Genomic DNA, 72,089 nt, shown 5'->3' with positions numbered 1-72,089 from the left:
TTCTCTTGTTCAGATCGGTATGCTTTCTTCATTGAAGTTGTTCCTCATCGACTCTTTCATAACATATCAAAAATTCAGGATGAACTAACGGTTAAATATTTCCAGATCTTCGAAACATCACAACAGCTTCGAAATCTGCAAGAAGCCGACTATCATGTTTGGAGCTTCAACACTTTAATTTCCGTCGCTCAAACAGAAATGGTTCCTTCTTGAAAGTTGTTCATATGCTCAAGAACTATAGGGTGTCCAAAATTCAGCTCCATTGGAGAAGAGCAGAGGTTGCAGAAATTTGATAGATGAAAGGAGGCGGAAGAGGGAGAGAGAGAAAAAGTCTCCTGGGTTGGATTTCTATTTTGGGGCAGATTCCAATTTTTGTAGCACCTTCATTATTGATGAATTGCTTGTACTTTTGTCCATTATGAAATTTGGGACTTTGGCTTGTTGTTGGATCTATTATAATATGTTTGAGAACATATATAAGTGAATAAATAAGAAGGAAAATTTTGGGCCCTTGTGGGTGTAAAACAAAAAATGTTTATGTTTACCCAAGTGTTTTTGTACAAGTTCAAGGGCATCTTGGGTTTTGTGAACAAAATTTGTTTATTTGGAGCAAGGTTTTGTGTTGAAGCTTTGTAGGTGAAGCTTTGGTGTTGAAGCTTTGTGGGTGAAGCTTTGGAGGTGAAGCTTTTCGGGTGAAGCTTGTTGGGTGAAGCTTTTTAGGTGAAGCTTTGTGGGTGAAGCTTTTTAGGTGAAGCTTTTCGGGTGAAGCTTTTTGGGTGAAGCTTTTTAGGTGAAGCTTTTCGGGTGAAGCTTTTTGGGTGAAGCTTTTTAGGTGAAGCTTTGATGGTGAAGCTTTTTGGGTGAAGCTTTTTAAGTGAAGCTTTTTGGGTGAAGCTTTTTAGGTGAAGCTTTGATGGTGAAGCTTTGGAGGTGAAGCTTTTCGGGTGAAGCTTTTTAGGTGAAGCTTTGGAGGTGAAGCTTTGGAGGTGAAGCTTTTCGGGTGAAGCTTTTTAGGTGAAGCTTTGGAGGTGAAGCTTTTCGGGTGAAGCTTTTTGGATGAAGCTGTTTTTTTTTTTTTTTTTTTTTTTTTTTTTTTTTTTTTTTTGGCGCTTGACACGGTCTTCATTTGCTTGTTTTGTAGTGACTGTGGAAGACGGATTGCTTTCTAATTGAGAAGGGTTCCGGCATCGCTTGCTATGAATGTAAAAGAGTGAGGGCTGAGTTGGCTAAATTACCTCTTTATTGAATTCATTGCCAAATGGCCTTCATTACATAGGATGCCAAACGGCTATAGCTCAACACTTGTACATCGTGAGTCTATTTGTAGTAGTACTTCAAGTGATCAGCGTTCCATGGATGGCCAAGGGTCTTGCCATCGGAGCTTCTAAGTGTGTAAGAGCCAGGGCGACTGATGCCAATGACTTCATACGGTCCATCCCAGTTTGGACTAAGTGTGCCTTCACTCGGGACTCTGTCGCAGAGTAATCTTTTCTTTAAGACCCAGTCTCCTATTTTGAAAGAACGAGGCTTGACCCTAGAGTCATAATAGTTGGAGATGCGCTGCTTGTAGGCGACATTCCTCAAGTGAGCTTGGTTTCTGTGTTCCTCGACTAAATCCAAGTTGAGGGTGAGTTGTTTGTCATTTTCACTTTGAATGTAGTTCTGGACTCGGAATGTTGCTTGCTCGAGCTCAACAGGGACAACCGCCTCTGTGCCAAAGGCAAGTGAGAATGGAGTTTCTCCTGTTGAAGTCCGATATGAAGTGCGATATGACCAAAGAACTTGGGGTACAAATTCTGGCCAACAGCCTTTAGCTTTGTCCAAGCTGGTTTTCAAAGTGCGCTTGATTATTTTGTTGATGGCCTCAACTTGTCCATTAGACTGGGGATGAGCTGGAGAGGCAAAGCATAAGTTGATGTTGAACTTAGAGCAGAACAACCTGAACTTCTTGTTGTCGAACTGTCGCCCATTGTCAGTGACTATCGCATTGGGAATGCCGAATCTACAAAGGATGTTCTTCCACACGAAGTCTTCTATCTTTGCCTCAGTAATGGTTGCCAAGGGTTCTACTTCGGCCCACTTTGTGAAGTAGTCCACTGCAACGACTGCGTAACAGACTTTGCCCTTCCCTGCCGGCATTGGGCCGATCAAATCAAGTCCCCACTGGGCGAAGGGCCAAGGGCTGATCATAGGAGTAAGAGGCTCTGGAGGGGAATGAGGAATAGCCGCATATCGTTGACATTTGTCACATGAGCGGGATACTTTGATGGCATCCTGGTGGAGTGTTGGCCAGTAATATCCTTGGCGAAAAGTCTTGTGTGCTAGGGACCGAGATCCAGCATGATCTCCACAGACTCCCTCATGTATTTCCCGAAGGACGATTTCCGCCTCGACAGGCGTAAGACACCTTAAGTATGGCAGGCTAAAACCTCGCTTATAGAGTTGATCATTGATGATCAGGTAGCGGGTAGACTTGTATCGAATTTGCTTAGCCTGGACTTTATCATTTGGGAGGGTGCCATGAGCAAGGAAATTATAGATCGGGGTGATCCAACTATCCCCCTGTTGTAAGTTGCATACTTCTGCGGCCATGGTGCTTGGTGTTGCCAACAGTTCGACATGAATTTTTCTTCCAATCTTGTCTTCCACAGCCGAGGCGAGGCGAGCCAGGGCGTCTGCATGACTGTTTGCCGCTCGAGGAACTTGGGTGATCTGGTAGTGGAAGTGCTTGAGCAAAAGTTGTGTTTGCGCAAGATATGCTGCCATGGAGCTGTCCTTAGCATCAAAGTTGTTGGTAACCTGGTTGACCACCAATTGGGAGTCACTGAAAATATCAATTTGTTTAACCCCGAGGTGTTTGGCCAAACGTAATCCTGCTAGAAGGGCTTCATACTCGGCCTCATTATTTGATGCCTTGAATTTGAAACGAAGAGCATACTCCATTGCTACTTTGTCGGGTGTAGTCAAGACTAGTCCCGCTCCACAGCCCTGTTGGTTGGATGAGCCATCAACATACAGACTCCATGCTGGGGTTGTTGGTTCTATCTTCTGAGCTTCCGGGGGTAATGAAGCCACTGCTTCAGGTGTAGAAGCAATGTCAACCGGATATGTGAAGTCGGCAATGAAGTCTGCCACTGCTTGGCCCTTCTCAGCTGGCTTTGGTTGGTAGGAGATGTCAAACTCACCCAACGCTATTGCCCATTTGATCATTCGCCCTGAAGTGTCAGGACTTTGGAGTATCTGTCGAAGAGGATAATTGGTAAGCACGATGATGGAGTGCGCTTGGAAGTAAGGGCGGAGTTTTCGAGCAGACATGACCAATACCAGAGCCAATTTCTCAATGTTAGAGTACCGTGTCTCCGCATCTTGTAAGGCTTTGCTAGCGTAGTAGACAGGTCGCTCAATATTCCCATCCTTTCGAATGAGAACGGAACTTACGGCTGAAGCTGATACCGATAGGTAGATAATGAGAATGTCTCCTACCTCGGGCTTGGAGAGTAGAGGGGCTTTACTCATGTACTCCTTGAGGTTTTTGAATGCCTCGGCACATTCATCAGTCCATGTAATGTACTTCCTACTTCCCTTAAGTGCTTTAAAAAAGGGAGCACATTTGTCTGTGGCCTTAGAAATGAACCTGGTTAAGGCTGCCACCTTGCCAGTAAGGCTCTGGATGTCCTTTGAAGTTACCGGTTCCTTCATGTCGAGGATTGCTTTGATCTTCTCGGGATTAGCTTCAATGCCTCGTTGGCTAATCATGAAACCTAAGAATTTGCCAGAGCCTACGCCGAAGGCACATTTGTTGGGGTTTAACCTCATTCGATACCTCTTCAAAATAGTGAAAGTTTCAGATAGGTTGGTGATGTGTTGGTCAGCATGTTTGCTCTTGACTAACATATCATCAACGTAAACTTCCATGCTCTTCCCAATCTGCTCGGCGAACATTGAGTTGACTAGTCTCTGATAAGTCGCTCCTGCATTCTTTAGGCCGAAAGGCATGACTTTATAGCAGTATAGTCCTCTGTCGGTAGTGAAGGCTGTGTGTTCTTGATCCGAAGGGTTCATGAGGATTTGGTTGTATCCTGAGTAAGCATCCATGAAGCTCAGGAGTTCACACCCGGCCGTAGAGTCTATAAGTCTGTCAATAAGAGGAAGAGGGAAGCTATCTTTCGGACACCCTTTGTTTAGGTCGGTGTAGTCAACACACATTCTCCACAAGACCTTTTGAAGCAAAAGACTTTCTTTGGTCGGATTTTTCTTAACAAGGACCACATTTGCTACCCATGTCGGGTAATTGACTTCGCGGACAAAGCCTATGCCTTTGAGTTTTTCAACTTCTGCTTTCATTGCCTCGTATCGTTCAGCGTCATAAGATCTTCGCTTCTGTCTCACCGGCTTGATCTTGGGGTCAATACTCAAACGATGACAGATGACATCGGGAGAGATGCCTGGCATGTCCTCGTATGACCAGGCGAAGACTTCAGTGTTCTCTTTCAAAAAAGATATCAATGCTAACCGAAGGGGTGGTGACAATGTGGTGCCAATCTTCACCATGCGATCTGGATAATCTCTTGAGATAAGTACCTTCTCCAACTCTTCAGCAGGTTGGGCTTGCTGGGTGAAAGAGTCATCTCGAGGATCATCGGGTTGATTGTTGCTATCAGGAAGATCCAAGTTCGCTTCATCTAGGCTGGTCTTTGTGACTTGGTCATGTACAGACAGGGTTTCCTTGGGTCCGGGCAAGTGTTGTTGCTTAACTGAAGTGTTGTAACATGATCGTGCACTAAGCTGATCTCCTCTGATGTAGCCGTTGCCATGGGGGGTTGGAAATTTCATCAACAGCATATGCGTGGATACCATAGCCTTGAGATCATTGATGCCTGTGCGCCCAAATATGACATTGTATGCCGTTGGGCAGTCAACCACTAGGAAGTTAGTGGTAATGGTAGCCGTGTAAGGGCCTGTACCAATAGTAAAGGGTAAATGTATGCTCCCTAAGGGTTGCACGATATCACCGGAGAAGCTTATCAGAGGAGAAATCGAGCGATCGAGCAAGTGTTCAGCTACACTGAGTGCCCTGAAAGCTTCGGCAAACATGATATTGACCGAAGCCCCTGTGTCTACGAGGATTCGTCGAACATCAAAGTTGGCTATGTGAGCCTCCACGATCAATGGGTCGTTATGAGGGTAGATGATGCCTCTTTCTTCCTCAGGGTAGAAACATATCGGATCCCAGTTAGGCTTTTGATACTTCCCTCCCCTGATGTCTTCCACGTGAAACACTTGGTGACCAGGCCTCAGAATTCGTTCACTGTTTTTCATGGCCCTATTGGAAGATTCAGATATGGGTGTGCCGCCGCTTATGGAATATATGACATTCACCTGGCGTTGGTTACGGTTATCCCTTTGAGGGTGAAGGAGGAATTGATCAATTTTTCCTTCTCGTGCCAAAGCTTCAATACGATCACGGAGGATGATACATTTCTCGCTATCATGGCCGTTATGCTCATGGTAGCAACAAAACATGCCCGCGTTATTCGGGGGCGTGTAATCTGGGTGCCTCGGCTTTGGCTTTGGTATCAGGTGAGCTATGCTGGGGTAAATGACCGCGCATGTGGCATTCAAGGGCGTGTATGTCTCATACCTTGGGGTAGGGGGTATCTTGACGCGGGTTTGACCCACTGCATTGACTGCCTGGGGGCGAGCGTTATTGTGGCGATACCCTTGGTTATCGGGATAGTGTCCCTTACTCTTTTTACTGAAAGGAGAGTGGTGAGGATGGAAATCCTTCCTCTTGCCTTGAAATTGATATGTCTGTTGATTCGGTGAAGCATTATGCAAGGCATGGGGAGGTGCCACTGCTGTTTGGAAAGTCGAGGTCTTCTCATTTAGGTGAGTCTGGCTTCCACCTCCCACTTGTTGATAAAGGATGGTTGTAGGGGGTTTCTCCTGATATGTCTTTGCCTCGGCGGAGGCATGGTTATAAGCCTGCGCCATCACCTCAGAGTAAGTCTTCCAAGTATTGGCATTGATCATGTATTTAAAGAAACAATCACGTAGGCCTGCCGTGAAGGCTTTGAGGGCAGTCTTGTCGTCTGCCTCGGCACACCGGGAGTATTCATGGCTGAAGCGGCCAGCATACATACGTAATGACTCGTCTGGCTTCTGGCGGATAGTGTACAAGTCATCTGCAGAGTGCAAGCGATCGGTTTGGAAAATGTGTTGGGAAACAAATAGTTTCCTCAATTCCTCAAATGAGTCTACCGTCTCAGGTGTAAGACGACAATACCAATTTAGAGCTCCACTAGAGAGGGTGGAGGGGAAGAGAAGACATCGCTCTTCGTCGGTGTGCATCCGGTATGCCATGGTGGACTCAAAGAGGTTAAGGTGCTCAATCGGGTCCTCTTTTCCAGTATAAAGTTGCAAGCCAAGCTTTTGCTTTGTCTTTGCTTGAAGGGGGGTGTTGAGGATCCTCCTTGTAAGAGGGCCAGGCCTGGGTTGGTTCCAGTCAGGTATTTCAGCCTGACGTTCAGCCTTCAACTTGTTTACTTCCTCAAGAAGTTGTAGGACAAGGGGGTCCTGAGCGGAGTTATGTGTCACTGGAGCTTTCTTTCGTAAATCTCCATCTCCTATTGGAATTAGGAAGGTTTGATCAAGGGCATGTGATTTTTCCCTGGACTCGCTGTACTGGCTTCCAGGGTATGTCTGTCGGAACACCTCTGAGTCCCCTGTACCCTCATGTCTCTCTAGGACTTGTTGCCCCTTCCCCAAATTGGTGGCCGGCTTGGGCCGTGGCAGGGGACCGAGTCTCTCAGAAATCCTTGGGTCATTGATCTTTGAGCTTATATGGATGGAATTCTCTCGACGTTGCTTCAGGAAATCCCGACAATCGCGAAAGACGGCTTTCGATCCTTCTGCCCCTTCAGCAAAGAGGTGTCTCCCTCCACTTCTCATGGTTCGGGTCGAAGCAACTGGGTTAAGAGAAGCCTCATGTTGATTATCAAGTCGAGGGGTAATCTGTTCCCTATCAGGGATATCTATGTCGAATGCATGTGACCCTCCATGTTGGAGGGCACCCAGTTGATGGTTGACTTCCACGGGGGCAACAAGCTCTCCCACGGGGGCAACAAGCTCGCGTGTCTGAGCTTGCCTAGCTTTGTGGAGTGTCTCGAAGAGCTTCTCATATTGCTCCTGGAGGACCTCATTCCTCATTGCTATCTTGTTGTTCTGAGCTTCCAACTCATCGACTTTAGCTTGAAGAAGAACTCGTTTTCCTTCCTTCTTTCGTTGTTTCGCACTATGTGCAAGGGGGGTGTCATTCTGTGTGCTGTGGCTTCCTTCGCTTCCCATGTTGGAGAGGGATGCCTGATCAAAAGAAAGTGTACGAATGATAGAAACCAGCTTGACACAGCTGAAGAGAGTAGGAATAAGTGTCGTTTCCCACAGACGGCGCCAAATGTTGATGCACAAAATCAGCGAAGACTTTGGTACAACAGAAAGTGTCAGGTTTTGTGACCTTCGCTTGGTTGCTTGGTTGCTTCAGTCACTAGTGAGGATAAGTACGTAAATGAATAGAGACAGAGAAGCAAACACAGGATGTACGTGGTTCACCCAGATTGGCTACGTCCACGGAGTAGAGGAGTTCTTATTAGTAGTGAAGGGCTTACACAAGTACAAAGGATCAAGCTCTCAATTTAGTGAGTTCTTGTGAATGATTTAACACAAAATGGCATTAGGCCATATTGTGGGGGAATGACCCCTATTTATAGAAAAACTTGTAGCTTTGTCACATTGACATGTGTCATGTTATGATTGGTTCTTGATGTTGACACGTGCTGCGCTCTGATTGGCTTCTAATCTTGACACGTGTCGAGTAGTGATTGGCCTCCTGGTCGGAGGGGAACTCTTCTGGGTCCTTGACAGTATAGCGTTGGCCGGTGCTCGGTAGTTTCGGGATTGGTCAAGTATGGTACAAACAAAGATTAAAATAAAATTGATGTAGCCCAACACTACTCCCTCAACAAAACGAATATTAAGTTGATAAGCGAGAGATGTTTTGAACATCTCTTCGTAGGCCTTTGAAGAAAGATTTTGTGAAAACATGTTCATTTAAGCAACATCTATAAGCATGCAATTAACAATTAAAGGCGGAATCATGCTAGCATGCACTTAAAAACAAAACATTAACCAAGAAATTCAAAGCCTAGTAGATTGGTGAACCATTAATCAACTCAAAACAAAGTGAGTTGAGATTTATACCTTTGTAGATTCCTCTTTGCATAAGCAAAGGCTAATCACCCAAAGAGAGGGCCTTCATTCCTTGCATCTTAAATCTATGGATTTGGATGGATGAAAAGGTTTCTCCAAGTTCCCAAAATTGAGAACCTCTAAGTCTCTTCACCAAGGTTAGATTGGAGAAGAAATGAGTGACCTTGGAGTAGTGGGATTGCTAGATGCACCCTCCAAGGGGCCGGCCTCTTTAGAGAGAAATGGAGAGACATGTTCTCTCCAATTTTCTCCAAAACAAACCCTAAATGAATTTTGGCTATAAAGTCATATTTATAGCTTTATTCATTTGAGTGGCAAACTTGTAAATAAGTCCAAGTTCACTACCCTTAACAATATGGCCGGCCTTAGGGTGTATTTGGGTTGTTTGGGCCTTTGTGAATATTTAGTCATTAAGTTGTCATACAACTTAAGTCAATGGGCTTGACGTTCGAAGCCCATTGGGCCTTAAGGTCCAAAAACTATCCCGAGGTCTTTAACGAACTTATTTGTTTGATTAATTAACATATTAATTAATCCTTGCCATTAATAAATAATTAAACCATTTAATCATTCTTACTCATCTCCATTGTTTCTTCAATCTTCACCTTACACGGTGTACGATCCATTAGGTTCCTTTTAGCGAGGCAGTGGGCGATTAAAACCATTTCACATCGATTGTGAATTGAAACTTACTTTCAATTCTCCCTTTAGTGATTACACACGTTTAGGGCTTCCACAAACCATGAGTGACACCTAGCAGCATATCATGGTTACCCAAGCTAATCAGAAGAGGTGGAAAACCTATTCAGTTTAGGATTACAAATGCAATACGGTCTTTCTCTAATACAATACTCTTGACCACATTGTTTGGTTTGATAGTTTATTTATTCATGTCTACTATCCAATGTGATTCGTGTGCTTATATGATTACCTTGAATGTGATTTGGAACGCTTTCCTAAATCTCATTCATACTTTGGCCAAAGATTCTTAATCATATCATAGAGTATTCTCCCTCAAACGGTTTGAAGGTTAGAGATCCCTTGTTGCGCATTCACTTGCCTCCATGACTAAGTGGCTTAACCCCAACGATGCCGTGGACACCCTCCTTTTGGAGTGACTTTTGACATAATCAAAGATCAAGGACTTAACCACAAGACAACTGTGATGCCTCAGGTCAAAGGACTACTTTGCATTATCCCAACCATGAGTTCTCATGTGACATGAATATGAGAACTCTTCGTTGATCGTGTTCAATGAACTCATTCTCTATTGAGCACCTACGTACTTCTCTTGATGTCACACACACCAATGACTCGAGACTAGTCACTCTCCCTGAGAGAAGACACAGTACGTACTGATCTTAACGGACTGTCAATGCCCAATTGGCAATCCTATGATCAGGAACGTTTAGGATGTGTCTACGAAAGAATGGTCTCATGAATCTAACTTCTTTAGATCGCATTCTCCCAATCACATATTCCTTGGACTTTATCGTTTAAGCATATAACATTTATATGAGACGGCTCAAACAATAATCTTTGCCCTTTATAGTTAAACTAGATTAGTTTAACATGTGAAATGTCCGTAAAGTATCATCATATGATTGGTTTTAGGGCACATTTCCAACAGCCTTCCACCATGATGGGCTCCAATCGTTTGTGACTCCTACAACGGCTCACCTTATGATGGGGGAGTTCAAAGTATGTGCTTATATTCAAGAGGAGTCCGTATATACATACATGATGTAGTGAGGTAGGCAACGAGGATGGCCGACATCATATCATTGTGAGGCTATTCTTGAACCCCTACACGAACTAGCATGGTGGGAATAACTTAACTAAGTGCAATGGTGCCAACATCATATCATTGTGAGGCATCATTCTCTAGAGGCCAAACAAGATGGGTAATTACAAGAGTTGTAAATGATTAAAGCGTTATTCTCTCATCATTATTTTTGCTAACCAACATCGTATCATCATGAGGTGGGCTTGATAATGGTGAGTCTCCCATACCCCGCTAAGAGTTCAACACAACTCTCGAATTCCATTGAGGGATGTGGAATTTGCCAAAAATAGTGGGTGGTACTATTTGATTTAAGACCCAATCAAGTAGTTTTAAAATCAACAATCTAATACGATTTCTGTTATGTTATGTAGTTAACGACATGCCTAAAATTACACCCACCATTATACTTGACAAAAGGGGCCTTAGGGGCCAACGTTTCCTTGCTTGGTATCGCCACATTGAGAATGTCTCAAAGGTGAAAGACATATTGTATGTGCTTAAGCAATCCCCTCCTCATGTACCTTCTACGAAACTAGCTTCAAATGAGGAGTGTCAAAATTATGATAGACACCATGAGGATGACTTACAAGCCAAATGCTTAATCCTCACTTCACTTAGTGAGGAGCTTAAGAAGCTACATGAGCACATGGACACTTCTTGTGCCATGGTTGATAGTTTGCATAAGATGCATGACATTGAGACTAGTAATGTACGATTCTCAAATGTTTGTAGTCTATTGAATGTCAAAATGGCAAAGGGGGCATCAGTTCATAAACATGGACAAAAGATGGGAAGGATCTTTCAAGATCTTGAAAGTTTAGGAACTTCCATCGATGGGAAAATGGCCCAAGACTTTTTCCTTGCATCTCTCTCGGATGATTTCACCAAGTTTATTGTAAACTATAAAGCGAATAGATTCAATCATACTTTTACCGAGATGATTGATATGTGCTGTAAGTTTGAACAAGGTTTCAAAAAGGACAGTGGGAGTGAGAATGCAATCACAAGGAAAAGGTTGCATAAGAAGAAGGCAAGAAAATCCAAAGGAACATGCTTTCATTGTGGAAAGGATGAACGTTGGAAGAAGAAATACAGGGTGCGCATTGCGAGCCTTATGACAAGAACTTTTGAAGGGACTATTTCTGTCATAGAGAGTGCTTTTACAATTAACTCCAATTCTTGGATATTTGATTCAGGCGCTAGTCAACATAACTGCAGTTCGTTGCAGGGACTAACAGGGAGCAGGACATTGCGCAATGGGGAGATGATTATGCGAGTTGGGAACGACACTAAGATCTCTACTAAAGCAATAGGCACCTACATGATTAAACTGCCATCTGGGGAAGTCTTGGAACTTAAAAATTGTTTATATTTTCCTTCATGTATAAAGAATTTGATTTCTATCTCTAAGCTTTTACGAGATGGGCACTCAGTATTGTTTGACAAAATGAGTTGCACTTTATACTTGAACGGTCGTATTATCTCTCATGGTAATATGATAGAGGGACTTTTTCACCTAGAGACAAGTAGTGGGATGTACTGTATTGAAAGCGGGAATACCTCAAAACCCAAAAGGGCTAGAGAAGAAGTTATCCAAGAAAAGATGTGGCATCTTAAACTTGGACATGTGAACCTTGATAAGATTCGCAAGATGTCGAAAGACGGATATTTTCGCCCATTAGGTAATGACCAAATGGGTACTTGTGAGTGTTGCTTAAAAGGGAAGATGACCAAATCTCCATTCACTGGGAAATAAGAGCGTGCCACTGAAATTCTAGGGTTAATCCACACTGACGTATGTGGACCTATGTCTACTACATCGAGAGGAGGCTTCTCCTACTATATCACATTCACCGATGATCACTCTCGGTTTGGCTATGTGTAACTTATGAAGTACAAGTCAGAATCCTTTGAAAGGTTCAAAGAATTCAAGAATGAAGTTGAGAAGCAAACTGGGAAACAGATAAAGATCCTAAGATCAGATCGAGGGGGAGAGTATCTAAGTAGCGAGTTCCTAGATTATCTTAAAGAGTGTGGAATAATATCACAGTGGACTCCACCGGGAACTCCACAACTTAATGGAGTTTCTGAAAGGAGAAATCGAACCTTGATGAACATGGTTCGTTTTATGATGAGTTCCACTGATCTACCAGTAACATTCTGGGGATACGCTCTATATACAGCATCTTACTTACTTAATAGAGTACCTTCCAAGTCAGTTTCACAGACGCCCTATGAGATATGGCATGGAAGAAAGCCAAGTCTTAATCACATTAAGATTTGGGGTTGTGAAGCATATGTCAAGAAGCTTGAAGCGAGACCAGTTAGGTGCTATTTTGTGGGATATCTTAGAGAAACTATGGGATATGAGTTCTACCATCCTGACGACCAAAAAGTTTTTGTCGCTAGAACTGCTAAGTTTCTAGAGGATGAATTTGTTCTTAAAGGAACTATAAGTAAAACGATGGAAATTAATGAGATTAATGATGAACCACAAACAAGCACTCGACAAGTTAACAACCCTGTTCCTGAACCCCTAGCTCCACGTAGATCTGAAAGGGTTAGCAAGCCACCTAAGAGGTATGGCTTAGATAATGACTTTGGGGAATTGCACCTTCTAGGTGACAATGACACAAAGGAAGACCCTAGAGACTACACTGAAGCAATGTCCGACATTGATTCAAAGAGATGGCAAGAGGCCATGAAATCCGAGATGGATTCCATGTATCAAAATCAGGTCTGGACTCTTGTAGACCCTCCAGAAGGTATAGTACCTGTTGGAAACAAATGGGTCTTGAAGAGGAAGATAGGCGTTGATGGGAACGTGGAGACTTATAAGGCTAGACTAGTAGCCAAGGGTTATAGGAAACGAGAAGGGATTGACTATGAAGAAACCTTCTCTCCTGTAGCCATGATTGAGTCCATTCGGATTTTGCTTGCTATAGCTGCGTACCATGATTATGAGATATGGCAAATGGACGTGAAGACGGCTTTTCTGAACGGCTACCTAGAGGAAAAGCTCTATATGACTCAACCTGAAGGTTTCGTGTCCAAGTCTGAAAAGACTAAGGTATGCAAGCTTCAAAGGTCCATTTATGGACTTAAGCAAGCCTCCAGGAGCTGGAACATTCATTTCGGTACTGAAATCAAAACGTTTGGTTTTACTCAAAACGAAGACAATTGTGTTTATCAAAAAGTCCTTGGGGATGCAGTAGTATTCCTAGTGTTATATGTGGATGACATATTACTATTCGGGAATGACACTGCAGTACTTTCTTTTGTAAAAGTGTGGTTGTCCAAAACCTTCCACACGAAAGATTTAGGAGATGCATCTTATGTACTTGGGATAAAGCTCTATTGTGATAGATCCAAAAAATTAATTGGATTATCCCAATCTATGTACATAGATAAGGTGCTAAGTAGGTTCCAGATGGAACAATCTAAGAAAGGTTTTCTTCATGTGAGACATGGAATTCACCTTTCTAAGTCCATGGGACCTAAGACTCCTGAAGAGATTCGGCAGATGAGTGCTATTCCTTATGCTTCCGCCATAGGAAGTCTCATGTATGCCATGATATGCATAAGGCCTGATATCGCATATGCTGTGAGCATTACTAGTCGATATCAATCTAACCCAGGATCAGAACACTGGGCAGCTGTCAAGACGGTCCTTAAGTACTTAAGAAGAACTAAGGACATGTTCCTCGTTTATGGAGGAGCAACAGAGTTGTGAGTGGAAGCCTATACAGACGCAGATTTCCAATCTGACGTCGATGATAGAAGTTCCAACTCCGGATATGTATTCACTCAAAATGGTGGGGCTGTTAGCTGGAAAAGCAAGAAACAAGATGTAATTGCTGATTCCACGACGGAGGCAGAATATGTCGCTGCAGCTGAAGCCAGCAAAGAAGCGTTCTGGATGAAGAAGTTCATTACTGAACTTGGAGTGGTTCCAACCATTACATCACCAGTAACTTTGTACTGTGATAATAGTGGGGCGATAGCTCAAGCCAAGGAACCCAGGGCTCATCAAAAGAACAAGCATTTTGACAGGCGCTTTAATATCATTAGAAGATATGCTGCCGAGGGGAAAGTCAACATCCTTAAAGTTACCTCAGTAGATAACATAGCAGATCCACTGACAAAGCCAATGTCTCAAATCCAACTTGACCGCCATATGGAAAAGATGGGTATTAGATACATGGGAAGGTGGCTTTGAGTGCAAGTGTGAGATTGTTGGAAGTATGCCCACAAAGCCACTCATTTGATGTAATAGCTTTTGGAATACTTAATGTATTAAACTATTATATGTTTAATGAAGGGCAAAGCTTATTGTTAATCACTATTTATTGTATCATGTGTTTAAGCAATAAGGGAATCCAAGGAATGTATTTGATCTAAGAGAGAAGTGATTTAAGTAAGTTAGATTAACGAGACCTTTCTCTTATGTTCATTCCTAAAACGTTCCTAGCCATAGGATTGCCAATTGGGCATTGACAATCCGCTAAGGTTAGTATGTGTTATGTCAACTCAAGTGTGAGTATGACTAGTCTCAAGTCATTTAATGTTGGACACTAAGACAAACACGTAGGTGCTTGAATGAGTAATCGAGTACACTGAACAACGATCAAAAGGGAGTTCGAACATCCATGTCATGTAAGAACTCGTAAGTTGCAATATGCAAAGTAGTCCTTTGACCTGAGGCATCATAGATGTCTAATGGTTAGGTCCTTGATCTTTGATCATGTTAAAGGCATTCCATTGAGAGTGTCCACGACATTGTTGGGGTCAAGCTATCTAGTCATGTAGGCATATGAATGCACAACAAGGGATCTTTAACCTTCCATAGTGGAAGGAGAATACTCTAAGATATGATTCAGGAGTCTTTGGCCAAAGCATACGAATATGACTTAGGAATTATGTTCCAAATCATATTCAATTGAATCATATAGATAAGTATTACATTGGATAGTAGACATGAAACAAACTATCACTCAAACAATGTGATTAAGAGTATTGTATTAGAGAATGACCATATTGCATTGAAATTGTAACTGGATAGGTTCTCCAACCAATTCTATTTAGCTTGGGTAGCCATGACATGCTGCTAGGTGTCACTCATGGTTTGTGGAAGCCCTTGAAGATTAGCAAACACTAATCTTCAACAAAGAGAGAATTGAAATGTTGTCTTCAAGGGCTTCCACAAACCATGAGTGACACCTAGCAGCATGTCATGGCTACCCAAGCTAAATAGAATTGGTTGGAGAACCTATCCAGTTACAATTTCAATGCAATACGGTCTTTCTCTAATACAATACTCTTAATCACATTGTTTGAGTGATAGTTTGTTTCATGTCTACTATCCAATTTAATACTTATCTATATGATTTAATTGAATATGATTTGGAACATACTTCCTAAGTCATATTCGTATGCTTTGGCCAAAGACTCCTGAATCATATCTTAGAGTATTCTCCTTCCACTATGGAAGGTTAGAGATCCCTTGTTGTGCATTCATATGCCTACATGACTAGATAGCTTGACCCCAACAATGCCGTGGACACTCTCGATGGAATGCCTTTGACATGATCAAAGATCAAGGACCTAACCATTAGACATCTATGATGCCTCAGGTCAAAGGACTACTTTGCATATTGCAACTTACGAGTTCTTACATGATATGTATGTTCGAACTCTCTTTTGATCGTTGTTCAGTGTACTCGATTACTCTTTCAAGCACCTATGTGTTTGTCTTAGTGTCCAACACTAAATGACTTGAGAATAGTCATACTCATGCTTGAGTTGACATAACACATACTAACCTTAGCGGATTGTCAATGCCCAATTGGCAATCCTATGGCTAGGAACGTTTTAGGAATGAACATAAGAGAAAGGTCTCGTTAATCTAACTTACTTAAATCACTTCTCTCTTAGATCATATACATTCCTTGGATTCCCTTATTGCTTAAGCACATGATACAATAAATAGTGATTAACAATAAGTTTTGCCCTTCATTAAACATATAATAGTTTAATACATTAAGTATTCCAAAAGCTATTACATCAAATGAGTGGCTTTGTGGGCATACTTCCAACAGTATTGATATGACGTTACCTACGAATCCTCAAGAAATCGTTCGGGTGGTTATAATCACTTATTGTATTGAAGAAGAGATGGGAAATATCACCATTATCTCCCAGTATGAGGTTTATGGTACATGAGGAGATTATGATGATGTATCGATGATTATGGATCGACTAAACAAGCCAACTCACTTCCGTTGGTCTGGATGGACAACATTTTAGATCTCTCAGTGAATTTTTCATACTTGAATTTATCTGATTTCATGGCATTTCGATCAACATCTATTTTGACCATGATGCCATAGCCACCTCTTTGTGTTGGAAAATAGTCTGGTCAACTTTAGGTAACTATTTATTCTACTGCAGTTCGTATTATTTCAGAGACAGGTAGACTGTTCAGAAGAATTGCACAGACATTGAAATTTGGCTATGATCATTAATTCTTCAATCACCCAACAAATACTTTGTTGAGTGAACCCTTTCCATTGGTGATTGAATAATCCGAAAGCTACTGTTGTAGCGAGATGTCATGCATTAATTCCAGTTACCTTGTATTCCAGATTGGTGGACTTGTTTGACCCTTAACTTTTAAGTGTTCTTTTAGTCTTCTCGGCATAGTCTTTGAGATGAATTCAATGTGAATCTGCTCACTAAGGTATTGGGAACTACATGGTTCAACGATATGGTGTGCAGATCACTATGGTACCTTACAGTGATAAGTGTTTCACTTCTAAGTTTTGGGAAGTCTTCTTGAAGGCTATGTGTACAAGTTGTTGCCTAATACCACATTTTTATTCTCAGACTAATGGCTAGTTTGAACGAATTATCTTGACCTTGGTGGACATGTTGCGATTATCCGTGCCACAGTTTTAGTATGATTATAACTAGCACCTATCCTTGCTAATATTATGTGTAACCACGGTTATAATTTTCGATTTTGAGTTTGGCACTCTTTGAAAACGTTGCATGCAGACGTTATACACAATGTATGATTGACAGAGGAGTACTACAAAAAGGTATTTGAATGATCGAAATTGTGAAGTAGCAAAGTTGCGCACTATTGACAATATCACCCGAGAAGGTAGTACCTGAGCGCGATCGAGACGCTAATTTGACGATTTGTATGTATATTTCCCAATGAGGGGCAAGATAGTAATATTGCACCCTAAAAAATTATTTGCTTGCTTATCGTGACAACAGTGAGTTGTCGGTATTACGAGCTGCAGATCGTAATATCAATAACTTATTCGTTGGGTTCTTTAAGCAAGTAGATAGGTAGGCCCGTTCAAGTTAGTATACTTACTTAATTAGTTGCTTATTGTTTGGGCTTAACCCAAAGTTACTACAAGTACATGACACAACGAGTGCATAAGTGAAAATATTCTATTTTCAATTTTAATTTCAGTATAATTACTTTAACTTTATTATATATGTGTATTTTGGCGGGATGTTACTATACTTATGTACATATTTTTGACGTTATGTTTTTATAAAAATATTATGTTTTAGTATTGTACTAAAGGAGAAGGAAGGTAGGAGTTTGGGGTATGAAAGAGGAATCACTATACTCCGATCGCGATGGAATGACATTAACTTTTATGCAAATGCTCTAGCTTGATTTCTTCCTTACATATACTTTCTTCCTACCTTTTGGAGTATTTATTGTAAAGCAAGTGATTTCAAATTTTGAGGACGAAATTTTTATTAGATTGTGGCAACCCGTCCCTAGTTCTAAGATTTTATAAATTTAAAAAATGTGAATTTACGAAAATGCCCTAAAGGCGAGGGTATTGATTTTCGTTGACCAACGTATAGTGAGGCGTATGAAATATTTTTTTAGTGTATTTTTGAAGTACCTGACGGTATATAAGTGTAGGAGCGATCAGAATCAAATTCAGAGTTATTACGAAGCTTTTACGAATTTTTGAAGGTAAGGGCATTGTGGTAATTTCACAAGTGGAGATTTTTATCCCACCCTTGGACCACTCACAGGCTGCCACGTGGCAGATTTCTCCCCCATTTTCTGGAGGTTTATTTGGTTGACCCGTGACTTTCCCTCTCTCTATTTTCTTCTTCTTCTTCTTCTTCCACTCTCACTCACCTTTACTCCTTCTTCTCCTCCTTTGCCGAGACACACACACCTCTACACCTGCAACCACAGAAGGACAACACCCCCACCATCATCCCTTGTAATCCTTGTGAGCCAATCCTTGATCGGAAGTAGGGGTCGGTTCGGTTTGGTTTTTTGCCAAAATCGAAAATCGAACCGAAATTACTATTCGGGTTAGTTCGGTTTTCAATCGGTTTGTGTTTGGTTCGGTTCGGTTTTCAATCGATTTGTGTTCGGTTCGGTTTGTATTCGGCCTGGTTTTTTTTTTCCAATAGCAAAAAAGAGTCCAAAGAAACATAAGCACCCAAAATAATATGAATAATACTGTTGAAGATTACTTCTCCAACATGAAACGACCATCAAAATTTCAGCCCACGTCTTTGCAAATGTCATAACATTACAGCAAGGTTAAAGATGTGAGTCCCAAACTTCAACAAAGTCATGGCAAGAGGTAAGAAATAAATTCACAAGTGCTCCAAGAAAATTAGTCCTGTCAAAATTTTACACAATGGCGATGGAGTAGGGGTCAAGTACTGCAAAAACAAGATATAAATATATAGAAAAATCAGATATGAGTGTCCCTCCTCAAGCATAAGAATGGAAACTATAAACATTCAAAGTTCAATTGCAATCAAGTCTTCCAAATTCCATGTCCATGCTTTCCAGATTCATATAAAAATATTTTTCAATTACTATCAGCTATACAGAGTGCAATGCTCCAGAACTCCTTAATTCCATATTGACAAACAAAATCAGAAGGCCTAGAATCAACGTTCATCACAAAATTAGAAGGCCTCCAATTACTTAAGCAAAATATATGCATCAAAATCTAAAGAACCAATGAAAAATAAATTGGCAAACCGGGAAGCAAGTTGATCTCAACACAAAATTTCATCACCAGAGCAGAAAAATAAGCTCAACATGCAGCAAACATCAAGTCCCAAACTTTAACAGGTTATGAGAACCAGTTCTATGAAAGCACACATTAAGTCCCAAACTTTAATAGGTTATTAGCAGATACTTGAAAATCTAATGGGTTCAGAAAAAAAAAACAACTATAGTTATAAACTATAAATCATGGAAAAAGGCAAAATATAAGAGTCTAATCATCTAATCTAAGTGAGCTGAGGTGATATTAGAAGCTAACTTCCTTGCCGTGTACCAGAAGAAGAAGCCAACTTCCTCGAAATGGCAAGAGGAAGTTGACGGCGAGGTGTGAGAGACTGTCGCGCTGTCGCGGGTTGCCTGGGATTCAAGACCGAGAGAGATAGAGTTTGAGAGAGACAAAGAGTGATTGAAGTTGAAGACCGAGAGAGAGAAAGAGAGGAGGATGAGGCTAACCTTTTGTTGTTAAGACTCGAAATGGCAAGAAAAAGTTGATGGCGAGATGAGAGACTGACGGCGAGGGCGAGGTGTGAGAGATTGAGAGTGAAAAGGGTCGCGCTGTCGTGGGTCGCTTGAAAGATTGAGAGAGACAGAGCGATTAAAGTTGAAGACCGAGCGAGAGAGAGAAAGGAGGCTCAGGCTGCGCGAAAGGGTTACTAGGTTAGGGTTACAATGGAGGCAAGGAACGAGAGAGAGAAGAGGGGAATGAAAAAAAATAAAAGGTGTGGCTGTTACTACTAGTGGCTAGGGTTAAAGGGTTTTGTTGATTTCTCAAAAAAAATTTAAAAATTCTCTGAAATCCTTGAGGCATGAAGGTTCGAACCCATTCGCTGCAGCTTGAGAAGCTTCACTAAAACCAACGTGGCAACATGTTATGTTTTGTTATGATTGTATGACTAAACTATTTATAATATTGAAAAAAGTGATTAAATATATCTCGGTTCGGTTCGATTTCTGAACCTCAAAAACCGAAATCGAACTGGCCAGATTCTATTTGGTTCGATTTGACAGTCGGAAGTGTGCCAACGAGGACGTCGCGCCCCTAAGAGGGGTGGATTGTAACATCCCACATCGCCCAGGGGAGTGGATCCTGTAAGCCTTATATGTATATTCCCATCTTTACCTAGCACGAGGCCTTTTGGGAGCTCAATGGCTTTGGGTTCCATCGGAACTTCGAAGTTAAGCGAGTTCACATGAGAGCAATCCCATGATGGGTGACCCATTGGGAAGTTCTTGTGTGAGTTCCCAGAAACAAAATCGTGAAGGCGTGGTCAAGACCCAAAGCGGACAATATCGTGCTACGGTAGAGTTGAGCCCGGGATGTGGTGGGGGCTCGGGTCGGGATGTGACAATAACCCGAAGCCAATGAGCTCCCAAAAGGCCTCGTGCTAGGTAGAGATGGGAATATACATATAAGGCTTACAGGATCCACTCCCTTGGGCGATGTGGGATGTTACATGTGACATAGTTTGTAGAGACTTTATAAATTCCGATTAATATTTTCACTAACAGTAAAACTTTGAATATAGTATCAATGATCTTAACAGCTTATCTTTCTACATCCTCTAATAGATTATGATTTCAAAAAATAAAATCTAAAAAAACAAAATTTGGTGAGAAAAATAAAGTGTAAATATAAATGACAATTAACGGTTAAATTTTGCTCTATGGTTTATGTGATTATTGTGGCGAATTTCGAAGTTGAGCCCTTTATGAAAGTTATAAAGTTTGCCATTACAAGTGTTAATATATATACACATTTTTTTTACATATTTTTGACACTTCTGCGATAATTAATATGAACTTTATTAATTTTGCACTAAAATAAAAATACTATTCATGAGGGGTTGGGGCTTTAAAAATCTAAAAAATGATGTAAGTATAACCATTGTCTACTCATGGAGGAATGATGCAATCGTGAGTGTTTATATATTTTTTCACATTTTTTGTAAATCCTTTGAAAATTTGATATTTTGTAATGTACTAATGTTTTTATTCATTATGCTTTTATTTTGGGTATGTAATACTTGAAACACAAACGTGTTTTTATGTTTTGAATGTGACAATGTAGTATATATATACTAATTTAATATTATGTTTTTCATTTGATTATTTATTGATTTAAAATATATTTTTCTTTAACAGGTAACGGGTTGGGTTATTTCGGGTCGGGTCTGACACACCTCAACCTAGAATATGTCCACTAGGATTTCGAATCAGGCTGTGCTGGCGGACACCTGGAGGGTGATGAAGCCATAAAGTGTAGTGATGTGAAAAATGTGAATAAATTTAAAACCTAAATGAGTCTAAATATAGAGTGCGCTAGTGAGCTGAAATGAATCCATCTCACACGTGACGTCAGAGCATAAGTAAAGTACAGTAGAGTGGGTAAAGATCATACCCTCAGAAGTAGCCCCATATACTGAGACTCGCCAAGAATCCTCGTCAATACGATCGCTCAGCATTTAAAGCCTGGAGGGGCAAAAAACAGAAAATGTGAGTGGGCAAAAACAAAGCTTTTGAAAATACATTACTCTTTCTAAACATAATAACCCCTCACCATAAAACCCGTATAATTTTCCTAGAAAATAGCAATACGTACATATATAGAAATCATGCTCGAGAGTAGTGAAAACCAAGTATATGCCATGTCAAGTATCTCAGTAATAAATATGTAAACCAAGTGAAACAATTCAATGTAAAATGATATGTCAGCCGGAGTCACCTAATGTGACCTATATGGCTGAACCTATAGCTCAACACTCTAATCCTGCACATGAGTTAGAACAACCTAAGATGGTCTATATGACAGAGCTAGGTGCAAATAAGTACGCTCAAGTGCTATCATCATATGAATGCTGCGCGATAAATCGTGGGTCACCTACAAGTCGAAACCACCTATTGTGGTCTGTACGACAGAGCTGTGCACCAAACTTGGATCCAAGGTGAGCGTACGGTGCAGGAGGTGAACATCACGTGAAGGACTGTGCCCTGGCCACGGGTGGGAGCACTAACACCGGGGTGCAGGATAATGAGCTCTAAATGCATCTCATCACAATCATATACACTGCAATCTCTATCATTAACATTTACTCACTTGGAACTTACCTGAGCGTCCTTAGCGTCAAATAATACATAACTACTACTGCATATTCTAAAATATAAAACAGTTGACATGGCATTTAAAATGCAAAATCATTTAAATCAATTTTCTGGGAAAAATGTAAAGCATATATACATATATTGAACACCAAAAGCCCACTCACCTGGATTTTGCACTACAACTCCCTAGCACATACATCAAGGTGTCACGAACAATCGGCGCCTAGAACAATTATCAAATGATGTCTCAGAAATCTTATCGACAAAATATGTGACTTACATAAAACACATCCCTACGTAATTTGATCCAGAAGATCCGCATCCCGGATTTCCGATCCCATACTTCCAAAGATCTACATTATGCTTATAGAACAACATCCTAAAGTTTCATTACAAATTCAAGTGGTGGTTAACGTTTTATTTTATAAACTTACAAATGCAATTCAGGAAGATCAATATGTCGGATTCCCGATCTGTAAGTTCCTACATTCCTCAAATATTACGAACTATAACATATTAAATTTTAGTGATGATCCAATGGTCGGATCATCGATTGCTATAATGTTCCAGTGGTGGACATTAACGAAATTTCGCCGGATTCTACAGATTTTGCAGATTTTCTGGGCAATCTTTGGAACTCCATATTTCACTTGTTTGTCAACCAAATTCGACCCATAATATACCAAAACGAAGCTAGAGAAGTGGAGAAAAAGATTATACCTGCTTGGAGTCCAAATGGTCACCGGAGATGGCCAAAAAATGGCCTGAAAGACCGCTGTCCGCAGGAAAACAGGGAAATTCGCAAGAATTTCTGGGCAACCTTTCAACATCCATAACTTTGTCAATACTCAACGAAATCAAGTGATTCAAAACGAAAATCATATTTCTCGACGAGGCGAAGAGAATGGTACCTTACACGATGACTATCTCGCCATTATTTGGCCGAAAAACGCCTCGAAGTGGTGGAGGTAGCCAGAAACTGGGCAAACTTTAAATCGTTATAACTTTCTCATTTCTCCACCAAATCACATGATCCAAACATGAAAATTCATCTACAAAACATGAGGAATCAATTTTATACCTCTTTTGAGTTCAAAAGATGACTAGAAATTGTCTGAATCACGCCTAGAAGTCTCGTCCCAAAACCTTGTTCTTTGAACTCGAGGTTAGGATTCGTTTTCAATGAAACAGAACTCAAAACTAGGTTTCTGGTGGTGAAGACATGCAGATAATGGTGGTTTTGATGTTCAACAAGCCGAAAGTTTTGGTGATGATGGTGGTTTGTTTCATGGGAGAAAGGGAGAGCCAAGAGAGAGTTAGAGAGTTAGAGAGTTGGGCTACGGAAGAAGAAGAAAAAGAAAGAGAGAGAGAGTGTTCCAGAAAGTGGGGGTGGCCCCATGTGGTGCTCATCCAATGGTCAGACAAAATACCACATGTGTTTCAAATGGAAAATTACCCAAAATGCCCTCGATGTTTAAAGGTTCGTAGAATTTTCGTTATAACTCCAAATTACATTCCGCTTGTGCCCACGCATCTATAGTGACGAGTACTACAGGGATACGCCAAGAAAACAAATCTTACATGACATGACAAGGCGGTCAAACAAAGTCAACACATTTGCCTTGAAGGGCAGTTTTGTAAATTCACTTTTAAATTTATAAAAACTATAATTTGTAGTGATGGGTTGTTACAGGGTCATATTACCCGTTTATTTTAACGGGTGTTACACGATACGACTTGTTAAGATATCGAGTATGATACGAAAATGACATGAACACGGAAAACACAACACGAATATGAGGTCTAATTTTTGGCACCTTCAATGTCTCATGGACAGGGTACTTTAACCACTCGAGAAAGTATAAGTCGAACCTCCGTGTCCATGCTTGGAGATGTGTAACCATGTACGCATGTATACTGCATACATGTACATACATGTACATACATACAAACACACATACATGTAAACGAACATACATACATACATGTACAAACATACTTTACATATCCATCTTAGATAAAACACATTATGTGGATGCAAATTTCTTCCTCCTTGATCTTGGACAATTTTGCACCTACAAAACAATTAACACCTTAGGTTAAGGCCAAGAGCCTCACGCGCCCACGATGAATGGGGGGGGCTTTGGCCGAAGAACCTCCGATGCCAAAGTTAGAATTTAGAGAGAAAGAGTGTTTAGAGAATTTTGGGATTTTTGCCAAAGTGTTGGAATTAGCTTTTTGGTGAGAATGGGAGTATATTTATAGGGATAGGAGGTGGCTAGGGTTTTTAGGTTTAATTTAGGTTTAATTAGCCAATTTATTTGGCTATTAAACATAAGATGAATGTTTTGGTGGTTTTTGAATTTATTGGGTAATAAAAAGGAAGAAATGGTGAAAAAGGTAGAAAAAAGTGATGGATTAGGTTTTGAAATGGGGATAGCCGGCCATGTGGTGTTTTAGGGTTGAATTGGATGTATTTTGTAGTTATTTGGATATAATGGATGGTTTAATTGACAATTAATGGGTTAATTAGGCAATAAACCCATTAATTAGCCAATTAACATAATTTAAAAGGAATGTGTTTGGGAATTACCTTGTAGAAAGGATTTGATGAGATGAACTTTGAATTGTTACCTATTTTGGGCACTTCTGTCTTGGTTGAAAGAGGGTTGCCCGCTGCTTGCGCGTAGGAACCTCGTTGTACTGCAAGGGTATTTTTGTCATTTTTGTTCAAAAATCCACGTGTCGCCCTGTGAATATTTTTGGCTCCACAAATGCCCCCACACCTGTTGGGCTGCTCGCAGAAAAGGGCAGCAGGTGTAGAGATCTTCTTGCTTTAGGAAACTTAGGACTGCTTCCTATTTTGATGTAGATTCTCTCTTTAATAGGAAATTAGATCCTTCTAGGAAAGGGAAATAAATTTCTCTCAAAGCCTATTTAAATCCACCTTAAGTGGGTTATTAAATCAACTTTGGAGAGCGATTTATTCTACCCTACAAGAGAGAGATAGCTTAGAGGATATTTGTTCCCCCTCCTCTAGCAATCTTCTACATCTTGCCCGTGCAAAGGACCGTCTTTCCTTGATTTCTTCGTCTTCTTCGTGGATAGTGCTACCGCGGGGCAGCCGTCGGGGTGGTGCGGCACGTCGGCTGGCATGGTCCAGGAGTCGACTCTGCATGGGCCGATGAGGTATTGTGGCAGGGACCACTGCTTTAAGCTGCTCGACTTGGCTAGAACCAAGGGCAGCTTGTGTGGCTGGGACCTCGGATTGTGGCACTGGGGCGCAATGTTAGGCAAGTCACATGGCTCATGTCTTTTTAGGCTTTTGGACATGACTCGAGCTAGGCTGGTGATTGAGAGAAATGAAGAGGTTGCGAACCTCATGAACTGCTGGAATGTTGGGTTGAACTTCCCTGCTAGGTACCACGAATGACGTTGGCTACTTTAACTCTTTTCGTCAGGAGAAACGTGGGCTGTTCCCAAAAGATGAGGGGAATAGGATCAAAGCGGATGCACTGGCTCATCCAATCACTGTTGTGGATCTTGCTGCAAGTGAAGGTGGGAAAATGGATCTTCTCTGCTTGCTCAAGAGATGCCGGTTGAGAAAAAACCAAAGACTTCTTTCGCTGTTCATGAGGGTCCGTTTGCTACCAAGAGGTATGTGATTGACATGACTTCTTCCAATGCGAAGAAATGTAAGGCTACTAGATCTGAGCATGTGGCGTCTTCCATGTTGAGAATGGCTAGTACAATTGTGGATAAGATTACTCAGCGTAAAGGTTTTATCATGCCCCCAGTGCCGAAGTCTGTACCAGGACGTTCTTTGGGAGCCAAGTCCGGTTCACCTTTGTAGAGACTTGCTATTATGAAGAGTGGTAAGGTAGACTCTACTGCTAAAGTGGCGCCAAAGCCTGCTCCCTTTGCTGCTGAGATTGATTCGCCTCAGATTCAAGATCTTAAGCTTGCAATTTCTGAGCTTCGTTTCGCTACTTATGCTAAGAAGAGAGTGGATGAGTTGCAGCGCGTCCGTGTTAGTCTGCTTAAGAAGAATGAGCAACTAAAGGGTGAGAAGGATGGGCTTGAGGTTTTAAGACCTTCTCTATTTCTCCGGAAGACTTGCTTGCTTTTACTTTTAAGGCTTCCATTGGTGAAGTAGTTGGAGAAGTTAGTGCCCAGACTGGGGCAACAGGGGTGAAGCGTCGGATGATGCTGCTGCTAAGAGCGTTACGGCTGTTGAAGGTGTGGCGACCGAGTAGTCGTGGGTTGTCCAAGCTGCTGTAGTGTAGTATTTTAGGTAGCCTTTAGGATTTTCTTTGTTTTTCCTTGTAGCTTTTGTTTTGCTTGAACTCCTTCGGCCTTTGCTAGTTGTTTATAAACATGTTTTCCTTCATTTTTCTTCATCTTCACTTCTTTTGTTCATGCCCTAACCTTTAGACTTGATAGACCAGTGGCAGGCATGCTACTTTTTTATAAGCAGACAAACTCGCGTAGCCTATGCAGCCGTAGGTGTTGGTGTAGAACTTTGCAAAGTTGTTAGCCATAGGGTTAGCAGCCAGATGCCTTACTTACAGAAGCAGACAAGTCCGCGTAACCACTAGGCTGTTAACCTTGACTTTCTTCAATTCCGTAGGTTGCGTAGCAAGTATCACAACACTTTAGGACTTGGTGTAGGTTGTTCCGCGCTTGGCAGAGGTGAAGCTTATCGACTACGCAGCATGTTGGCAGTGGATAAAACTTCTTATATGCACGCTAGCTTGTTTAACCTTTCACAAGAATGTGCGGTTGTATAAGTCTAGTGCGGCTTCACTGCTCGAAGGGCAAGTCGTAGGCAGTCTTCCGGAATCCGTAGGCTACCTTAGTGCACTCGGTAGCAGCTTCAGGATTCCAGGGCAGCCGTCCATCGGATGTACTGCGTAATGTGCCCTCTCCGTCTCTAGGGCCCTGTTCCCCACAGATTAGGCCAAGAGACCCAAAATCCTTCAGTTAGCTAAGCCTTGAAAAATACCATTGCGGCTACTTCTAGGAATCCCGGCGCAAGCCATCGTGCATCTAGTTATACTAGGGCAGCCAGGCTCATCCACGTCTGGATATTCGGAGTGTAAAGTTTATCCTCCCATCTTGGAGAGCTGACCCATATGGGTGTCGGAGAATTGGTTTACCCTCTCGCACTGGAGAGCATGGTTGGTCCCTCGGAGGGCGCAATTCCTGCGATAAGTCCCTAAGAAGGGTGCAGTCTTCTTTTGAAGTGCAGGAGTGATTAGTTGTTGTAAGCATGCAGCCAAGCCAAGTTGTGATTACTTCTAAATTCCTCATTGAAAAACGAGTGAAACGAACGAGAACTTTAGCTGTAAGGTAGGAACTGCATAACAACTGGATAGTCCTCAGCTTGTGAAGTGGTGCCCGTCGAGCTTATTGAGTCTTCGGGTTTTGATGTAGCGGGAGGTCACACATGGTACTTCTTCCGATTGTAGGCCATCCATTTCTTTTCAATCTTTTTGCCGCTTCATGGTGGTGAGGGTGTAATTACTCTTGCCCCCTACTCTGTTGATCTTGTACGGACCTTCCCAGATGGGATCCATCTTTTTGGAGCCTTCTCTGCCGGCAGTGATGAAGGCTTTTCTGCGTCGTCGACATGCAAATGCCAGAAGTCTCCATCGGGTGGAGTAGGCGCAGCTAGAGTGTGCTCGGCTACTTCTGAGGCATCGTTGGGCCGCTTTGTTGGGTCACCTAGGCTCAGCGTGAAGACGCAGTAGGGAGCTGTGGAGATGGGGCCATGTCATATGCAACAGGAGATGCTCAACTGCCGGTATTAGGCCACTCTAGAGTTGAATCATTGAGCAAGGGTCGGCTAGGGCCGTGTGATGCGCAGCAAGAAATGGTACTCAACTGCCGGTACATGTTGCTCCTATGTAGAATCTTTTAGGGTGACGAGGACAAAACTTGCTTTCGAGTGTGTCCTTCCAGTGTTGCGTTCGTCAGAAAACTTTACATCCGCCAGGGTCTACGCTTTTATCGTCGCGCGTCTGGATTGGGCAGAATAGTACGTCATTAGGATGATTGCATGTGTTTGAAAGTAAAACTTGTGCTTCTGGGTTGCAACAACTATCGCCAAAGTTAGCTTTTGAATTTTTAATAACATCGAGGAGAGCTTTTGAACTGTAGAATACAGGTAACTGTGGAATACAGGTAGTCGGGCCCCCATCTCTTCTCGCATGATGGTAGAGCTTATTGCTACTTTAGATACCGTCAAACATGTGAATAAGTCCTCTGCTGCCTCTAGGGAGGTGATGTCGGGTACTTCTTCAAGTCCTTGAATGTGCATTGGCGAGCCTCATCCCAAAGTGCATACTTCTCTGCCAAAGCAAAAGAGTCTGCAAGAGTTAGATCTTCTTTCATGATCAATTTTCTGAATAGCGGGTGGTCTGCTGGAAGTCCTTTTTGGAAGGCTGCTCTAGCTATCGAGTCGTTGCATCCGACTATTTTTGCCTTCTCTACTTTGAACCTCCTCACATAGTCGCGAAATGACTCATTTGGGTTCTTCTTGACGTTGAACAAATGATCAGATTTCTTTTTGATCGAGCGATAGGATGAATATTCTTTGGTGAAAACCAAAGAAAGTTTGTAGAAATTCCGGATGGATTGTGGCGGCAGGGTGTAGAACCAATCTTGCGCCTCGCCTTGTAGAGTGGTGGCGAATATCTTGCACATAAGCTCATCGTTGTTTCGATAAAGGATCATTGCGCTTCGGTAGCGCTTTAAGTGTCTCTCCGGGTCTTCATCCCCTTTGAAAGATGTGAAATGTGGCATGCTGAACTCTCGTGAAGGCTCTGTCTGCTCGATCTCGTCCGTGAAGGGTGACCTGCTTATGTTGGTCATGTTCCATCGTAGTGCCTCGTCGGTGACCTCGTTGCGTTGGAAATCATGCAATCGCTTGGTCAAAAGTCTCTCTACTTCTTCCTGAATTTGCCTTTGTTGGGGTAGCGGAGCTCTCGGCTGCCCCCAGCCATGACTTGCTGGTCTAGACTGCTCTTCCATGTGTTTGGCTCGTCTACGCCGCAGATGCAGTGCATGTGGTGCGTTCCTAGCAGGCGACTGAGTTCTTCGCAGGCTGCTGGTTGAACTTGAGCTGGATTGAGTGACTGCCTCTCTCCGTCCGTCGTGCTGCCTACTCTGATGTGAGGTGGATGATGCTCCTTGTGGGCTTAGCTGCGAATGAACACTTTGTCCGGAAGGTTGCTCATGTTGACTATCGGAGTGTGACCCCAACCGTGAATGTATGCTCATCCGTGGGCCTAGTCGAGAGTACACGCTCCTCCGCGCGCTAAGACGAGAGTATACGCTATCTCGGGGGCCCAATTGGGAATGTACACTGCCTGAACGTTCGGCTCGTGGCTGGTCGAATGGCTGCTTGCCGGGACGCTGCTGGAAAGGTTCGTCTGCCCTTGTCCTACTTCGGGATACCTCGTCCGGGGCACGTTGGATCCCGATACGTTGCAAAAGTTGATTCACCAAAGTTGTCTGTTGTGCAAGGGCGCTCGTCAACTCTATGACTTGTCGAGACAAGTGTTGTTCGTCATTTGGATTGGAAGAGCTTGGAAGGAATGCGCCTCCTTGGGCAGTGGAAATGTGGTAGACTTCGGGCGCGAGATTTGAATTGGGAAATGTCAAATCCGCGAAAAAATATGGTGAGAATGCCCCCGGCTTGATGGTAGGTCCGGATGGTTGAGATAGTCTTGGGTCGACTTAGGCTGCTTGGAAAGCCACTGGAGAATGATGGGCCGTGAGAGTGGGCTGCTCGTCAGGAGCAGGCTGGGTCACGAGAGCAGGTTGCTCGGCAGGAGCAGGTTGGGCCGTGAGAGTGGGCTGCTCGACGGAAGCAGGCTGAACCACGGGAGTGAGCTGCTCGTCGGGAGCAGGCTGGGTCACGAGAGCAGGCTGCTTGGCAGGAGCAGGCTGGGCCACAGGAGTGGGCTGCTCGACGGAAGCAGGTTGGACCACGGGAGTGGGTTGCTCGTCGGGAGCAGGCTGGGTCACGAGAGCAGGCTGCTTGGCAGGAGCAGGCTGGGCCACGGGAGTGGGCTGCTTGGCAGGAGCAGGCTGGGCCAAGGGAGTGGGCTGCTTGACGAAAGCAGGCTGGGCCACGGGAGTGGGCTGCTCGTCGGGAGCAAGTTGGGTCACGAGAGCAGGCTGCTCGGCAGGAGCAGGTTGGGCCGTGAGAGTGGGTTGCTTGACGGGAGCAGGCTGGATCACGGGAGCAGGCTGCTTAATGCGCGGTGCATGTGAATGCGAGGCTTGGGCTTGGGTCCACGTAAACTTGGATGGCACGGCTCGGGCCGTGGTGAAGGCTCCATGGACCTCGCCACGAGTGGCTACCGAAGTAGCCACCGCGGTGGTTCCCATGGTGGCCGTGGTGAAGGCACCATGGACGTCGCCGTGGGTGGCTACCGAGGTAGCCACCGAGGTGGTTCCCATGGTGGAAACTCGTGGTGGTGATGCCGCTCCCCTTATTGTCGCATTTTGCCTCACGGATCTCCGGGCCGTGGTGAAGGCTCCATAGACCTCGCCACGAGTGGCTACCGAAGTAGCCACCGCGGTGGTTCCCATGGTGGCCGTGGTGAAGGCACCATGGACCTCGCCGCGGGTGGCTACCGAGGTAGCCACCACGGTGGTTCCCATGGTGGAAGCTCGTGATGATGATGCCGCTCCCCTTATTGTCGCATTTAGCCTCACGGATCTCCGCAATCCCATTTCTTGAACATTAGAATTTTCACTTGTGGAATTTTCTAAATTTCTAGCCATTATATTTTGCTTATACGTTTTATCAAAGAACCTTTGCAAGTAAAAAATTCTAATAATAAGAACGTATGAAAAATATTCAAATGGACTAGAAAATAAAGAAAAAACCTTTTTGTGCGAGAGTATTCTACGAGTATGGATTTCAACTCTCAATGAAAGCACCAATTTGTGGATGCAAATTTCTTCCTCCTTGATCTTGGACAATTTTGCACCTACAAAACAATTAACACCTTAGGTTAAGGCCAAGAGCCTCACGCGCCCACGATGAATGGGGGGGGCTTTGGCCGAAGAACCTCCGATGCCAAAGTTAGAATTTAGAGAGAAAGAGTGTTTAGAGAATTTTGGGATTTTTGCCAAAGTGTTGGAATTAGCTTTTTGGTGAGAATGGGAGTATATTTATAGGGATAGGAGGTGGCTAGGGTTTTTAGGTTTAATTTAGGTTTAATTAGCCAATTTATTTGGCTATTAAACATAAGATGAATGTTTTGGTGGTTTTTGAATTTATTGGGTAATAAAAAGGAAGAAATGGTGAAAAAGGTAGAAAAAAGTGATGGATTAGGTTTTGAAATGGGGATAGCCGGCCATGTGGTGTTTTAGGGTTGAATTGGATGTATTTTGTAGTTATTTGGATATAATGGATGGTTTAATTGACAATTAATGGGTTAATTAGGCAATAAACCCATTAATTAGCCAATTAACATAATTTAAAAGGAATGTGTTTGGGAATTACCTTGTAGAAAGGATTTGATGAGATGGACTTTGAATTGTTACCTATTTTGGGCACTTCTGTCTTGGTTGAAAGAGGGTTGCCCGCTGCTTGCGCGTAGGAACCTCGTTGTACTGCAAGGGTATTTTTGTCATTTTTGTCCAAAAATCCACGTGTCGCCCTGTGAATATTTTTGGCTCCACACATTAGGCGACGTAGGAAATGGCCAGGCTTTGGACCCTTTGGCTGGCGGGCATGTCGTCCCACGCATATTTTCGGACATTTTTTAAACTTTTAAATTGCATAGTTTATTGATTCATGCTTTGGTGCTAAAAGTATGCCATTCTTTGTCTCTCCCCACTCCCTCTCCAACCTAACTTGTTTAACCCGTATTTACTCTCATGCAAACTAGTTCAGTTTTGTCACCTTTACAATATGGCACCTTGAATAGGCAAAGGACAAACACATTTTTTTTTCTTCCACACACTTCTGTTTAATCTTGCATGCTATTTTCATATTTGATTTATTTAATTGAACAGTCATGAATAAAAAATGTTGTGTGACAGTTAAAAGCGTGAAAATCAGTTCCCGTAAAGAATATGGTGAGCAAGTGTTTTACCCGGCTCAACTTCCAAATTTTTAATCAATTGCCGGCCGCATGCACATTATCCTTACATTGATCTCTTCATCCGTTTGTCCTCAATGCATCACGTATTCTCATATATGTTTTTTTTTCCCTCTTCTCCATTAAAATTTAAAATCCACCTCTTTTGTTTCTTTTGGCTCCATATACACATATATAGCAGCTTCAGAAATTGACTAAGGAACGGATCGAGGTAGTAGCTAAATATGGCAGAAAGAAACCGATCCATGATTGAACCCCCTATCTTGTTTATGATCATGTGCCTTCTCGTTCCTTGTTTAGTTGAATTACCTGCTGACCAAATCACTTCTTGTTTGACTCTTCGTGCCATTAACAACTTTACCACATTCCCTAACAATGAAAATGAGTCTGCAGCTTACTACAAGCTGCTCCATTTCTCCATCCAAAATCTTCGTTTCGCAGATCCCGCCATTCCTAAGCCGGTAGCCATTATACTTCCCGAGAAATAACTCTGTATGTTGAGTTTTGGTTTTAAATCTTGTATTATATTTCTCATACTTATTACAAGTGAAAGGAAATTCTTATAGAGAGCCGAAAAGGAGACTACTAGAGGAAGGCTAATAGCCATACCTCACTACCAAATCAGTCCTAACAAGCGGACAAGACAAATATTAATAACAAGTAAAGTGGTTCCTAGAAACAAGGAAGAAAGATTGACAAAAGACCTAAGTGAGTGACAAGGTATGGAAGACTAGAGTATGGTTGAGAAAATCACTTTAACCCATACTTAGCTAGAGCGATGTTTACAACCATACTTGTGACATATACAAGCAACTAGCACTAGTATTCGGTTTGTTTCAATACTCCCCCTCAAGCTGGATCAAGGGGGTTAATTGATCCAAGCTTGCACAACAAACACTGGAATTGAGTATAATCTAGGGCTTTTGTGAACAAATCGGCCAGTTGATCGTGGCTTTGTGTGAACACCGTGTCGATCACCTTGGATTAAACTTGAGCATGAATGTAATGGCTATCAACTTCAATATATTTAGTCCTCTCATGAAACACTGAATTAGAGGCAATGTGCATGGCAGCTTGGTTGTCACAAAACAAAGACATTGGAGTGTTGCTTGTGAAACCGAGATCAGAAAGAAGACCTTTCAGCCATATAAATTCACATGTTGTCGCTGCCATGGCCCTATACTCAGCTTCTGCATTGCACCGAGCAACTACGGTTTGCTTCTTGCTCTTCCAAGTGACAAGATTACCTCCAACAAATGTGCAAAAACCTGCGGTAGACTTTCGAACAATGGCATTTCCAGCCCAATTAGCATCGGTGTAAGCCTTGATGTGATTTGAACCATTGTTCTTCATAAGTATTCCTTTACCTACTGAGCTTTTGAGATAACGAAGTATTCTTTTGACAATTTCCCAATGAACTAGTGTAGGAGAGTGCATAAATTGACTGGCTAGGCTTACTGAATAAGAAATATCAGGCCTAGTAATGGTGAGATAAATGAGTTTCCCAACCACTCGCTGATAAACACTAGGATCCGAGAGAGATTCACGTTTTTCATGCAACTGAAGTTTGCTAGCTAGGGGTGTCCGAGCTGGCTTGCACTCTGTTATGTTAGCTTCATCTAAAAGATCTAGAACATACTTTCTTTGATTCAAGAATAACTGCTTTGAGGAGGTGGCCACCTCAATTCCAAGAAAGTGTTTCAAGTTCCCCAAGTCTTTAATGGCAAATTTTTTATGAAGTGATTGCTTAAGAGCTGTGATTTCACTCACATTATCACCTGTAATAATAAGATCATCAACATATATAAGTACCACTAATTTCCCAATATTACCACTTCGAATAAACAAGGAAGAGTCAACATGACTCTTTTGGAACCCTGCAGCTTTAAGAACTGAACTGAGCTTCGAATACCAAGCTTTAGGGGACTGTTTGAGACCATATAAGGCTTTGTGAAGTTTGCAGACCTTGTTGGATTCCTTTTCTCTGGGATGACCTGGAAGCAACTTCATGTACACTTCTTTTTCAAGCTCCACATGAAGAAATGCATTCTTCACATCCATTTGGAATAAGGGTCATGCATTATTGACTGCCACATATAATAATACCCTCACAGTGTTCATTTTGGCAACTGGAGTAAAGGTCTCCTTATAGTCAATGCCATAGGTTTGTGCAAAACCTTGAGCTACTAACCATGCCTTGTGTCTCTCAATGCTTCCATTGGAGTTGAACTTGATCTTATATATCCATCTACTTCCAACTGCCTTCTTGCCCTTTGGAAGATCCACCACACTCCATGTCTGGTTGTCATTCAGAGCTTGGAGCTCTTGAGTCATAGAATCTTGCCACTTAGGCATGCATGAGGCTTCATGAAAATTCCTTGGTTCAAAAGTGTTGGACAATTTGTTAAGAAAAGAAGCATGAGATGGTGAGAATCTGTGATAAGAAATGGTTGCAGAGATAAGATGCCTTGTAGTGTAAGTAATGTACTCTTTCAACCTTACTGGTGGATGTCTGATAGGATTTTTACAACTCGTGAATGCGATAAAAACCTCCTATTTTACTTGCAAGAATTACAAGGATATTGTAGTATAAACGGATCTCGCAAGGTCATTCTCCACAGGGATTATTAAATAAACCGAAACAAATCAGATTTCAATTAATTATTGTAAAGTAGAAATTTAAGTGAGTGATTTTATAACCTAATTACAATAAAAACGAATTTAATGAATTAAAATAAACAAACTGCAATAGTAGGATTAGAGAGAAGAAAACAGTTTTGAGAAAATCAAATTAAGAAAGCACTAGGGTTCCACCATCACCTAGCAATCCTATGAATTTTTACCAATTACTTATGATCTACACATGCCACTTTGAAGGTTAGATTTTCCTAATTCATATTCTACTTGGAACCTCCAACATAGAACGTATATCTAACATGCAATCCGTCCGGACGTTCGGATCAAATCTAAACATGAAAGACTCATTATGCTTTATGAAAATCCTTTGAAAAACCATGCAATCCTTAAGACGTGATATTCATCTTAAGAGAAATTACAATTATTAATCACAAGAAGCCAGCGTCAATTTCAGGGAACCTTCCGACCAAAATTGCATCAAATTACTTTTCTAAAGATCCTAATGGTGATCAGGCATTAAGACAATTAGATAGTTTTTATCCCGGTGATTAACAATTCAAAATATGCATGCAATCAATCATAAGCAATTAAATAAAAATCACATATTCATGCTAAGGCTCAAGGCTTCGCCCTAGCAAACAGAAATTAGTTCCGCATATTCATAATTGAAATCATAGAAAATATTCCTAAGAAAAAGATTGAAAACACCTTCAAGTAGAAAATCTTCAAAACCCTAGCACTTCTCTCTGTCTCCAATATTGCATAAAATAAAGCGTAAACTAAAACTGTAGACGGCCCAGCAATATATTTGCTAAGCCACCACACAAACCCTAGCAAACTAAAATTAATAAAAACCCTAAATTAAAATAGTAAAATTCGTCCAAAATCTGAACAGCCACATTTTTGACCCATAAGCTGCTCCAAAACTGGCCCAATATAGCTGGATTTAATGTTTGGAATATTCTGAACACTTCTACAGAAGGCCACGAACCCATCCGAAGTTATCTTGGGCTCCAAAAACGCAATTTAAGCCCAAAAACGTCATTTTCCAGCACTGCGCACTGCTTCTTTATTTTATCGTCAAAAAATAACTGCTTGGTGAAAAAATCCCAAATTTTGATACGATCAAGCTAAGTGACTCACGAACGTCCTCCAACTAGAATTACTCCAAAATTCATCCATTTGGTTCTGTTTTGCTCCAGAGGAAGTCGGAAGTCCTATATTGAAAATACAATTCAAAGTATCAAAATTCTTCCAATATATTAACCAAAATATACTAAGATTAGGGTAAAATATATAATATAAAATCTACTCATCAATGTCTATCTCGGACCTCAGCATAGCTCCCCAAAGGATTGGTACTTTGGATGTGTAGTCAGGCTTTTGCTTGTTGATGTGCTACAAGAAGAGGACAAAGTTAGTTTTGAAAGGTGCCTTTGTGGGACCTTAGGTGTAGACCTTGAGGCTCCCAATCAAAACTAACTGAGTGATAGGCGTGCCACTGCTATCTCAGTATAGCAAATGTGGAACAAAAGTGTTTTAAGTCGATTACTTGCGCCTCAAGTTACTTGGACGTCTTGTTATCAAAGGATTGTCGCAAATGGGTTAAGTCTACATTAAGTTCTTTTTCTTGCCTTGTAAACAAGGACTTTTAGTTCATAGTCTTGTATGTTTGAATGAAGGGAGTCCAGATCCCCTTAAGTCATTTGTTTAGTCCTAGATTGCTTTTAATGATAACATATCCATTAAACTAGCCGGATCCAGATACAAATGAGACTCTTAAAGTAGGAAAACAAGTGGAAAAAACTTGAATACATACTGAAGAATGCATTAAGTAGTAGATCTATTAACTTAGAAACCAAACAAAGAGCTTCGGGCAAGATTTCACCTTGTCTGTCAAGGTTGAACCTCTTGCAATCACTTATCTTTGAATTAACAGGGGTTTATATGCTAAAAAGGGATGGATGGTAAACAAGTTTACACAAGGGAATTAATACTATGCCACTAAGGGAGATAGCATAGCTTTAAACTGGACAAGAGATAGCTTGTCACTAAAAATGACTGAATCTGGGTTGATTTCAGCTTTTGGATGCAAATCTGGCTTGAGAGCAGAGTTTGTATTTTTGTTTGTTTGATTGGTTGAGCGTCGTTGTCTTTGGGGCCTCTTCCTCCTTTTATAAGCAAATTAGCAGGACTGCTGTAACTTTGTTCTTGCTCGAAAGCACGTGAGTCATCAGTTTTTTACTTGGAATGCCACTAGAAAGGGTTCTTTGGCTAGTAGTAAGTTAGTTTCCATCACTTGTCACTTCAATATTAAGCACGTGGCTTGCATTTTGGCTAAGAAGGCTTTAATTTGCCTTTGGGCTTGGTGCTGGGCTTCGGGCAAGTCCCCTTTTAGTTGGCATCCTTGGGCTTTCCGTCATCTAAGTAAGGGAAGCTCAGTCTCCGACTTGGGAAGTCGATATCTACAAGGAAAAGGATTTTTCAAAGCAAAATCGGATTACGTGACGACACCAATTTCTTATAGGGGCATAAGGGCAGCCTTGAAAATACTTGAGGAGGAGATGAAAAGGTACGTGATCTTAGACCCTTATGGTGGAGTTATGCATGACATAAGCAGCAAAGCCATTGATTTTCCTCACACAAAAGGCAACCTTTTTACGATTCAGTACCTGGTGGAATGGAAAGAAGAAGAAAATCACAAAAGAAATGACTACATGTGACGACCCATCCCAAATTATTATATATATTTTCTCCCCTAGTGTGTAAAGTGACGATATTGCCATTGTTGGCTTAGTGACGTGGATGTACATATGTAGTTTTAAATTATTTCCTCGCCATCGTAATTAAATCGTACTTGACGTCACGAGCATGTCGACGTGAGTTAGGGCCAAATCGGATTTGTAACGAAAAAGTTACGATTAATTGAATACATAAATGCGTAAATCACGAGCCAATTATATTAGCTCCTATTACCTCTAAACCAATCAGATTTTGGGCTTTTATCTTTCTTTGGGCCAATTGGAACTCTATCCCTCTCACGGCATGACACACCCCGACTGGAGTCGAGATGTATTGGGCGTCATGTGAGTGTGACGTAGCCTTGTACGCAAAGCGGAAGCGATAAAGAGTAAGGAAATACGAACAATTTAAAACCAAGCAACTAGCAATCCTAGTTAAGATAGGATATTAGTGAGAGTTTAAGTTTAAAAATACACTTTCAGACCAACACCCGAAGGATACTAGTAAGAGTAAGGAAATACGAACAATTTAAAACCAAGCAACTAGCAATCCCAGTCAAGTAGGACAATTACTAAGATACAACACCCGAAGGTGAATCCTACTTTTTCGGATTCTGTCAGAACACCGTTGGATTCCTCGTAGCCACCAACTCTGCTACCTAAGACCTGGAGGGGCAAAAAACAAAGTTGAGTGGGTCAATAAAAACATTCTTACACGAAAACCTTATTTTTCTTTGAATATACTAACCCCTCACCGTAAAACAAGTATATAGGTACTTTCCCAGAAAATAGAATACATAAATATGTATATATCTCAAATCATGCTCAATAAATCAAGATTCATATTTGTATGTATATATGCCATGCGTATGCCATGCCCAATAACATAAAAGTACCAAAAGTAAGCCAGGTGGTGCAATTCACAATAACCCTTTGCTAGCTGGAGTCACCTGACGTGATCTATATGGCGGAATCTAGAGCTCATCTGAATCACAACATCAATCTCATCTCATCATATAAATCATTATGTGTATACGTCACATATTTCATCATATCTCATCATGTATACACATATTTGCACACAAGTTGGAACCACCTCACGTGGTCTGGTCGACAAGACTGGGTGTAAAACAATAATACGCTCTAGTGCTACGATCACGTGAATACTGTGCGATAAATCGCGGGTCACCTACGAGTCGGAACCATAAATAAGGTCTGTACGACAAAACTGTGCACCTAACTTGGATCCAAGAGGAGCGTGTGGTGCGGGAGGTGAACGTCATGTTAAAGACTATGCCCCTAACTCTGGGCGGGAGCATTAACACCGGGGTGCAGATTAATGAGCTCTAATATATATCTCAACATCATCATCATCATATCTCATAATCATTACCAGCATAGTGTACTCACCTGTATCTTACCTGGGCCTCCACAGCACCATGCAACAATATGTATAATTATGATAATGCATATACTAAAATATGAGGCATACATGACATGGCATTTAAATCACATTTCTTTTAAATACGTTTTCTGGGAAAAACGTCAAGTATATATATATATATATATATATATATATATATATATACTGAAAATAACTACCCACTCACATATATGTAGCTGGGTTGTAACCCCTATGCCTAGCCTAGCTATGCTCGTCCTTCAGATAGGTCTCGCCTATAGGAGAAGTACTGTGTTTGTACCATACTTGACCAATCCCGAAACTACTGAGCACCGGTCAACGTTATATCTTCAAGGACCCAGAAAAGTTTCCCTCCAACCAGGAGGCCAATCACAGCACGACATGTGTTGACATCAGACGCCAATCATAGCGCGACATGTGTCAATGTCAGAAGCCAATCACAACATGACACGTGTCAATGTCAGAATGAAACTAGAAACTCTCTTCTATAAATAGAGATCATTCTCTCACAATATTTCCTAATGTCATTTGTACTAAATCATTCAATAGTACTCACAAAAGTAGAGCTTGAACCTATGTACTTGTGTAAACCCTTCACAATTAATGAGAACTCCTCTACTCCGTGGACGTAGCCAATCTGGGTGAACCACGTACATCTTGTGTTTCCAACATGGGGAGCGAAGGAAGCCACAACACACAGAATGACACCCCTCTTGCACCTGGTGCGAAGCAACGAAAGAAGGAACAAAAGAAGTTTGCTCCTCAGGCTAAAGTCGATGAGCTGGAGGCTTAGAACAACAAGATAGCGATGAAGAATGAGATCCTCCAATAGCAATATGAGAAGGTCTTCGAGATGCTCCATAAGGCTAGATATACTAAAACACACAAGCTCATCACCCATGTGGAAGTCAACCATCAACTGGGTGCCCCTCAACACGGAGGGTCATTTGCCCTCAACATGGGTATTCCCGTTGAGGAGCGAACTACTCATCGAAATGGCGACCAACATGAGACTTCTCTCAACCAAGCTACTTCGACCTGAAGCATAAGGAGTGGAGGAAGGCACCTCATTACAGAAGGAGTGGAAGGATCGAAAGCCGTTTTTCACGACTGCCGAGACTTCCTAAAGCAACGTCGAGACAATCCCATCCATGTAAGCTCAAAGATCAATGACCCAAGGGTCTCTGAAAGACTCGGTCCTGTCCTATGTCCCAGGCCAGCTACCAATTTGGGAATGGGCAACAAGTCCTAGAGAAACATGAAGGTATAGGGGACTCAAAGATGTTCCGATAGACATACCTTGGAAGTCAGTACGGCGAGTCCAGGGAAAAATCACATGCTCTTGATCAATCCTTCCTACTTCCAAAAGGAGATGGAAATTTCCGAAAGAAAGCTCCAGTGGTACATGACTCTACTCAGGACCCTCTTGTCCTACAACTCCTTAAGGAAGTAAACAAGTTGTAGGCCAAACGACAAGCTGAGATACCTTATTGGAACCAACCTAAGCATGGCCCTCTTACAAGGAGGATCCTCGACACCCCCTCCAAGCAAAGACAAAGCAGAAGCTTGGCTTGCAACTCTATACTGGAAAAGAGGACCCGATTGAACACCTTAACCTCTTTGAGTCCACCATGGCATACTAGATGCACACCAACAAAGAGCGATGTCTTCTCTTTCCCTCCACCTTCTCTGGCGGAGCTCTAAACTGGTATTGTCGTCTACCACTTGAGACAGTAGACTCATTTGAGGAATTGAGGAAATTGTTTGTTTCTTAACACATTTTCTAGTACGATCGCTTACACTCTGCGGATGACTTGTACACTGTTCACCAGAAGCCAGACGAGTCATTACGTATGTATGTTGGTCACTTCAGCCATGAGTATTCTCGTTGTGCCGAGGTAGATGACAAGACTGCCCTCAAAGCCTTCACGACAGACCTACGTGATTGTTTCTTCAAGTACATGATCAATGCCAACACTTGGAAGACTTACTCTGAGGTGATGGCACAAGCTTACAACCATGTCTTCGCTGAGGCAAGGACATATCAAGGGAAACCCCCCACAGTCACCCCTTATCAACAAGTAGGGAGTGGAAGCCAGATCTAACCAAATGAGAAGACCTCGACCTTCCAAACGGTAGCGGTGCCTCATCCTGCCTTACTTAATACTTCACCAAGTCAACAGACATATCAATTTCAGGGAAAATGGAAAGATTTCCATCCTCACCAGTCCCATTTTAGTAAAAGGAGTAAGGGACACTCTCACAATAACCAAGGGTATCGCCATAATAATGCCAGCCCGCAGACAGTCAACACTGTGGGCCAAGCACGTGTCAGGACAGGCCCTACCCCGAGGTATGAGACATACACGCCATTAAACACCACATGCGTGGCCATTTACCCCAGCATAGCACACCAGATACTGAAGCCAATTCTTAGGTATTCGGGTTACAAGCCCATGAAGAACACGAGCACGTTTGCTGTTACCATGAGCATAACGGCCATGACGGCGAAAAGTGTATCACCCTTCAAGATCATATTGAATCTTTGGAGCGTGAAGGAAAAATTAATCGATTCCTCCTTCACCCTTCAAGGGATAACCGTAACCAACACCAAGTGAATGTGATATATTCCATAAGCGACGGCACACCCATATCTGAATCTTCTAATAGGGCCATGAAAAACAGCGAACGAGCTTTAAGACCTGGCTACCAAGTATTTTACGTGGAAGACATCAGGGGAGGCAAGTATCAAAAGCCTAACTGGGATCCAATATGTTTCTACCTGGAGGAAGAAAGAGGTATCATCTACCCTGACAATGACCCATCGATCGTGGAGGCTCACATAGCCAACTTTGAAGTAAGACGAATCCTGGAAGACACGAGGGCTTTGGTCAATATCATGTTTGCTTAAGCTTTCAGGGCACTTAATGTAGCTGAACACTTGCTCGATCGCTCAATTTCTCCTCTGATAAGCTTCTCCGGTGATATCGTGCAACCTATAGGGAGCATACACTTACCTTTCACCATTGGTACATGCCCTTACACAACTACCATTACCACTAACTTCCTCGTAGTTGATTGCCCAACGACATACAATGTCATCTTTGGACGCACATGCATCAATGATTTCAAGGCCGTGGTATCCACACATATGTTATTAATGAAATTTCTAACCCTCTATGGCAATGGTTACATTAGAGGAGATCAACTTAGTGCACGGTCATGTTACAACACTTCAATCAAGCAACAACACCTGCTTTGTTGGAAATGTGCCCTAAAACCAATCATATGATGATACTTTACGGACGTTTCACATGTTAAACTAATCTAGTTTAATATCAAGGGCAAAGATTATTGTTTGAGCCGTCTTATATAAATGTTATATGCTTAAACGATAAGTCCAAGGAATATGTGATTGGGAGAATGCGATCTAAAGAAGTTAGATTCATGAGACCATTCTTTCGTAGACACATCCTAAACGTTCCTGATCATAGGATTGCCAATTGGGCATTGACAGTCCGTTAAGATCAGTACGTGCTGTGTCTTCTCTCAGGGAGAGTGACTAGTCTCGAGTCATTGGTGTGTGTGACATCAAGACAAGTACCTAGGTGCTCAATAGAGAATGAGTTCACTGAACACGATCAACGAAGAGTTTTCATATTCATGTCACATGAGAACTCATGGTTGGGATAATGCAAAGTAGTCCTTTGACCTGAGGCATCATAGTTGTCTTGTGGTTAAGTCCTTGATCTTTGATTATGTCAAAAGTCACTCCAAAAGGAGGGTGTCCATGGCATAGTTGGGGTTAAGCCACTTAGCCATGGAGGCAAGTGAATGCACAACAAGGGATCTCTAACCTTCAAACTGTTTGAGGGAGAATACTCTATGATATGATTAAGAATCTCTGGCCAGAGTATGAATGAGATTTAGGAAAGTCGTTCCAAATCTCATTCAAGGTAATCATATAAGCACACGAATCACATTGGATAGTAGACATGAATAAACTATCAAACCAAACAATGTGGTCAAAAGTATTGTATTAGAGAAAGACCGTATTGCATTTGTAATCCTAAACTGAATAGGTTCTCTACCCTCTTCTGATTATCTTGGGTAACCATGATATGCTGCTAGGTGTCACTCTTGGTTTGTGGAAGCCCTAAACGTGTATAAACACTAAAGGGAGAATTGAAAGTAAGTTTCAATTCACAATCGATTTGAAAGAGTTTTAATCGCCCACTGCCGCACTAAAAGGAACCTAATGGATCGTACACCGTGTAAGGTGGAGATTGAAGAAACAATGGAGATGAGTAAGAATAGTTAAATGGTTTAATTATTTATGGCAAGGATTAATTAATATGTTAATTAATCAAACGAATAAGTTCGTTAAAGACCTCGGGATAGTTTTGGACCTTAAGGCCCAATGGGCTTCGAACGTCAAGCCCATTGACTTAAGTTGTATGACAATTTAATGAATAAAGATTCACAAAGGCCCAAAAGCCCAAATCCCTTATGTGGCCGGCCATGTGTGTTGAATTAGGGTTTTTGGTTCTTAAGTCATTTAAAGAAGTGACTATATAAAGAACTTTATAGCCTAAAATTCATTAAGGGGTTTCTTTTAGGAAATTGGAGAGAACACAAAGCTCTCCTTTCTCTCTAAAGAGGTCGGCCCCCTTGGAGGGATTAGCTAGCAATCCCACTCCTCCAAGGTCACTCATTCCTTCTCCAATCTCTCCTTGGTGTGGAGACTTAGAGGTTCTCAATTTTGGGAACTTGGAGAACCATATTCTTCCATCCAAATCCATGGATCTAAGAAGCAAGGAATGAAGGCCCTCTCTTTGGGTGATTAGCTTTTGCTTATGCAAAGAGGAATCTACAAAGGTATAAATTTCTCAACTCACTTTGATTTGAGTTGAGTCTTGGTTCACCAATCTACTAGGCTTTGAATTTCATGGGTAATGTTTTGTTTTTGAGTGCATGCAAGCATGATTCCGCCTTTAATTGTTAATTGCATGCTATATGATGTTGCTCAAATGAACATGTTTTCACAAAATCATCCTTCATGCTTGTGCCCAAGGAAACCTTTTCTATACATGACCAAGTCATAAAGACAAGCCCGGACGAAGTCAACTTGGATCTTCACGGTGGCAACAGTCAACCTGACGATCCTCGAAATGACTTTTTGACCCAGCAAGCACAACCCGCTGAAGAGCTGGAGAAGGTTTCTATATCAAAAGATTATCCAGATCGCATGGTGAAGATTGGCACCACCTTGTCACCACCCATTAGGTTGGCATTGATCTCTTTTTTGCAAGAGAACACTGAGGTCTTCGCCCGGTCATACGAGGACATGTCAGGTATCTCTCCCAATATCAGATGTCATCGCTTGAGTTTTGACCACAGACCAAGCCGGTGAGACAGAAGTGAAGATCTTATGACGGTGAACAATATGAAGCAATAAAGGCAGAAGTTGAAAAACTCAAAGGCATATGCTTCGTCCGCGAAGTCAATTACACAACATGGGTAGCAAATATGGTCCTTGTTAAAAAAATCCGACCAAAGAAAGTCTCTTGCTCCTAAAGGTCTTGTGGAGAATGTGTGTCGACTACACCGACCTAAACAAAGGATGCCCGAAGGATAACTTTCCTCTTCCTCTCATTGACAGACTTATAGACTCTACGGCAGGGTGTGAACTCCTGAGCTTCATAGATGCTTACTCAGGATACAACCAAATCCTCATGAACCCTTCGGACCAAGAACACACAGCCTTCACTACTGACAGAGGACTATATTGCTATAAAATCATGCCCTTCGGCCTAAAGAATGCAGGAGCGACTTATCAGAGACTAGTCAATTCAATGTTCGCCGAATAGATTGGGAAGAACATGGAAGTTTACGTTGATGATATGCTAGTCAAAAGCAAACTTGCTGACCAACACATCGCTAACCTATCTGAAACTTTCACCATTCTGAAGAGGTATCGAATGAGGTTGAACCCCAACAAATTTGCCTTCGGCGTAGGCTCTGGCAAATTCTTAGGCTTCATGATAAGCCAACGAGGCATTGAGGCTAATCCCGAGAAGATCAAAGCAATGCTCGACATGAAGGAACGGGTAACTTCAAAAGACATCCAAAGCCTTACTGGCAAGGTGGTAGCCTTAACTAGATTCATCTCTAAGGCCACAGACAGATGTGCTCCTTTCTTCAAAGCACTTAAGGGAAGTAAGAAGTACATTACATGGACTGATTGATGTGCCAAGGCATTCAAGAACCTTAAAGACTACATTAGTAAAGCCCCGCTGCTCTCCAAACCTGAGGTTGGTGACACTCTCATTATCTATCTGTCGGTATCGGCTTCAGCAGTAAGTTCCATTCTCATTCGAAAGGATGGTAATGTCGAACGGCATGTCTACTACGCTAGCAAGGCCTTACAAGATGCAGAGACACGATATTCCAACATTGAGAAAATGGCACTAGCATTGGTCATGTCTGCTCGAAAACTTCACCCTTACTTCCAAGCACACTCCATCATCGTGCTTACCAATCATCCTCTTCGACAGATACTCCAAAGTCCCGACACTTCGGGGTGAATGATAAAATGGGCGATAGCATTGGGTGAGTTTGACATCTCCTACCAACCAAAGCCAGCTGAGAAGGGCCAAGCAGTGGCAGACTTCATCGTCGACTTCACATATCCTGTTGACATTGTTTTTACGCCTAAATAAGTGGTTTCATTACCTTCGGAAGCTCAGAAAATAGAACCAACAGCCCCAGTATGGAGTCTATATGTTGATGGCTCGTCCAACCAACAGGGTTGTGAAGCAGGATTAGTCCTTACGACCCCTGACAAAGTGGCAATGGAGTATTCTCTTCGTTTCAAATTCAAGGCTTTGAACAATGAGGCCGAATATGAAGCCCTCCTAGCAGGCTTACATTTGGCTAAAAACATTGGGGTTAAGCGAATTGATATCTTCAGTGACTCCCAATTGGTGGTTAACCAGGTCACCAACAACTTTGACGCTAAGGATAGCTCCATGGCAGCATATATGGCACAAACACAATTATTGCTCAAGCATTTCCACTACCAGATCACCCAAATTCCTCGAGAGGCAAATAGTCATGCAGATGCTTTGGCTCGCCTCGCTTCAGCAGTGGAAGACAAGATTAGGAGAAAAATTCAGGTCGATTTGTTAGCAGCACCAAGCATCATGGCTGCGGAAGTGTGCAACTTACAACAGAGGGATAGTTGGATTACCCCGATTTATAGATTCCTTTCTTATGGCACCCTTCCAAATGACAAAGTCCAAGCTAAGCAGATTCGATACAAGGCTACCCGTTACTTGATCATTAATAACCAACTCTACAAGCGGGGTTTTAACTTACTATACCTAAGATGCCTTACACCCGCAAATGCGAAAATTGTCTTTCAGGAAATACATGAAGGAGTCTGCGGAGATCATGCTGGATCATAATCCCTAGCACACAAGGCTTTTCGCCAAGGATATTACTGGCCAACACTCTACCAAGATGCCATCATAATATCTCACTCATATGATAAGTGTCAATGCTACGCAACTATTCCTCACTCCCCTCCCGAGCCGCTCACTCCTATGATCAGCCATTGGCCCTTCGCCTAATGGGGACTTGATTTGATCGGCCCAATGCTTGTTGGGAAGGGTAAGGTCAGCTATGCAATCGTTGTAGTTGACTACTTCACAAAGTGGGTTGAAGTAGAATGATGCGTAAATATATAAGCACACACAAATTAAACCCTCTTGTTGACAATTGTAGTATGGATAAGTAGGGATCGTTCTTAAACCGGGGATTAGGAGGGATTGCTAAACACTTGAAAACTGACTTAGAAACGTAAAAACAAAGTTTAAAACACTAGATTAGACTCAAAGAATGCAAAACTAAAGTTTAAAACACTAAAACAAACGAAAAACTCAAAACAGCAACCAAAAGACTCAAAACTGCCTTAAAAACACTTTCTGGGCAGTTTTGAGCACAAAGCAACAAATTGGACGAATTTGGGTTTTAACTTGTACCAAAACACTTAAAAACATAAACCAAAACACTTTCTAACTAATCTAGGACTTCAAAATAAATGGGGATTTGATTTGGACGAAAATAAATTAACAAAACAGATTGCAAAGTAAAAACAGATTTGAAAACGATTTTGGGGTTTTAAATGGATGATGGATTAGTTAGAGGCTCTTTCTCCACACATAACAAGTATGCAAACGACTCGATTTCCAGTTATTCCTTCATTGAATCATGAATGACAATGCCCCAAATTAACCGTGACATCACTAGTTAATTCTCAAGTTTTCCTTGTGTTATTGGATTGGATGACATCATTTGACAACCCAAAGCATTCCTCAAAAGTTCCCTACATGACATCATAATAAAGATACAATCAAAGATCATTACATTCAATGAAAACTATAAGCATTGACAAAGCACTTGCAACTATGACATCATGTCACTCATGCTAGGAATTGGACTTAACGCGATCGTGACTAGCGACCTTCACTACATATGAATATAAGTGTATGACGATTATGTGAAACAACCTTATATTCTAGCAACATATTCATGCAAGCCAATTAAGTGTCGACCCCTAATTAACAAACACAAATAAGTTATTACTCGCACAGTTAAGCCAATTGCATTCACGATTCAAGAACTCATAACTGGCATTTATCAAATCAACTTGCATACATAGTCATGGCTTCGAAATTACCCCTAACCAATAGGGGTTTAGCCACTCATGTTCATAGCAAAACGAAAGGAAAAGAAATTAAACATTGAAATCATAAAACGAATTACACCTAGAATGCACCAACGATGAAGCTTGAGCATCCAAGAGTCCTTCCTTCTTTCTCCTTGCTGCAGCACACGAATGGGTGGATTTTGGGGGTTATGGATGGTGTAGAACGATGGGTTTATGGCTGGGATAGGTGTATGGGATGGCTAGGGTGGTTTTGGGTCAGAAAATATGGTGAATGGTGAAGGATAGGTGCGGCAGAGAGAGTGGTGATGTTTCTGGCGTGAATGGGACTGAATGGGCAGATTCTTGGGTATTTGAATGATGTAGAATGGATGGAGGATGTATGGAAGTGTTTAGGGTTGATGGGTGGTGCGGCTAGGGTGGTTTTGTGGCAGAAATTTGGGTGAATGGTGAAGGAATGGGGCTGTTGAAGATGGAGAATGGTTTCTGGCGTGAAGGATTATTTTCTGGTTGAATGGGGTTGTTTGTGGCTGCACAAACATGTTTATTTAAAGGGATTAGGAAATTAAAAACCCTAGGCTAATTAGGTAAACAGAAATTTAAGTCAAAAGCTTCTAGAAATAGGAAACAAAATCAGAAAATTAAAGGAAAGGGCAAGGGAAATTCGGCTAGGGTTTAAAACACAAAAGGAAGGTGTTTTAAAGCTTAGAATCAGGAAATTACCCTCTCCCTTGCACGGCAAGGAAGAGGAAATACCAAGGGGGGTGTGGCAAGGGTTCAAAAGGTGCAAGAGATGTGTATTTGATGTCCTAGAATGCTTAGGAAGTCTTCATAATTGCTGGAACTTTTAGGGACATTTAGGAAAAATCAAACCAAAGTAGGAAACTTTGGCTTAACTTTCCTATTTCAAGTAGGAATCCTTGTTGGAGTAGGAATCCTTGTTCTTATAGGAATCCTCATGTGATTAGGAATCCATCTTCCATTAGGAATCCTTCTTGGAGTAGGAATCCTTCGTCGATTAGGAATCCTTCTTCAATTAGGAATCCTTCGTTGATTAGGAATCCTAATTTCTTCAAGTCTTCAATTCATCCATTCCTTTTGCTCCAAAAGGCTCCAAATTACATCATTTTGCACACTTCGGCTTTGGAATCTGAAAACACGCAAAAGTAACTTTAAACACTAAAATAGCTAACGAAACATAACATAAATGCACGAGAACAAGCCAATTAAGTCGCATAAATATGCTCCTATCATAGAACCCTTGACAACCATTACTGAGGCAAAAATAGAAGACTTCGTATGGAAGAACATCCTTTGTAGATTCGGCATTCCCAATGCAATAGTCACTGACAACGGACAATAGTTCGACAACAATAAGTTCAGGATGTTCTGCTCTAAGTTCAACATCAACTTATGTTTTGCCTTCCCAGCTCATCCCCAGTCTAATGGACAAGTTGAAGCCATCAACAAAATAATCAAGCGAACTTTGAAAACCGGCTTGTACAAGGCTAAAGGTTGTTGGCCAGAATTTGTACCCCAAGTTCTTTGGTCATACCACACTTCGTATCAGACATCAACAGGAGAAACCGCATTCTCACTTGCCTTTGGTTTAGAGGCAGTTGTCCTAGTTGAGCTTGAGCAAGCAACGTTCCGAGTCCAAAACTACGTGCAAAGTGAAAATGACAAACAATTTACCCTCAACTTCAATCTAGTCGAGGAACATAGAAACCAGGCTCACTTGAGGAATGTCACCTACAAGCAGCACATGTCTAACTACTATGACTCAAGGGTCAAACCTTGTTCTTTCAAAGTAGGGAACTAGGTATTGAAGAAAAGATTACTCTACGACAGAGTCCTGAGTGAAGGAACACTTAGTCCAAATTGGGATGGACCATTTGAAGTTGTTGGCATCAGTCGCCTTGGCTCCTACAAGCTTAGAAGCTCCAATGGCAAGACCCTTGGCCGTCCATGGAACGCTAATCACTTGAAGTACTATTACAAGTAAACTCACATTGTACAAGTGTTAAGCTTCAGCTGTTCGGCATCCTATGTAACGAAGACTATTTGGAATGAATTCAATAAAGAGGTGATTTAGACAACTCGGTCCTAATCCTCTTACATTCCTAGCAATGAAACACTCAAGTTCAAAGCTTCAACATGAATGCTTCCAACATGAAACAAAGATTATGTCAACAAGACTATACAAATAAACGAACAACTTCACAATATATTCGTTCAATCATACATTCCAACACATTCATGCATAAGCCAACTGTGCTTTGAAAGGGTTCAACATACTTTGTGTCATTCGACACCTGCTACAATGTGCCTCGACACCTTGCCCTTATTCTTACTAACCAGGTGATGAAATGTGAAGAATGAACTCATCTTCATGCCACCAACCAGGTGATGAAATGTACAACCCGTACTCTCCTTCATGCCACTAACCATGTGATTAAATGTACAACCCATACTCTAATATCATTTGGCAACTTGCCACTCATGCCACCAACCAGGTGAAGAAGGAACTCATCTTCATGTCACCAACCAGGTAATCAAATGTACAACCCGTACTCTCCTTCATGCCACCAACCAGGTGATGAAATGTACAACCTGTACTCTAATATCATTTGGCAACTTGCCATTCATGCCACCAACCAGGTGATGAAATGTACAACCAGTACTCTCCTTCATGCCACCAACCAGGTGATGAAATGTACAACCCGTACTCTAATATCATTTGGTAACTTGCCATTCATGCCACCAACCAGGTGAAGAATGAACTCATCTTCATGCCACCAACCAGGTGATGAAATGTACAACCCGTACTGTAATATCATTTGGTAACTTATCATTCATTCCACCAACCAGGTGAAGAAGGAACTCATCCTCGTGCCACCAACCAGGTGATGAAATGTGATGAAAGGTGATGAAGGAACTCACCTTCGTACCACCAACCAAGTGATGAAAGCAACTCACCATTCATTCCACCTACTAGAAGACGAGTAGTACAACTTGTACATGTGAACTCCTAGCATTCATAAATAATAAAAAACCTTCAAGTTTAACAACTTAACTAGGGGAGCACTTATGCCCAACAAGAGTTATAGTCACCAACAAAGTCTTATTGCAAGCCAACAACAACTTTAGTGCATGGCATGCGAAGATCAAGCTATTCAGCCCTCTTGCATCTGCTTCAGACATTTCCCCTCTGTAACAATGCAAACACTACAACTCGTAGAAAGCTTCACACACTCTTGATCAAGACAGGGTGAAGCAAAACCAATTTATGGTGCCATCAAGAGCTTCATCAATGGAGGGCAACCACAATTCTCAAAAGCTTCACACACTCTTGATCAAGACAATGTGAAACAAAACCAATTTATGGTGCCAACAAGAGCTTCATCAATGGAGGGCAACCACAATTCTCAAAAGCTTAACACACTCTTGATCAAGACAGTGTGAAGCAAAACCAATTTATGGTGCCAACAAAAGCTTCATCAATGAAGGACAACTACAACTCGTAGAAAGCTTCACACACTCTTGATCAAGATTGTTCGAAGCAAATTAAATTTATATGGTTCGCCCAAACCTTTGACTAATACAAGGTGTGGCTTGCATCATAATCTCTTGCTCAACAGTGTGGAAGCAAAATTTGTATATGTTGTCTCTCCCACATTTTCAAATTTCTAGTTTCCCAAAAAAAAAAAATTGGGAAATTCAACAAATTTCTAGTTTTCCAAAAAAAAAAGAAAAAAAAAAGGGAAATTCAACAAAGCTTCATTAATGGAGGACAACTACAAATTCTCAAAATCTTCACACTATCTTGATCAAGATAGTGTGAAGCAAAATCAATTCATGGTACCCAACAAAGCTTCACCACAAAAGCTTCACCAACAAAAGTTTCATCAATGGAGGACAACTACAAATTCTCAAAAGCTTCACACTATCTTAATCAAGATAGTGTGAAGCAAAATCAATTCATGGTACCCAACAAAAGCTTTAACTCCAAAGCTTCACCTACAAAGCTTCAACTCCAAAGTTTCACCTACAAAAGCTTCAACACAAAAGCTTCACCTACATAGCTTCAACTCCAAAGCTTCACCCACAAAGCTTCACCCACAATAGCTTCACCTACAAAAGCTTCACCAACAAAAGCTTTACCCACAAAAGCCTCACCCACCACAAAAGCTTCCCCTACAAAAGCTTCACCCATAAAAGCTTCACCAACAAAAGCTTCACCCACAAAAGCTTCACCCACAAAAGCTTCACCCACCACAAAATCTTCACCTACAAAAGCTTCACCCACAAAAGCTTCACCCATAAAACTTCACCAACAAAAGCTTCACCCACCACAAAAGCTTCACCTACAAAACTTCAACACAACAGCTTCACCTACAAAAACTTCACACTATCTTGATCAAGATAGTGTGAGCAAAATCAATTCATGGTACCCAACAAAGCTTCAACCTCAAAGCTTCACCTACAGAGCTTAAAAATTCAAAAATTCAAAAATTCAAAAATTCAAAAAAATAAAATAAAATAAAATAAAATTCAAAAAAATAAAATATTGCCTAGGCCTCCTCTTTTTTGGGCCTAACAACTTTCATAACAAATATATATGAAGGAGGAGTTTTGGGCTACCACTTTGAAAGGAAATGCCTCATTCGTCAACTCCATCGACCGGAGACTTGGGGGACTCCTACCATATGCTACTGCACCTTGATACTCGGAAGTCTCACGATCACTCAATGACTTGGATTTTTCAAGTCTCCAACCGAGAAGTTTTCCTCGCTCGGGAAATTAAGGGAGCACTACCTCAACATACATGCTTCACTCACAAAGCTTCAACATACAAGTTTCAACAAAAGACAAAACTCAAAGAACTTAGTGAAGAAGGCCTTGGTGTATTTAACACAATACGTTGAAATGAAGCAAAGCTTGTTTTTTAATATCTCCGCTAAGTTACAAATATGTACGTATACATGAATAAAAATAAACAAACAAGAGGGAGCCTTCACAAAGGTTGCTCAGAAGAAGTCTCAGCAGTCTGCAGAGCCCTAGAAAGAGGAGGCACTGGAGGGTGATTATTCGGAGCCTCAGTAATAGGCAGAACCCCAGAAGGAAGAGGCACCAAAGGTTGATCATTTGGAGCTTCAATACGCGGTACAACCCTAGAAGATGAAGGCAATAAATGCCTTTGGAACAAACCCACAAACCTCTAATGATCAAGTAAAATCTGACCATCAGATTCCTGCAGCTGGTCGAGCTTCCTCTTCATGTTTGTAGCATAGTCATGTGTGAGCCTGTGCAACTGTTTATTCTTATGCTTGAGCCTTCTGATCTCCTGTTTGAGACTTATCACTTCAGCCGCCAATGATTCAACTTGGTGGGTTCGAGCAAATAAGCGTTGGGCCATATTAGACACAGAACCTGCACACTGAACACTGAGAACCAGATAATCCTTAATAGCCAACTCATCAGATCGTTTGGAAAAATAGTCTGTTATCTTTGGGAGTGAGAAGGTTCTTGGCCACCACCGCAGCTGTCATATCATTCTTTATCACAGAGTCCCCAACGGTAAGAGGACCAGTAGGGGATACGAAGGATGAGCATCATATGTTGTCCTGAGAGGGCATGGCTGCCTCTTTACCAAAGTTCAAGTCAAAACAATGGTCGGATGGGCCAGACATTCTTAGAAATGATGAAGGAGAAATGAGGTGCAATAAATCTCTGCAATACAAAAATAAGGGGAAAATTCCTACAAGCAATAACTCTTTGAACGTACTTCTTGCACACAATTGGTGCCCCTATAAAAGAAAGGGTAACAGGGTCGTTGGTTCAAAAATCAAAGAGGCACCACTCTCCGGATTTCGAGAAGCAGATTTTCTTGAGTAAAATATGTCGACAATCCCCACAAGTAACAACAGCTCCTCGGGTACCACCAATAACTTTGCCAAAGATCTCTGACAAAGTTTAGACACATAAATTTTGAAGGTCTAGCTACCCTACTATTACCCATAAGGGTAAAGGAACAACACCACTGCTTGATAACTGGAAAGTTGTGTCAACCTCCGTGCTCAGTGGCAAGGCAGACTGGCAAAAATGCCCAACCTTTACTCACATTCAAGAAAACACTCCCAACAAGATTGCATACTCAAAAATCAAAGAGACACAGCTCTCCGAATCTTGAGAGTCAGATTCCCAACAGGATTACTTGCTCAAAAATTGAAGAGGCACCGCCCTCCGAATCTCGAGAGCCAGACTCCGTCTAGGATTACTTGCTCAAAAATCGAAGAGGCACCGTTCTCCGAATCTCGAGAGCCAGATCCCCGATAGGATTGCATGTTTGAAAACCTAAGAGGCACCGCTCTCCAAACTTCGAGAGCTGGATTTCCTTGGATAAAGCTTGTCTGCAATCTTCACATGCAACATCAGCTTTCCAGATACCATAGACTATTTTTTCAAAGTGCTATGACAAAGTTAAAACATGTGAATCTTGCAGCTCCCACTACATTGCTATGATCGAGAAGGGTAAAGGAATAGTGTTACCACTCACTGTTGGGACAATTCCTATATATGTCGACCTTCATCCTCCACAGCCCAGCAGACTTGCAAATAAAAAAATGTTCAATGTTTCTTCCCATCCGAGAGGGCACTTTCAGCAGAGTCTCTCGAAATACTCAGCTTCTTTTCCCCTTATAATACCTCTGCAAACAAGCCACACCAGAGCAAGAGTATCTCATATCATCAGGGTTAAAAGCAAGAGTATCTCATATCATGCTTTTTCCCTGTCTTTTCCTTTGGCCTTGTTCTTACCTGCAAGATAAGGAGAAAGAGGGCAATCAGTCAGCAATTGGAATCAAGCTTCCAGTTAGGAACTGACTGCCTAGAACCACTTGCCAGATTACTTACCTGGCATTGCTCTCGAGTACTCATCTTCAACATCTTATGCTTCTAAAGAAGATACCACATCTGGCTGAGGAACAGATAGGGCAAGTGAGAAGGATACAAGGAAGCATGTGGAGACAAGCGTAACAGAACAAGTGCCGATACATCAACTACTTTGTCAACAACAAAAGTATCACATATCATCAGGGTCGAACGTACTCTAGATTTGATGGACTTGTTTTGACCCCTCAAATTCTTGAGTCGGCCTTATACTCTGGAGGAAACCAGAAAACCCTCCAGCCCAGTTCAAGAATAAGCCTGTGGAAAGTTACATCTTCAAAAGCAAAAGTATCTCATATCATCTCTTCTCCATTTGCTTCTCCTTATCCTTGTTGGTGTTTACGACACAATGAGAAAGAGACCAATCAACCAAAAGCCAAAGTCGAACCTCTAATCCATGTTGCTTGCTTGGAAGTCTGATTGCTTACCTTGTCTGTTCCCTCCTTCGGCAAATCTCCTAGCTCGACGACTTGGGGGACTCCTACTATAGGGTTTGTATCACACTTGACCAAGCATGAAACTACAAGTAAGCTTCAAGTGAAATTGATACATTACCTTGTGCATCTTCATCGGTTAAAGATAACACCCTTGGATAGAGGAAAAGTACTTCCAGAGAATATGCCATATCTACATATGAGACAGATAAGGCAAGTGAAAATGATACCACACTTCGGTACTTAGAAGTTTCGTGATTACTCAATGGCTTGGATCTTGCAAGTCCCCAACCGAGGAGCTTCCCTCACTCAGGAACTTAGGGGAGCACTGTTTGTACCATACTTGACCAATCCTGAAGCTACTGAGCACCGGTCAACTTTATACCGTCAAGGACCCAGAAAAGTTTCCCTCCAACCAGGAGGCCAATCACAATGCGACATGTGTTAACATCAAAAGCCAATCATAGCACAACACGTGTCAACATCAAAAGCTAATCACAACACGACACGTGTTAATGTCAAAATGAAACTAGAAACTCTCTTCTATAAATAGAGATCATTTTCTAACAATATTTCCTAATGTCGTTTGTACTAAATCATTCACTAGTACTCACAAAAGTAGAGCTTGAACCTATGTACTTGTGTAAACCCTTCACAATTAATGAGAACTCCTCTACTCCGTGGACGTAGCCAATCTGGGTGAACCACGTACGTCTTGTATTTGCTTCCTTGTCTCTATCCATTTACATACTTATCCACACTAGTGACCGAAGTAATCTAGTGAAGGTCACAAACTTAACACTTTCTGTTGTACCAAAGTCCTCACTGATTTTGTGCATCAACATACTGAAATAACGTTATTTAAGCACATAAACCAAACTATGTAATAACTTTTCATACATAGCTCAAATTGGGTATATGAATATGCCACAGTGACCTACACAACCTCAGGATCATCCCCATATTTTTAGAATATTTTTCCGACCACCCATGCACCGGCAAGTGCACGGCAAGACGCGCGGCCACGCGCAGGGAATCCTAATAGATTCTCTAACTGCCGTTAGGAATATTCCCTGGAATAATCCATTAAAACCCAATGGTAACCGTTAACCCTAACTGATGGCGTTAGCATATTCCGTTAAAACTGACGGAGTATTCCCATTTCTTCTCCGGTGAGTCACCGGTCGCCGGCGACTTCGCCGGTTTCTGGGTAAAACTTTAAAACTACTATTGTCCTTCGTTTCTTCACCATTTCTCATGAAATTGGTACCAAAATGAAGCTAATAACATGTAGAATCACGTTATACATGTTTCAAGGCTTAAATTCTACTAGATTTTTCTCAAGAAAGGTTTATAGCTTGGCTTACATAGATAAACGTCGATCTCAGCGCTCCAACGTCTAAATGAAGGATTTATTTTGTAAAACATGTTCATTTGAGCAACATCATATAGCATGCAATTAACAATTAAAGGCGGAATCATGCTTACATGCACTCAAAAACAAAACATTTACCCATGAAATTCAAAGCCTAGTAGATTGGTGAACCAATAATCAACTCAAAAACAAAGTGAGTTGAAATTAATACCTTTGTAGATTCCTCTTTGCATAAGCAAAGGCTAATCACCCAAAGAGATAAGGGCCTTCATTCCTTGCTTCTTAGATCCATGGATTTGGATGGAAGAATAGGTTCTCCAAGTTCCCAAAATTGAGAACCTCTAATTCTCGACACCAAGGTTCGATTGTAGAAGAAATGAGTGACCTTGGAGTAGTAGGATTGCTAGATGTACCCTCCAAGGTGTTGGCCTCTTTAGAGAGAAAATGGAGAGACAATTCTCACCCATTTCCCCCAAAATAAACCCATTTTTCACTTAATTCACTTAATGAATATTTAGTTATAAAGTCATTTATATAGTCACTTCTTTAAGTGACCTAAATAACCAAACAACCCTAATTCATCTAATATGGCCGGCCACCTTATGAGATTTGGGCTTTTGGGCTTTAATGAATCTTCATTCATTAAATTGTCATACAACTTAAGTTAATGGGCTTGACGTTCGAAGCCCATTGGGCCTTAAGGTCCAAAACTATCCCGAAGTCTTTAACGAACTTATTCGTTTGATTAATTAACATATTAATTAATCCTTGCCATAAATCAATGATTAAACCATTTAATCATTCTTACTCATTTCCATTTAATCTCCAATCTCCACCTTTCACGGTGTGCGATCCATTAGGTTCCTTTTAGCGAGGTAGTGGGCGATTAAAACCATTTTACATCGATTGTGAATTGAAACTATTTTCAATTCTCCCTTTAGTGATTATACACGTTTAGGGCTTCCACAAACCATGAGTGACACCTAGCAGCATATCATGGTTACCCAAGCTAATCAGAAGAGGTTAGAGAACCTATTCAGTTCGAGATTACAAATGCAATACGGTCCTTCTCTAATCTAATACTCTTGACCACATTGTTTGGTTTGATAGTTTATTTTCTCATGTCTACTATCAATGTGTGTCTTGTGCTTATATGATTACCTTGAATGTGATTCGGAACGCATTCCCTAATCTCATTCATACTTTGGCCAAAGATTCAAATCATATCATAGAGTATTCTCCCTCAAACGGTTTGAAGGTTAGAGATCCCTTGTTGCGCATTCACTTGTCTCCATAGCTAAGCGGCTTGACCCCAACGATGCCGTGGACACCCTCCTGGTGGGATGACTTTGACATAATCAAAGATCAAGGTCTTAACCACAAGACAACTATGATGCCTCAGGTCAAAGGACTACTTTGCATTATCCCAACCATGAGTTCTTATGTGACATGGAATATGAGAACTCTTCGTTGATCGCGTTCAGTGAACTCATTCTCTATTGAGCACCTACCGTACTTGTCTTGATGTCACACACACCAATGATTCGAGACTAATCACTCTCCCTGAGAGAAGACATAGTACGTACCGATCTTGACGGACTGTCAATGCCCAATTGGCAATCCTATGATCAGGAACGTTTAGGATGTGTCTACGAAAGAATGGTCTCAAGAATCTAACTTCATTAGATTACATTCTCTCAATCACAAATTCCTTGGACTTTATCGTTTAAGCATATAACATTTATATGAGACGGCTCAAACAATAATCTATGCCCTTTATATGTTAAACTAGATTAGTTTAACATGTGAAATGTCCGTAAAGTATCATCACATGATTGGCTTTAGGGCACATTTCCAACAATCTCCCACTTGCACTAGAGCCAATCAGCTTGGTCATCTTGATGATACCTCTTTTGTAGTCATTTCATAAATGGCTGAATAGTAGGCCTAGACAGTGGATATCTATATGTGTTATCCATAGAAGCAACCTTGAGAATAACGACGTCACCATTATACATGATTCTCAATCATGTGGTTCAGTCTCTCATTTGAGTTCGGATCTTGATGAGACCTTGATTCCCAGGCTTGAGCTATCGCCCCATTAGTGTCATACACTTTCTGGTTGGAACCGAATAGAGAGTTCATAAATGAACTTTCCCATCCAAACAACATTGTTGTAAACTTCTATATGGCAATATATCTTGCATTCATAACGGAACACACTAAAGTCATTACTTTAATGTTTCCATCCAAATATCTCTTTATTCATAATAAAAAGATATTCGTTTATCTCTTCATTCATAATGAAGAAACATCCAATGATGGATTAGATTCATAATCTAATACATTTACGCTTCCATTACGTTACTCTAATTCTTCCTCGATCTTTGAGGAATTTATCCTTTAGTATTTCTTAAATACTTAAGGACTCACTTGACAGTTGCCATGGTTCTGATCCTGGGCTTGCACTGATATCGTCTTGTACCGTTCTAGGTACAACTCATATCAATGTTTTTCATACAATATGAAATACATAAATCACCTTTCTGCGTATGCATAAAGGATTCTATTTACGCATTATTTCTTTGGGAGTCAAAGGGGCACGTTCCCTTTGAGAAGGGCAACTTGCTAGTCTCACTAGAATCGTCCTTCATATTGAAGTTTATCATCATATGAGAAACTTCCTAGCATCCATTGTCTATTATTAGGGATTGATATAATCCAATTATATCATGAAATATATCATTATAGATTTCCATCCCATGTATATAGACTATATCTCCCATATACATTCTATCTTCATATAATGTATTAAAGTCATAACTTTAACGAAGAAGTATTCTTTTCATTTCCAAAATTAATATATCATATATATTTAAATTTTTAGGAACATGATTAACTCCCACTAATCTTTTGTAAACCTAGTAAACAAAAGATTCATTTACATCTTTATGAGAAATCAAACGATTTGATCCTTTTTCTCATAAAATGCAAATAGCTCCCACTAACTTGCTAAGATCCATGATGGATGGATCTCTACAACTTACATGTCTTGTGATTTATAGTTTTAGACATATATTATCAAGACTATCTTAATAATGGTTTCGGAAACCCATATTATGTCCAAACATTGAATCACCATTTAGTTGTAGCTAGCAATCTTCGAATTTATTGAAACTAAGACTACGTCAAAAATGGTTCCTTTAAAGTCAACCATTCTATTTGATTGTAGTCACCTTAAGCTACCAATTAGCTTTGAAGGTTTCATTATTTCGAGTCAAATGGTACTTTACCATTTCCTTGAGTATATATCGTATATGCACTCAATGTAGTCATAAGGATTTTCATTCTTATTTCTTTCGAATTAAGAGGTGCAACTCTATGACATAGTCATAAAGTTCAAAACCATTCAACTGAGACGGTTTATAAATCCTTATCGACTACCTTGGAGCTTGTGGTATAGGAACTAGGTTGTTATATTTGTTGATTACTTTCTTGTTTCTCAAAGAACCCATTCTTCGAGTTCTATCTCTCGTTCATTTGCTTTTAGGCAAATCACATTGTAGAATTACAATGAACTACCCAACAAAACAACATTTGTTAGTTGGTTTATAGAAGCGATATCCAAAAGTTATTTTAAGGATATCCTACAAGATTGTTATCAAACAAATATTGCTTGTTAGCACACAACCCCAAATCTTTAACATGCTTAAGATTTGTCTTTCTTTTCCAACTACATCTTATGGAGTCATGAAAATATTGGAAGATCTTCTCATTGACAATCATATTGTTTTAGAAGTATATATCCTATATATGGGTAATTGATAATATCTAACGAACTAAATCTTATTCAAGTTCGTTCTTCTCCTAATGGAGAAATACATTATCTTATGATGCTATTTTCCTTGATATCTTTCAAGGAAACTTATCTAAAGTGTTATCTTTCCTTGGATCAAATCTAAGGAGGTAAATACTTTAGACGTCTTACTCATCAACTTACATTACTTGAATTCTTTGAAACATTTTGCAAAGTATTCGGACTTGTGTTTATTCAAAATAAACTATAGTCCAACCGAGAGTGATCTTCGGTGAATGTTATCCAACATGAGTAGTATTCTGTTTGTGGACAAGTGCCACTAACATCTAAGTGAAATAACCTCAACAACTTTGTGATTCTTTCTTCTTTCCAAAAGAATAAAGATTCGAACATTTCGCCTCTATACAATTTTAACAAGAAGGTATTGGATCCGGATCTAACGATCCAATGCATCCATCTTTCACCAACTCATAATTTATGTTTTAGAGGTATCACAACTTTAGTTGGGATTAGTCACTACCTTGCAACCTTTTGGGTTTTAAGCATCATTATTTTCTTAAACAGTTAACACTACCATATTATCTCTACTATAGAGATAATTAATTAGATTACCATAATCCAATCATTGATTAATAAAGAACATTGTTTTGTCAAACAAAACATTTATCCATTTTACATAGTGACGGAATTTAGTTCCTTAAAATTGGAATACAAAGACAATCTATGTTTTTCCAATTTCTTTGGTAGTTCATATGAGGAAGTAAGTACCATCTGCTTTCGCAGAGATCTACATTTGATTCACGCTTCGAATGTGAAGTACTTTCTCTTCTCTCATTAATCTTCTACTTCTTATTAGCCACACTTTTACAACGATTGTAAAACATAGTCACTAATACGGAATCATGCATTCAAGTAGAAGAACCAACTGTTTTGAACTATTCAAGAACATTTTACAACACCTTCGAAAGGTGTGTCCTTGACACTTGCAAGACATTTCTTGCAAATACCCCTTCCAATGTCCATCCTTTCATAAAGAAAGTTTGTTCCCTTGGAGTTATTTATCTTCTTTATTTGACTTTCACCTTTGACTACATTAGACATGGTCCTTAAACTCCCACTATCTCTCTAAAATTGTTTGATGCGTATAACACAATTGAAATACCAAGTCCTTGCCTAGTTTCCGTCTCGTTAAGTGGTTTATCACTTCAACATTTAATGATTCAAAATCATCATAAGTCCATGTTAATGGACTATTTTTGTCAACCAACCATTATGTTCTAAACATAATTACAAACCTTCAAGAGTTGTACAAGGCAACTCTCATTTCTTCATACAACAATTTGTAAGTGAAGAAACATGGCACATAAAGTGTTCATGCCTTTGTGCTTTCTTCTCAAGTTCTTTGTTCATGTAACAAAGAAACAAGCACTAAGTGTTTGTATTGACTAAGAGTTGTTCAAAGCAACTCCTATTTCTTCATACAACAATTTGTAATTGAAGAATTATGACATTAAAAGTGTTGTCCTCTTTATGATAGACCTTTTCTAACATATTCTTCTAATGATACATTATCAATAGTAAGATTGTGAGGATGAGACTACTTTGGTACTTTTACAAGCCATTAAAGACAATCTATGGTTTTGTAGTACCAAGTCCGTAAACTAAACGTTCGGTTTTGTCAAGTGTTGGATAGCGTTTGCAAATATATTGGTAATCAAATACATAACGAATATAGATTGATTGATTTTAAGCCATTTGATTTGGGTCTTTAAATCAAATAGCACCACCCACTATTTTTGGCAAATTCCATATCCCTCATAGGAATTCGAGAGTTTTGGATGAAACTCCTAGTAGGTTATGGGAGGCTCACTATTACCAAGCCCACCTCAGAATTATATCATGTTGGCTAGCATTAATAATAATGAGAGAGTACGCTTACTCATTTGCAACTAATGCAAGTACCCATCTTATTTGGCCTCTAGAGAGTGATGCCTCAGAATTATATCATGTTGGCGTCATTGCACTTAGTTAAGTCATTCCCACCATGCCTAGTTCGTGTAGGGGTTCAAGCATAGCCTCAGAATTATATCATGTTGGCTAAACTCGTTGCCTACCTCACTTCATCATGTATGTATATAGAACTCCTCCTGAGTGTAAGCACGCACTTTGTACTCCCCCATTATAGGGTGAAGCCGGTGTACGAGTCACAAACGATCGGAGCCTACCACGGTGGAAGGCCACGAAAGAGTGTTCAAAGCACTCTCCGCTTATCAACTTAATATTGGTTTGGTTGAGGGTTTTGTGTCTCATCACATATAAACATACACTTTAATCTCTATTAAAACTATTTTGGTCCTATTACAACTATTGGTCCATCCCTTTGTTTTAGTTGTACATAATACTCCCACTATGCTTTTAAAACGATTTTTAAAGCAAGAGTATATGATACTACTAACATAAACTTTGCATTCATTTGATGGACTACATAGTTGCCTTAGGGCCTAAGGATGATTATGAACCTTTGTTTAGATTCAACACGAGCCTTGTGTTGAATCTCGGTCTAGGAATGGTGATTGATTTTAGTTACGCGTTTAATCACATTAAGGCGTGTTGTCTTAGGGGCGTTGGACCCAACTACTTCATTTTCATGCATATCGTATAAAGCAAGAAAGAAGTACTTCAAAGTAAAGGTGAGCTTATGCTCATTACAACATTTGCATATAACAAATTACTTTAAAGTAAAGAAGAGCTTAAGCCCTTTTACAACATTTGATCAAATCAAATTACAACCAAAATCTAATCTACACATTCCCATGGTTCAAACAAATTTGAAACGCCTTTCACATAGCTCAATTATATTAGGCTTAGGTTCATAATCACCCTTTAATTAATTAACACTTTAACTAATTAATTGAATGCAACATTTTCATTTGGTTTTTGTATCCATAAGATTGATTTAAATGGAGCTAAACAAAATGAAAATCAAATTCTCATTTAAAGAGACAAAACAATTTTGTTCTCATCCTATTTGGGCCATCATGCAATTAACCTCAACTTTTGGGCCATATTGCAATAACAAAAACTTTTGGGGTCACTTTGTATAATACACAAAAGTCACAACTTCATGTAAATACAACTAGAACCCAAACTTTTAATAATGCAAAAACATCATTAAAGGAACAAAACAATTTGTCCTTTAGCGTTTTTGGACCTAAACGTAAAAACGTAAACTTTTGGGCCAAAGTGCAAATACACAAAAGTATCAAAACTTTATGTAATTGCATAAAAGCCCCAAAAGTACTCCCTTTGAGGGAGTGGCCGGTTTTAGGGAGAGATAAGGTGGGAGTGTGTGTTGATTAGTGAGTTTTGTCAAAAACATGCAAGTGTATGTGAGATAAGTTTTGAAATAATTCAATCACAATTATTTCAATCATCATTTATACAAATATCTAACACTTTAAATACATAATAAATCATTTAAAAACATATCACATATACTTTATGAAATAATTCAAAACTTTGAATCAAAACACCAAACCTTTTTGTTCTTGGCAAGAACATCAAGAACAATGAAGAACATCCATGAAAAACCCAAATTTTTCCATGAACTTTTTCCACCCAAAAACATTCCAAAACCATTCTTACTTAAGGGAAATAACATCTAACCAAACTAGGGTACTTAGGGGTTCCAAAGAACACATTAAAACACTTTTAACAAGTCAAACAAGAACCCAAAAAATCACCCTTTGATTTTGGCCGAATTTTCCCAAAAGCATGGCACCAAATTTTAGCTCCAATATTCATGCTCATATGAACAACATCTACAACATTTGAGATAGCAAATTTTCCAACAAAATTTACTTTCAAAGAAGCAAGAATAAAGCTTGTAACAATTACAACTTTTAGATCACAAACTTATGAACTACAAAACACAAAAGGATTCACCAACTACTAGACCTAGGCTCTGATACCACTTGAAGGATTTATTTTGTAAAACATGTTCATTTGAGCAACATCATATAGCATGCAATTAACAATTAAAGGCGGAATCATGCTTACATGCACTCAAAAACAAAACATTTACCCATGAAATTCAAAGCCTAGTAGATTGGTGAACCAATAATCAACTCAAAAACAAAGTGAGTTGAAATTAATACCTTTGTAGATTCCTCTTTGCATAAGCAAAGGCTAATCACCCAAAGAGATAAGGGCCTTCATTCCTTGCTTCTTAGATCCATGGATTTGGATGGAAGAATAGGTTCTCCAAGTTCCCAAAATTGAGAACCTCTAATTCTCGACACCAAGGTTCGATTGTAGAAGAAATGAGTGACCTTGGAGTAGTAGGATTGCTAGATGTACCCTCCAAGGTGTTGGCCTCTTTAGAGAGAAAATGGAGAGACAATTCTCACCCATTTCCCCCAAAATAAACCCATTTTTCACTTAATTCACTTAATGAATATTTAGTTATAAAGTCATTTATATAGTCACTTCTTTAAGTGACCTAAATAACCAAACAACCCTAATTCATCTAATATGGCCGGCCACCTTATGAGATTTGGGCTTTTGGGCTTTAATGAATCTTCATTCATTAAATTGTCATACAACTTAAGTTAATGGGCTTGACGTTCGAAGCCCATTGGGCCTTAAGGTCCAAAACTATCCCGAAGTCTTTAACGAACTTATTCGTTTGATTAATTAACATATTAATTAATCCTTGCCATAAATCAATGATTAAACCATTTAATCATTCTTACTCATTTCCATTTAATCTCCAATCTCCACCTTTCACGGTGTGCGATCCATTAGGTTCCTTTTAGCGAGGTAGTGGGCGATTAAAACCATTTTACATCGATTGTGAATTGAAACTATTTTCAATTCTCCCTTTAGTGATTATACACGTTTAGGGCTTCCACAAACCATGAGTGACACCTAGCAGCATATCATGGTTACCCAAGCTAATCAGAAGAGGTTAGAGAACCTATTCAGTTCGAGATTACAAATGCAATACGGTCCTTCTCTAATCTAATACTCTTGACCACATTGTTTGGTTTGATAGTTTATTTTCTCATGTCTACTATCAATGTGTGTCTTGTGCTTATATGATTACCTTGAATGTGATTCGGAACGCATTCCCTAATCTCATTCATACTTTGGCCAAAGATTCAAATCATATCATAGAGTATTCTCCCTCAAACGGTTTGAAGGTTAGAGATCCCTTGTTGCGCATTCACTTGTCTCCATAGCTAAGCGGCTTGACCCCAACGATGCCGTGGACACCCTCCTGGTGGGATGACTTTGACATAATCAAAGATCAAGGTCTTAACCACAAGACAACTATGATGCCTCAGGTCAAAGGACTACTTTGCATTATCCCAACCATGAGTTCTTATGTGACATGGAATATGAGAACTCTTCGTTGATCGCGTTCAGTGAACTCATTCTCTATTGAGCACCTACCGTACTTGTCTTGATGTCACACACACCAATGATTCGAGACTAATCACTCTCCCTGAGAGAAGACATAGTACGTACCGATCTTGACGGACTGTCAATGCCCAATTGGCAATCCTATGATCAGGAACGTTTAGGATGTGTCTACGAAAGAATGGTCTCAAGAATCTAACTTCATTAGATTACATTCTCTCAATCACAAATTCCTTGGACTTTATCGTTTAAGCATATAACATTTATATGAGACGGCTCAAACAATAATCTATGCCCTTTATATGTTAAACTAGATTAGTTTAACATGTGAAATGTCCGTAAAGTATCATCACATGATTGGCTTTAGGGCACATTTCCAACACTAAATCCTTCCAACGAAGTACCTCGAGACTCGTTAGGACCTCCTTAAGCTTCCTATAAGCTTCAAATTCCCTAAAACACAAGATTGCACATATGCATGAACAGTGACAAAATCGGAGCTAGGGTTTTCACTTGAAATCGACAGTTCCCTTACCTGAAAACAGTACCAATCGAATCGACTGAGCTTCAAGAACACAATGGTTCCCTTTTCCACTTCGATCCATCACGATTACAAGGGTTTTGGGTCTCGTCCGTACAAGAGAGAAGAGAGAGAGCGTGAGTCTATGAGAGAGAGAGAGAGTACAAGAGTGAGAGAGAGAAAAGTGGTAATTTTGTGTGTGTGTGGTTTAGAAACAACCAACCAATCACTACCCATTTCCTTTAGTTCCAATTGGTCCAAAAACTTAGGAATTTAACATATTAGACCACTTCTAATAGCACGTCACACACAACACATCTTAACGCCTAAGGGCATTTTAGTCTTTTCACATCAACAATAATTATTTCTCGGGATGGGCTGTCACATGGTAGCCCAATCAGAAAAATATTATATTCTGATTCTAGCCAATCACACACACACACACATACACGTACATTCTATCCTCATTCTTGACTCTTCTTATTCCTTTTGCACCCAAGACACCCCACATGCACAAACCACACCAAAACAGCATGGATCGAACCTATGAAGACTACCATCACACTCCTCATAAACTCCCGAACCTAGCCATACCCTTAGGTTTCAGTTTTGGTGAGTTTTGATTGTCGACTCACGAGCTCCGAAGAGGAGCCAAGTTGCTCCGACGCGATCCCGGCGTGGTTTCAAGGTTTCAAGGCTTGGAAAGGTATCCACGCAACTTCCCTAACACTTGGGAGTAGTTTTGGAGTGAAGCGGACATCGGTATAGGCGAGTTTGGAAAGTTGCAGAATTGGCCAAATTTTCCAAGGAATTGTCTGACCGTTTTTCAAAGGATTTTGAACTCCTAATAGGTACGAATGTGTTTTACTCTTCAAGATCTTTAAATCCATATAAATTTCATGGATTTTGGTTGAGAAATGAAGTAGATATTAATCTTTGAAAGTTTTCCGGAAACTGGCGAACCAGACGGCAGCCAGCGGCGATGGACGGTGGAGATCGGCATGGTCCACAGCAGAAGAAGAAGAATATTCCATCTAAGTTGACAGAATATTCTAACGACGTCAAGTAACACCGTTAGATTTTAACGGAATATTCCTAACGCCATTAGGATTTCTGTCTCCTGTGCTAGGCATGTGGCTGCGCGTGTGGTTGTGCCTTGGCCAGTGTGTGAGGGTGTGTTCGACATCCAAAAAAAATTCTATAAGTATGGGGGTATTTATGTTGTCGAGTAGATCACGTTGGTATATTCAAACACCCTATTTGAGCAACGTATGAGGAATTAATCCTAGGCTTTGTTTATGTGCTAATTAATTAACGTAAAAATAGTTGTATCGCATATAGGTGAGACGTACCCCGAGGATGAGCGTGGACAAGCGAAGCTAGAGGGCTACAATCTTGCTACTTATAAGTGAGTGGGCATTTTTTTTCTATATATATACAGTTTTCAGAAACGTTTTTATATTGAACTATGCTTTGCTTGCCATGTCGTAAATAAGTTACATCTTAAATATTGCATTGTTACACTCGTGAATTGTGTTGTGTGATACTGCGGAGACTCGGGTAAGCTTCAGGTGAGTGTTATATGATTAAATGGGTTGTATTGCATTGGTATGCACACATTTATTTAGAGCTCATCATGGCTACACCCCGGTATTAGTGCTCCCGCTTGGGGCTAGGGCTAGCCTTCAAGTGATTGTTCACCTCCCACACCGCACGCTCACCTTGGATCCAAGTCTGGTGCCAGCCTATTGTACATACCACAATAGGTGGTTCCGACTCGTAGGTGACCTGCGAATGATCGCACAACGTTCATGTGATCGTAGCACTTGAGCGTACATATTCATACCCAGCCTGTCGTACAGGTCATACTAGGTGACTTCGACTCGTGTGCTAGCCTAGATTGATGAGCTACAGGTCACGTTAGGGGACTCCGACTAGCATACTAGTTTATATTGGTTTCATACCTGGCTTACATTTATTATTGCTGAGATATTATGACATGGCATACTTCAATTTTCGTTGCTCATGTGCATTGGTTTTCATACCTACGTAGTAGTATTTTCTGGAAACTATACGGGGTTTTACGAAGAGGGGTTATTATGTTCATAAAGATAAATACGTTTTCAAACAGTTTGTTTTTGCCCACTCACCCTTCTGTTTTGTGCCCCTCCAGGTTCTAGGTAGATGTTCATCTTTGTTGGCTCACAAGGACTACACGGCGGTTCTGACATTTTCATAAATAAAAGTAGGGATCTTCTCCCTGTTTGTATAATTAGTACTTAGTTAGTTCGACTGCACTTTCATTTTACCTATGCTCTAATATGCGTGTATCTTATACTTGATCACTTTCACTCTCTTACTTATTATCTTTAATTAAATAAGTTTAGTTTTGGTTTTTATTTATTCGCATTTTCTTATTATTATCACTTATGTTGCGCACTTGGCTACGCCACCCTCACGTGATGGCCAACACGTCTCAACTCCAGTCAAGGTGTGTCACTACATAGAATGGATAAGAAGATTCTACAATGCAATGACAGAGTATGTTTCATGGGGCCCAAGGGCTGCTTATATCAACTACGTTGACCTCGACCTTGGAGTGATGCAACAACAGCATCAATTTCCTTTAAACAATAATTTGGTTAAGGATGATGAATCGGATGTTGTGGAAATTTCCAGGGATTGGGGTGAAAAGTACTTCATGAATTAACTACGATAGATTGGTTAGAGCAAAAACACTTATTGATCAAAGCAAAGTTTTCAGAAATCAACAAGGGATTCCTCCAATGTCGTCGTCTTCGTCTTTGGTGGTGCTCGATGACTAGTGCACGTACGCACGCAACCCAGCTAGCTGAGTGGTACGTACGTTGTGCATGGTAGATATATGATCATGCATGCCCGCGGAGTGCAAGTCATTTTTGTTAGAATTCTGTTTGTATAATTTTCAATGTGAGTTAATGATCTCAGCTCTTACAGAATTGCAATTAGAAAGTGGAAGAAGGAGGAATGTTTCAGAGAATAATTTTCTATTTTATTGGATTCTACTCAGCACACAAAGTGTGAAAGTTCTGTTACCATTAGGAGGAGAGGGAAACACTCTCTCTCTCTTACATCATTACAAACAAATCTAACCATTCAAAATTAACTCATCTCATAAGGTGATTACACATCATGAGCTATGATTCATTGTAATCTAATCTAAATGAACACATAGACTATGATCTAGTGGCTCATATTAAATCCTGCTATACTTTGTAAAATCCAACCAACACATTTACATTTCAACACTCTCTTCCAAATGTTTTGCTGATTTCACACCAAGAGCCTTCCTAAGATACTCAAATTGATCTTTGGTCAATGCTTTAGTGAATAAGTCTGCAACTTGTTCTTCTATCTTGCAATACACCAAGTCAATTATACCATCTTGTGATGCATCTTTAATGAAATGAAACCTCTCGTTAATGTGTCTTGTCTTTTGGTGAAACGCTAGATTTTTAGTCACAACTATAGTTACAGTATTCTCACGTAACAATGGTGTAGCATCAACCTATTCTTCACCAAAATCAGCAAGAACAAACCTCAGCCAAATTGCTTGTGTTGTGGCTTCTGCAACACTCACATATTAGACTTCTACAGTAGATAAGGCAATACTTTTTGGTTTGACAGATGCCCATAAAAACACTCCTGAGCCAAAGCTAAAAGCATATCTAGAGGTGCATTTCATGTCATCCTTACTCCCTACCTAGTCATTGTCATACTAGTGAATTAACACTGTTGATTTGGCCTTCTCATATTTAATTCCAAAATCCAAAGTTCCCTGTATATATCTTAAGACCTTCTTGGTTTGTTCCCATGCTTTTCCTTATTAGATTATGCATAAATCTAGCTAGCAAGCATGATGCAAACATTACATCAAGTCTTGTAGCAGTTAAACACAACAAACTACCAACAATCTTCCTATATAAGCCTACATTAGCATTCTCACTTCCATCAGATTTGCATAACTTTTCATTTACTACAAGTGTACCAACTGATTTGCAATCCTTTAGCCCAAACCTGTCTAACAGTTTCTTAGCATACTTCTTCTAATGAGTAAATATGCTATTCTTAGTTTGTATTACCCCCAAACAAAGAAAATGATGCAAAAGTCCTAAGTAGTCATCTCATAGTGTTTCATCAATGCAAAAGTTCAAAGTAGCTAGTGATAGGAGCATATTTATGCAACTTAGTGAGCTTGTTTCTTGGCATTTACTTAGTTTAATTCTAGTTATTTTAGTACTTTAAGCTATTTTCGTGTGTTTGTAGGTTCAAATAACAAAGTTGGCAACAAAGTGCTATTTGGAGCACTTTGGAGCATTTTTGGGCCAAGATTGGATAGTGCAAGCATGGAGACATGAGGATGGACGTTTTTTAAGATTAGAAGGCTAGAAATCAGCATGTGTGTGTGCAAGTGTGTTGACCTACAACTACAAACACTCATCTACTACACCCATTACATCCACTCATTACCAAACATCCATCCACTACACCCATTACATCCACTCATTACCAAACACTCATCCACTACACCCATTACATCCACTCATTACCAAACATCCATCCACTACGCCCATTACATCCACTCATTACCAAACACTTCCCCACTACACCCATTATATCCACTCATTACCACAACATACACCACTACCACCTTAATTAGATGGTGGTCCTCTCCCTAGCCTATAAAGACATCCACCCTTCACCATAACAAGAGAGGAGAAAAGATTCATCCAAAGACACTACATTCACATCTCACAACTCCATACACTTACACTTTCATTCCTTGGGTGAGAACACAATCCACCCATCCACCCTTCACCATAAATCACCTATATCCATCCACCACCATAATTTACCACTCATTGATAGGAGCATATTTATGCGACTTAGTTGGCTTGTTCTTGTGCATTTATGTCATGTTTCCTTAGTTATTTTAATGTTTAAAGTCATTTTCATGTGTTTTCAGATTTTAAGGACAAAGTAGCCAAGAAGATGCATTTTGGAGCATTTTGGAGCAAAATGGAGCTTGGAATGCATGTCACATATTTGGAACCAAGGTTTGGATGAAATTGAAGACTTAAAGAGGTTAAGAATGTGAAGAATTAGTGTACAAAGGATCATGAATTCAGCCACAAAAGAACAAGAGCATCCTTGCCGTGCAATCCACATTTCATTCCCTTTGGATTCCCATGCATGCTTAATCATCCTTGTCCCCTAAAATATTTCTGATTTCATGCCCCAATACACTCAATTATCACACTCAATTGCTGCATACCTCTTGTTCCCTTCACCCATCTGATTTCACACAACTTTCACAACCATTCCATGCACCAATTGATGCTCCATCATCCACATTTGGGATCCAATGCCTTGTGCAACACATGTTGCTGCACCTTTAACTAATTTCTGAAACATTTCACCTCCCCTTTTCATTTCCATGCAATGAACACAATCATTCATGCTCCCTAGCTGAAATACCACTCCATTTTACCCTCCATACTTTGCATCATTGCTCCATTTTCATCCTTGGACCATTGCACACCACAAATTCACCCTCCTTGCTGTGCATTTCCCCACTGCCTAATCTGATTCTCTAGGGTTTTTGGGGCCTATATATACATGTTTACAACCCTTGGCA

At 40.7% G+C, this 72,089-nt stretch overlaps 1 protein-coding gene and 1 long non-coding RNA gene across 2 annotated transcripts in view; both read left to right on the top strand.

The window, feature by feature from the left end:
- LOC126622195 (uncharacterized) overlaps positions 1 to 983 on the top strand; it is a 1,672-nt gene extending 689 nt beyond the window's left edge. The window contains exons 4-5 of the long non-coding RNA XR_007623358.1: positions 106 to 832; positions 903 to 983. This is a non-coding gene — a long non-coding RNA (uncharacterized LOC126622195). The remainder of the gene's footprint in view (positions 1 to 105; positions 833 to 902) is intronic.
- A 33,822-nt stretch (positions 984 to 34,805) lies between these two features.
- LOC126621190 (berberine bridge enzyme-like D-2) lies at positions 34,806 to 69,122 on the top strand. Its single transcript, XM_050289593.1, has 3 exons — positions 34,806 to 34,834; positions 37,425 to 37,713; positions 68,916 to 69,122. Exons 1-3 carry the CDS (start codon positions 34,806 to 34,808, stop codon positions 69,120 to 69,122), a joined length of 525 nt encoding a protein of 174 aa, XP_050145550.1.
- Positions 69,123 to 72,089: the final 2,967 nt, after the last annotated feature.

This window comes from Malus sylvestris, chromosome 5, assembly GCF_916048215.2.
Source record: "Malus sylvestris chromosome 5, drMalSylv7.2, whole genome shotgun sequence".
NCBI lineage: Eukaryota > Viridiplantae > Streptophyta > Magnoliopsida > Rosales > Rosaceae > Malus > Malus sylvestris.
Note: the sequence above shows the minus strand (reverse complement) of the source record. Positions and strands in the feature narration are given on the sequence as shown.

Excerpts from the sequence above, each read along its gene's own strand:
- LOC126621190 (XM_050289593.1), top strand. The coding sequence starts at position 34,806 with ATGGTTGCAGAGATAAGATGCCTTGTAGT. Across the intron at positions 34,835-37,424 it reads GAGATAAGATGCCTTGTAGT|TAAGGGAAGCTCAGTCTCCG; the intron begins GTAAGTAATGTA and ends CCGTCATCTAAG. Across the intron at positions 37,714-68,915 it reads ATCACAAAAGAAATGACTAC|ATAGAATGGATAAGAAGATT; the intron begins ATGTGACGACCC and ends GTGTGTCACTAC.